The 72089-nt window shown below is 34.8% G+C and overlaps 5 protein-coding genes across 6 annotated transcripts in view; 2 read left to right on the top strand and 3 right to left on the bottom strand.

Moving 5' to 3' along the window:
* Positions 1–16560: 16560 nt before the first annotated feature.
* LOC145075576 (uncharacterized) lies at positions 16561–17422 on the bottom strand. Its single transcript, XM_079021774.1, has 4 exons — positions 17158–17422; positions 17107–17113; positions 16993–17065; positions 16561–16725 (listed from the first exon to the last, which is right to left on the bottom strand). Exons 1-4 carry the CDS (start codon positions 17420–17422, stop codon positions 16561–16563), a joined length of 510 nt encoding a protein of 169 aa, XP_078877900.1.
* Positions 17423–23243: 5821 nt separating this feature from the next.
* On the top strand, positions 23244–25572 carry LOC145074227 (heat shock 70 kDa protein 16-like). Its single transcript, XM_079020640.1, has 3 exons — positions 23244–23774; positions 24387–24934; positions 25394–25572. The coding sequence occupies exons 2-3, from the start codon at positions 24706–24708 to the stop codon at positions 25462–25464; spliced, it is 300 nt and encodes a 99-aa protein (XP_078876766.1). The 5' UTR covers positions 23244–23774; positions 24387–24705; the 3' UTR covers positions 25465–25572.
* Positions 25573–34891: 9319 nt separating this feature from the next.
* On the bottom strand, positions 34892–36540 carry LOC145073631 (uncharacterized). The gene has a single exon (XM_079020162.1). It carries the CDS (start codon positions 36335–36337, stop codon positions 35000–35002), a length of 1338 nt encoding a protein of 445 aa, XP_078876288.1. The 5' UTR covers positions 36338–36540; the 3' UTR covers positions 34892–34999.
* Positions 36541–48785: 12245 nt separating this feature from the next.
* Positions 48786–53346, bottom strand: CPL2 (carboxyl-terminal domain (ctd) phosphatase-like 2). 2 transcript variants are annotated; one of them, XM_079018838.1, is made up of 15 exons: positions 52871–53346; positions 52303–52773; positions 51696–51906; positions 51433–51590; positions 51267–51337; positions 51073–51178; positions 50740–50986; positions 50525–50652; positions 50382–50439; positions 50146–50279; positions 50020–50073; positions 49793–49889; positions 49551–49699; positions 49402–49469; positions 48786–49306 (listed from the first exon to the last, which is right to left on the bottom strand). In XM_079018838.1, exons 1-15 carry the CDS (start codon positions 53141–53143, stop codon positions 49195–49197), a joined length of 2337 nt encoding a protein of 778 aa, XP_078874964.1. In that variant the 5' UTR covers positions 53144–53346; the 3' UTR covers positions 48786–49194. The 2 variants fall into 2 exon arrangements, with proteins under 2 accessions (XP_078874964.1, XP_078874965.1); XM_079018839.1 differs by having other exon boundaries at positions 50146–50273.
* A 17171-nt stretch (positions 53347–70517) lies between these two features.
* Positions 70518–72089, top strand: part of LOC145077155 (clathrin light chain 2-like) — a 2909-nt gene continuing 1337 nt past the window's right edge. Inside the window, exon 1 of the mRNA XM_079022928.1 lies at positions 70518–70706. Within this exon, the coding sequence (XP_078879054.1) occupies positions 70570–70706 (137 nt within the window). The 5' untranslated portion in view covers positions 70518–70569. The remainder of the gene's footprint in view (positions 70707–72089) is intronic.

The raw sequence follows: 72089 nt of genomic DNA, 5'->3' as shown, positions 1-72089 counted from the left end.
TCATTTAGCTTTTGGGGTTGTTGTTTTAATAAATGTTTAAACTTCTCGCTTACGAAACTTCGCTCCGCTCCGGTATCAAATAAGATGCATGCATAAGTGTGGTTTAGGAGGAACGTACCGGTCACAACTGCGGGGTCCTGAACTGCATCACTCTGACCCATAGTCAGCATTCTTCCTGCTCCTCTGTATCCTGAGTTGTTGTTGTTGTTAGGGCAGTCTCGACGGAAATGTCCCGTCCTTCCACACCCGAAACAGGTGTGGCTAGGCCCTGCGTTGTTGCCGCCGGCATTGGTGTTGTTGGTATTGCGGTGGTTGTTGTTGTTGTTCTGGTTGTTTCCCTGACTCTGGTTCTGAGAAGGATAAGTCCTGCAGAACCTTGCAGTGTGTCCCCTTCGGTTGCAACTGGTGCAATGGAACTCCCTACATTCTCCTTGGTGATGGAAACCGCACTTGTTGCATTTGGGAAGATTACCGGAATAGGGTCTTGAAGTATTTGAAGCAGCTGAGGCTGGAGCATGTGATGTGACTGGTACCGGCGCAGTGACAGCGTGAACTGCCACCGTTTGCTGCTTTTTAGAGGTCTCGGGACCCTGACGCCCCTTCCTCTTGTTGTTCCATCCTTTCTTACCATCACTCTCCTTCTTCTTCTCAGTCTCTACCGGTTTCTCGCCCTTTTTGTGGTTATGATCATATAGCCTCTTTGCCAATCTCTTCGCACTGTCAAAAGTTTCAGGGTTCGCAGCTATCACATTCCCTTGAATGGGGGATGTCAGTCCCCAAATGAATCGTTCAATCTTCTTTCCCTCTGATGTGATCATACCCGGGCACAACAGAGATAGTTCGCTGAATCTCGATATGTAAGCATCGATGTTCCCATTCTGCACCGTGAGATTCCATAGTTCCTGCTCCATCTTCTGTATTTCGCCTCGGGGGCAGTACTCAGCCGTCAACATCTCTTTCATCTCTGCCCAGGGAATAGAGTTGGCGACAGGGAGTGTCATAGCTTCCACATGACCATTCCACCAAGTGAGTGCTTGGTCCACAAAAGTGCAGGCCGCGAACTTCACTTTCATCTGCTCGGGGCACTCGCATATCTCGAATACCGACTCTACCTTCTCGATCCATCGCTTTAGGGCGATCACTCCTCCGGTACCGTTGAAAGTTCGGGGTTTAGCGTTCGCAAAATCCTTGTAGGTGCACGTTTTAGTGAGTCCTTGGTTCGTCCCGTTGTTCGAACTTCCGGATCCTTGCCCGTTACCTCCTCCGTTGTTCCCTCGGTGAAGTTGTGCCATAGCCGCTGTGACTGCAGCAGACACGGCTGCCTGGAAAGCAGTGGAGTCAACTTCCGGCGGGGTTGGTTCGGGATTTCCGCGAGTAGCTGGGCGAGGCATCTTTTTGTCATGAAACGGAAAGATGTTGAGTGTACGTGGTTTCTGTGAGGTGGCGACTCTACTAACTAGGTGTATGGTGCGAACCTAAACATTACTATCATCAAGCATGCAATCATAATGTCTCAACACATAGCAACTGAGGATAATTTAGCAAAACACACAAAAGTTTATTAATTTTATCCGCATTTAGTACAAGAAAATTTGCTCGTAGGAGCATACATAAGTAACACTATTCCGACAGCATAACGGCTCCATGAGTAGTGTAGTCACTTAAACATAGAGCCGGAGTACATAACATAGTTCCTAATAACCTACTATGATAAGTCTATTCCTAACCGCGTTGAGCTGCGTCAGGAGGTGGTGCCGAAGATGTGGATGCTCCCTGAAGACGAGCCACTAGGCGTTCTGCATCCTGAAGTCGAGATTCCCACCTTACCTGCCTCATGTGAAACTCCCGGAGGACGTCACGCGTCTCCTGCTCCGCACGCTCGACTCTAGTCCACAACTGGCGTACTTGATCAGCAGTGCCCTGAGCAAGGTCGCCGGTGTCCCGTAGTCGTCTCACCATGACTGGTAGAGCTCGGTCGGCCGGTCCTCCGTCCCTCAAGTCGAAGAACTCACGTGACATGCCAAACGGGGGTCGCTGTCCCTGATGTCTGCTCCATCTCCAAAGATCAATGCCCCAAGGAGGGGTAGGTCCAGTGGGTCCCACACGATATGCAGGCACCCTGATCGGGTAAGGGGGTCGATGACCTCGGACTCTGCATCCGAATCACCCCCTTCGCTGTCATCGAGCTCCTCTTCGAAAGGTTCTTCGTCTTCTTCGGGTTCGACAGGCTCGCCTTCGACTTCCGCCTCCGGTTCCCCGTCAGATTCCTCTTCGGGGTCCTCCTCAGGTTCTTCTTCAGGCTCTTCCTCAGGCTCCTCCTCCTCCTCTAGCCACCCGTTGTTTCCCTGATTAGGGAAGTAGGGGTCTCCCGGGTGATGAAAGCCAGCCATGCTGTCTGCGCGAGTACGTAAATATGCTACATTATCCTAGGATGCTATGTCTATCATACATACTAAGCAAACATTCTCCTCTTGGGTGATAAAAGGTATAGTGTTAGGTTCCCTGGCTATCCCGATCTCATCAAGACGTGTGTTAATTTTACCTTGGAGAGAATGTAGTTGATCAGGCTACATTCACTCCTTGGTATCACTAAGAACAGTCCCGAATTAATCGAGATACCAGTGTTATTGTGTTTGATTCAGCGTTGGATCCTTATTCCTAATGCAAGCAAGTGTGTTTTATTTACTTGTTCTGTTCAGAGTTATGCTAGTCCCTCTTTTTGGTTTATAGTTGCATATCAATGTATGGCTTGACATGCTAGTTCACTATAAACAAAGCTCTGATACCAACCTGTCACACCCCCGAACCAGACGGCGGAAACGTCCGGGGGCTGTCGTGACTCAATTGAATACCATAACATTGAATATATATGAAACATAACAACATTCGTCACCATTCATCAACATAGTACAACCAGTAGTGTTTACATATCATACATTGTTTAAACATTACATTCCCCAAAAATTAATTTGTTCAATTCATACAAAAATAAACTGCAACCGTCACTGAATATGATTTCCCTTGATTCACTGGTTCCCTGAGAATACAAGTATTTTGAAAAACGTCAACATATGAAATGTTGGTGAGTTCATAAGTAGTGTTTGAAATCGAATGTTTGTATTGTTTGAAAAACCACCAGAAAATCCGATATTTTCTGAAAAGATAAGCTTTTGAAAACATTTGTGAAGATCCATAGGTATGCTTGTTTGTTTCTATACTTGTAAAAAAAATGTTCATTGGAAATGTATGCATTTCAAATCTGTACGTATTGAAAACCCTAGGAAAACCCGATGTTCTCCTAGTTCCTTGAATTACGTGATGTTACATTGAAACCATTGCATAGCGTATAGTGTCAGTCCCAGGCGACGTTGGAAGGTTCTCGAGCAGGATTATTTACTACAAACCCGCGTTACACAAACGCCCAGTTTATAGTTATACTAACGACTCCGAAGGCGTCGTCAGTACTAATCGCGTTATCCAATCGCCCTGACTAGGTGTAGTCCCACATCCGAAGAGAAAGAGGTCACGAAGACCCCGGTAACTCCATTAGCCGGTTGGGGATAAAATGTACGAGGGGTCCCCGACCCGCCTCGCATGAAATGTAGACTTTACTAGCAATACCAAAGGACCCTTGGGGACCGGTGGTATACAAGCCATTGAAAGTCTATTTACGTTGTGTCGGATCGGTAAAACCCAACACACCGTAAAAAAAAATGTCTTCGGGCCTTAAGATCAGGTCATTGGGCTAGCTAGGCTCAACGAACAAGATTTTACACTTGTGGGGCCCAAAGATGGTGCGTAGACGTCTGTGCACACTCACATGTATAATGTATTACCAAACGTTACTTGTATGAATCGTAGTGTCGTAGTGTTAGTAGTTGTAGATTTCTATTGGCTCGAGACCGAGCCAATTCGTTTAACAACGACTTTTGGTATTGTAATGTATTGTATTTCGTCGATAGTCGCGGTGCCATTATTTGATCAAATTGTGTATATTGAACTAGCCTTGAAATATTCCTGTTTTCAGCCCCTCATTATTTGTAAAATTTACATTTTCAACCCTTTTTATTAAATACTTCCCGGTTTGGTCCTTAAACTATTTTTCTTGACATTTTATCACCAAAAATTATTGAAATTAATATTTTTCAGCATATTTTTCATAGAAAACAGTTTAAGTCCCTGAAAATGCAATTTTCTCGGTTTTAGCCCCTTCTTTTCGCAACTTTGACAATTTTGGCCCAAATTGTGAAACTTTTGCAACTTTGGTCCTTTTTAAATTTGGAAAGCATTTTAAGCCTTTGAAAAGGATTTGGAACACTTATAGTCCACTGTTTTACAGAAAGTTACAGTTTTGGCCCTCCAAAACAGAAAAATCCGCATAATGGGCCTTATTGGGCCGAAATTTTCATTTTTAGCCCATTAAGCTTGGAATTTATGTTTTTAATCCCCTAAATGAGTATATTTCCAGAAATTTATTTATGGAAACTGTTTTGGCACACTTCATCCATCAGAATCTGTGAAATGTCAATTTGGGCCCTTATTTTTGCATTTTTCACATTTTAGGCCCAAAATTTGTGTTTTTAACCCAAAGAAAATTATTACTAAACCACTTAGCCATTTTTCTTGAAACACTTTGTGTTTAGAAATATATTTGAAGCTAAAATCATTTAACACAAGATATATCTCGGTTTTGATGGGTTTGAAGGCTAGATCCAACATAAAAACACATAAAAGCATACATATAAGCATGGAAATCATACAAGGCATACAAAACACATATAGAGCTACACTTTCACTTGTATTCCCCCCCCCCCCACAAAACTCATAAAAACAGAAAATAGGGGGTATGAAGCTCACCTTGGGGTGTTGATTCGGTTTTGCAAGGAAAAATGGAAGGAAAATGAAGTGTTTTTGGCCTTAGCTCCCTTTGATGAAGATCTCGAGTTTTGAGATGGTTCTAGGGTGCAAGATCACGATTTTTGCATAGATTAGGAAAGGATTTTGATAGCAAAAGAATTTAAACCATAGATCCATGTATAATCTTACCTTAGATGAAGAATTTTGTGGAGATTTCCTCTTGAATGCTTCCTAGAACTCGAGATTTTTGAGTGGAGAGGGAGAGTTGTTCTTGAGTGATCTAGAGAATGTTTGAGATATTTTTGGTGGGTGTATGTGTGTATGGCCGAGAGTGAGAGAGGAGAGAAGAAGTGAAGTGATCTTTGAAGTGAAGTGCATGGAGAAATGAGAATAATGCATGGATATCCTATGGGTAAAGATGAGGTGTCACTTGAAAGTCAACTCTTTCTTGTGTTTGGGCCTTGGGCCGAGATTTTAGAGAGGGAAAAGAAAAATTTGGGCTTTTTCCCTTAAGCCCAAAATTAGAGTTAGTTTTGGGTGCTTATTAGCCTTATAAAATAAAATTGTGATTTTTATGCTTTAATAAGCTAGGTTAGGTTAAATTATGGATCAAAGCTTGTGATTTATTTCATTCTAGGCCCAATATGACCCAAGATATTGAAATAAATAAGTGTGGGTCCAATTAGAGCCCAATTAGGGTTCTAAGCCCATGATAGTCTAATTGGAAGCTTATTGGTCCATTGGGATCCAATAAGGAAGTTCTAGTCTAAAATAGACTTAACAAGAACTTCTAGGGTCTCCAATTGTTTGATGACTATTTGTGGTACTTGCATGATGTATTTGATTGAAGTTTTTGATTCACATTAACTTGAATATATAGATTACATGGCTCAAAATTTACAGTTGTGACAGATGGAATTATTATATTATTAGGAAGATTTTTTCAATGTACAATGTTGTAATATGAAGAAACAAAAGTACAATGCTACAATATATGTTAAAAAATCAAAAAAAAAATCTTTGTATTTCGATGAAATTAATATTGTAGGGTAGATTTTTAAAGTACAATGTCGTAATAGGAAGAAATGAGAGTAGAGTGTGTACTTGTCCATGTGTGAACCTCCTGGTAAAGTATCAAGTGTACCATTTGCAAATGCACTCTGTAGCAAAGGGGTCAAATAAATTAAATAATTATTTTTATACAAAAAATGAGAAAAAGAAAGAAGCACCTTGTAAAGATCATTTGTTTTAACATTTGTTCAAGCTCTGACTTCCCAATGGTTAAAGAAATGCTAGCAAAATTACTGTCTTGATGAGTGCTAACTTTTGATACTCCACTTGAGTTCTGCAGTCAAGAAATCATTGAGACAAGTACACATTATTATTGATCTAGTCAAGAAAATAAATACTATAACCAACAAACAATTTGAACAAGTCCCTCCATCTACTTTATAACAGTTATGAGACAAGGTTTTTTAAATAAGTTGTTGCCATCAACATTATAGGTTATTAGCCACATATTAAATTAGATGAATTTAAAAGATAAATGTGAAGAGAGTGGATGTGTGAACTCCACCATTACTCATCATTTTTTGTTGGTTCTTGTTAGCTTAATAATATCTTTATTGTTTGGAAAAAAAATATTAGTTAATTTGGACTTAAAAATAAAAAGCAAAATTGAAATAGTAATAATTTTCTATTACGTCTACAACAACCAAAAGTCCGATATGAAATTGGAGTTAATTTTTTCCTTAACAGTTAACAGCAACAAGCACTAATAACGATGATTATTTATAAACAGTAGCGATTAAGACAATTACTTCTTATTCCATTCGTATTACCATAGCTACATAATGAATTGACCCAATCATATGCCCTCGAAAGTAAACATTTCTACATAAAAAATCAAGTCAACCATATGGTCTCTAGAAGACGACGGGCATGGTTGTTCCAGCAGTAGCCATAATTATCTTTCCTGTCTTCAACAAGAGCTTCAACATGTTAATAAACACAAAAATATTAATTTGCATCCACATATCAAAACACACAAGACACAGAGAGATGAGTAAAAACACTTTGTAGATGTGTGTGTGTGTGTTAAAGAGATATTGATTATTCCTTTTCGTCTATGTGGTTTTGTCGTTTCAAATTTCCCTTCTGTAAAAGGAACAATGACATTTACAGTTACAACTTCTAACGAGTGAAGCAAAGTTGCATGAACACACAACATCTAGGGTAACGAAAAGAGTGCAGACGGTGAGTCGTAAGGACTGATGCAAGAACTAGATAGTCTGGTAGCCTAAATTTCACCTTGCAATGTGCTCGTCGATGATGAGACGACCTAAACGGAAAAGTCGTCGAATTTTATGGCTTAGAATTCAGATTCAAAGGATCTTAGATTTCAACGAGTTGTGTAGAGTCTTCACCTTACTCGATTCAATGAATAGAGACAGTTGACGGAGGAAACCATAGATTTCAGATGTTGGTTCTTGGGCAACGATCGATGATGAAGCTATAAAAGAAAGAGGATGAAGAGACGAAGACGATCGATGGATTTGAGAGAAATAGGGAATCGATTGATTTGGGGGAATGATTTTTCAGTACCACAAATGCCTTTAGATTAATTTCAGAACCATACCCCATGTTTAATTTTCCAATTTATTTATAAAAGTGTCGTAAAAGATCTTAACCCTTAACTTTTTTAATCCGACGGTTCACTTTTAGTTGTCGGATTCTCGGTAAACTATAAGTTCTCAAATGAATATATATATATGGCTAGGTTAAAGTGTTTTAGACAATTACTTCTTATTCCATTCGTATCTAGGTTTTTATGTCAGCAATAACATTATTTTAGGACTCACTCACTTAAATGCAATAAAGTTGTATGAAATATGAAGAATGAGGGTGTATTCTAGTAGAATATACTCTTGTTCTCCTAGAATACACACTTATTATTATTATTATTATTATTATTATTATATATATATATATATATATATATATATATATATATATATATGAATTCATTCTGAAAGAATATTAATATTGACACTAATGACGAATTAAATTAGTTTCCATAAAAAAGAATTATAAATATGGATATCATTTAATATAAATTTAATGTTACTCAATTCTTATTGGTGCATTCTAGCACACAATAGATGTGAGAAACATTTGAACCTATCTCTCTCTCTCTCTCTCTCTCTCTCTCTATATATATATATATATATATATATATATATATATAATACATTATAAAGGAAATCTCACTATTTCTAAAAATAGCTTCAATAAAATAATATTATTTTTTTAAAACGTTCAAATCTTTAAGCTTAAAGTACAACAAACCATGAATATAATATTATTAAATTTTTAAACATTTTATATTGGGAATACAATTTACGTGTGAATTCTAAACTATAGGGATATTTGACCTGGCTTCCCTTATATATCGCCGTTTAATTTCTTCATTGAGTGAACTAATTCCTAATATATCTACAAAATTTTGTGGATTTTGACTGGTTTTTCCCTATATTGGGTCTTTCAGCGGCAGTAAAACTACAAACTACCTCTCCATCTAAACAAAAATCTGCCTGTAGCTTCCAGTCGCAACAACACACGGCCACCACCTCCACCATTTCCTCTGTCATACTACCATAGAGATCTTCTTTCCTGCTAAGTGGTTGTCTCCTCCTTCTCACAAACCACCGCCCTCCAGATGCAATAAATATACTGCGTTGTTACATCTCTAGCCACCTGCATACGATTCCCTTTCTCTCCTTTCACAAAAAACCCTTAATCGTTCAAAACCCACATCTCTAGCCACCTGCATCACCATCGTCGCCTCTACTATTATCAGGAGACATCACCATCGGTAGCATCAACCATCATCAAAGACCGCTGCACCAACACCATTATACCACCAACAATCTTCATATCTAAACCACCACACCATCATCACTACCAATGCATCTCTTCCCCTCTTTGTATCTCTTAAAACCCATGAACAGAACCACCATTATTCACCCTCCATCTTCTTTTTTCGTCCCTATATGGTTCCCCCTAAATGTCATCGCCTCCATCAACCACCAATCACACCACCGGCCTCTTTCTCTTTGTGATTTTCGTTCACAAACACAAACACATTTAATCTTTTCATGAATCTAGATCAGATAAAATTGTTATCTCCTTTACACAAGTCAGTCTGCCAAACTAACCCTTCCTTCTACACATCTGAGACTCACACCAAGTCATATATCCTCCTTTCGAAGACTATATGTTTTAACTACTTATAATTATTGATTTCAGGTGTAATGCTGATTTCTTCTAGAAATGGATGTGTTTTATGTTTTATACATAATTTATTTGTCTTTTTTTTCTACAGATCCACACTTCTTTATAGGGTAATTGATGGAATGTACTATTTTAATGACTATATAGATAACACTACCATTTTGATGCACTGCTCAATTAATCGTTTTTTGGTTGTCAATGATTGTATAGTTATATATATTAAGTCCCAAGATGGAGAAGTAGTAGTAATTAGGCCTATCTCTTTAATATCATTGTTGTTTCAGTGAGTCTCATCACATAATAGATCTGAATTGGAATCATTAATTACTTGTGTCACTCCAAGATATCAACTGTTTATAAAAGTAATTAATCATTCAATTGATTTTGTGGATGATGATGATTAGGTTGCTGCTATCCCAGTAGAAAAACAGAAAGATGATGAAGATAACAAGAGTCAGAAAATATCTCCCCTAAGTGAATTCCCAAAATGGCAAGTGTGTGCGTGTGTGTTTAATTACGTGTATGTGTGTATGTTTAGTAATTTTCTATAATACAATTTTGCTGATAGATGTTGGATATATTTTTTGATTCTGTACGAGTTCTATGCTTTAAACTTTGTGGTCCTTGTGGGTTTAATTTTGTCATTTGCTTTAAACATAAGGAGGGCAGACATGAAATATGGGCACAAACATTTACTTGTAGACAAAAGTAATTGACATACTTACAATAAGTTTCATCCATCGCCAACCTATGTTCCAGTCGCGACATTCCATTATACACAACTGATGATTGTTTGTTTGCATGTTTTTAATTCCAAAGACTAACTGGAACTATCCATATTATCATCAGATTGGAGTGGCTTCTATTGACTTGAGGCTAACTTCATTTCACCTTTCTTTAAAATTATACATTTAATGGAAGCAAGTAAACTAAGGGCATTTTAGTTATTGGTAGTTATGTTGTGTATTTTTCTTATTTTTACATTATGTGAGCTTTGAAATTTTTATCTTATAGTGTGAAGAAATTTTGGGATTAATCTTTAGAAGTGTTCCTGAAAAGATACATGGTTCAAGCAACAGATTCCTTGGGATATTCTTGTCGCTTGCTATTCAAGAAAGATTAAACACATAAGATATAATGAACCTATGGGGGGTTTATAAGAATCTTAGTTGTTTGCAATTTGCTTAGGATTCTCATTCTCATATGTTTTTTGAGTGTCCTTTCTCTGTTGAAGTGTGACAAGAGTTAAAGACAAAGTTGATCTCAAGAGTGTTTCTTATACTTGGAGAGATCTTAATGGGGAGCTTCAAATTCTTTAAAGGGGAAAGCTACTAAAAAATTAATAATGAAAATTGCTCTTGCTACTATGCTGTATCACATTCGGAGAGAAAGAAACTGCAGATTTTTAGGAGAGGAAATAATAATAAGATTAACGTAATTTTAAATATTTTTGAACATATAAGGCTTAAAAAGTTGGGTTTAAGTATGGTTATTTGGGATTTAATAATGACGTGAGAAGTAAATGGGGAATTGCCATTGAAAAAGAAAATATTTGATTTTTGATGGATTGTTGAAATTTATTCTTTTTGATTGTTATTTAGTTGCATTAAATTACCGGTTAATAAAGTTGGAGAGGAATAGGAATTTGAAGGATTATTTGGATTTTAATCCTTCATTTCTTTGGTTTTTGTGGATCGATAGAACTAATAAAGACGAATGTATGCTGATCAAGTGCATAACATTAAGAACATGACAGAATGAGCTTTTTTTGGTTAATATTAAAAATGAAAAGTATACTCAATGGTTTCTCGCTCTGGAGTGGTTTCATTGGAATAAGAAAAGCAAAAAGAGAAGAAATGAGTGGTCTATAAAAGATATTAAAGATGGATCGATGTTTTGGTGCAATAATATAAATAAAGGGCAATATAGTCTTTTTGTTGTTTATGTTAAAATAGACATGTTTAATCTTTTTCTTTTCAAGTTTATGGGTTGGCTTTGCTGAAAAACCAAAGACAAAAGGCATACAAGTGAGGGGGTAAGTAAAGGGTATTTTGGTCCTTATCAGGAATTAATCAGGAAACTGTCATTTTCATGATTACATTTGGATTAAAATTACTTGTTTTTTTCGTTTAACTCATAACCATCAAAAAGGCTTCTTGTTGTGTCTCATGCTATGTACTGTGATCAAAACGAATATGACTTTTGAAGCTTCTAAATGGAATTGTATTAGTTGCATCAACTATTTAATTGCTATCTTCTCGAGTATAAGAAAAATATATTGGATTTGGATGTTATAATATGAGGTCACATGCTACAGTGAGTGCCCATTTTGGAGTAGGTGTCTACTTTTTTGAAATTACGGTATGTATTTGATTTATTACCATATATTTCTCGAAATTGGTTATAAAAATAAAGAACTTTGACGTAACATTAGAATGAATTTTAATTTAAATCCAACTTATGAATGTATTTTTTTAAATCCTAACAGCCTTTCAAAATGAAACTATTAACCGAAAAGAAACTATATACCGTCTGTCGACAGAAAACTAATCGTAACTCTATAACTATTTGCTAAAACAGAAGTACTTGTCGCCACCATATTGCCCCTAATGGAAATAATTGCCGAAAGAAAATATTTGTCGCCGCCGCTTTGCGCGGACAAACGACTAGTATATATATATATATATATATATATATATATATATATATATATATATATATATATATATATATATATATATATATATATATATATATATATATAATACGTTTTTTTATTTAGCTATAGATGATAATATTTGCAAAAAGCCAAAAAGAAAGCCATTACGTGTCGTTGAGATGTCATAATCATTGTGCGGTTTTTAATATTGTCACATTAATTTTACAAATTAAATAAGAATTTTTGGCATTTAAAATGTTAATGAATAATGATACCTCTTTAACTCCTGCCACTCTTGTTGGCTTTCTAATTAAAACATATACTCAATGAGTGAATAAATAAATATATTCTAATTATTTGTATAAGAAAGGCGTTGTTTGATACTTGATAACTGAGTTAGATATGATTGAGCGAAATGTCTAATCGGGGTCTGAAGCTCTTATTGAATCTGCCTCTGAAGTGGCAAAGACGTCGGTCGAAGAAAGAAGGAGCGTTGCAACCACTTAGATATCAGAAATGGGCAAGAGAAGGCACACAACCATGGATGAGGATCAGTAGGGGAAATATAGTTATAGTCTCCTATCAGTGTTTTTTATGTGGACCGACATTAAAGACCGAATAAAAGACAAAATATGAAGTATGAAACACACCGACTTAGACTCGGTCAGAACTTGCCTCTTAATAGACTCAGTAAACTCAAAACAAACAATCCCTAAAGCTATACCTATTGCAAGATTTTAATGAGCCTCTCACAAGATTTAAAAAAATTTGTTTTGGTGACCTAGGTCATGGGAGCAACCTAGCTCACCAAAAATGAATGCCCATTTTCCTTATTTATATTTGGTGCATGTCAAATTTTTAGTAGTTTAATATTTTTGGGTAAAATTTATTATCTTTAAATAATCCAATATTATCTCAGTAATTTTTTTTAATTTATGATTTTTTTCTCTAAAAATATAAAATAATATTGATATGCTTAATATTAAAGAAAAGTAGATTTGGGTTGAGTTGCTAGCGAGATTAATAATTAAATCGGATTGAATTGTATTTATAGAAGAAAAAAATAGTTTTTATAAAAAAAAAATTGGAATCAATTTGATTGCCAATGGGATAGCCTAAGTTCATTTTCAATTGTAAGATCTAAATACTTCGTTTCACATTTAATATTTCTATATAGTTAAATCAAAATTAATGTTGTTAGATATTTTCAAATGATAACAAGTAAACAAATAAATAAGTTAAGGGAAAATTAAAAATTTAGCCAAATTTTTTTTAATAATTCCCAAAAAGTAACGTTTTTTTTGAAACATCCGCTTAAGTCACAAGTGATCAATCGACAGGTGTGGTTTCATAGCTTGTACTTGCAATTTCCTCCTAGACTACAATTTGGGCCCATTTTCGCTAATGGGCCGAAAGTATATAAACCCTAAGTTATATAAATAACTCGTATTTCTACGGTTTCAGATTATAGAAATTCTCTCAACTCTGGCTGTCTATCAATACTTTCATAAAACTTTGTAAGTTATCTACTATTTAGTGTTTTAGTCGTGTTTTGAGGATTCTCATAAGGAATCAGTGAATGCATCAATATTTTATTTTCAGCAACAATATGAAACGGATGTAAATTAGGAGTGATAAAAGTACATGTTCGTTGTTTTGTTTCTTTTCTGTTGGATATATTTGCAACAATATGAAACGGATGTAAATTAGGAGTGATAAAAGTACATGTTGGTTGTTTTGTTATGAAACGGATGTAAATTAGGAGTGATAAAAGTACATGTTGGTTGTTTTGTTTCTTTTTTGTTGGATATATTTGCAACAATATGAAACGGATGTAAATTAGGAGTGATAAAAGTACATGTTGGTTGTTTTGTTATGAAACGGATGTAAATTAGGAGTGATAAAAGTACATGTTGGTTGTTTTGTTTCTTTTCTGTTGGATATATTTGCAACAAATGCTTTTCCTCTATAGTCACCTTCCTTAGCAGCGTGATCTTTATCAATCACCACATACACATTCACAAGTTTTCCTCCAACCTCTTTAATTACATTGATCAAGTTTCTAACATCACCATCATGAACTATGGTTATATAATAAAGCCTTTCATGATGGTAACCGAGACTAATATTATATTTATCAAACAAACAATATTCATTTTCTCCAAACATAAAAATTCACTAAAATTAGTCTAGTATGAAAATATCAAACCAAAATTGTATATTCTAGAAATTCTCATATGCTAATTGAGACTCAATTATATGCAACCTTCTGCAAGTTACAACCACGAAGAAATGTTCACCAGAACTCATTTTAGTACAAAAAATATATAACATGAAAATTTATAAAAGAAAACAAAAATGTTGATAATCTAACAATTTTTACAGAAAATTTTATATATAAACTAGTGTAATTGTATAAAATTTACAGACTTTATTAGGAACATAAAAAAGCCAAAATCGACAAGAGGAAATCATAGGTACACCAAAGGAAATCCCAGGTGACCCTTAGGTATCTGCAGTTTCAAGGGAAAAAAATAATTTTTAAACCTACACATTAATTTGGGCACTGTGTCGAAAATGGGTCGAGATCGCAGAACATGTAGACGAAATCACACGTGGGCACAACCACCTTTGATTTTAATGGTTATTTTCGAAAAAAAAAAAAAAACTCGATTTTTAGCTATTTAAAAAAAGTAATTAAGATATTTGGATGAATTTGTAATTTTCTCATAATTAAAACAATCAAATTAGGTTAATATAATTGTAGTAGTTAACTTTTTATTTTGATGTACATGCTTCATTATGTTTTTAGTATAAGGGCATAAACTATATACTTATCTATTCCAAAGGGATGATGATTTGTAATAGTGCTAGCCCATTTCCATTAATGATATAGCCTTTTCTAGTAAAAAAAAACAAAAAGAAATAAAGTAAATCCAACTCACACACACAGACACCAAGCGGCCAAGCCATCATCTCCTTTTCCAAATTTTTTTAATCTCAATCAAGTGTTTTTGGGTTCTTTATACATCATTTCAACATCTTTCCCACATGTAGTCTTCTTTACGTGTTTCTTTCTTCCATCGTTCCAACATCAAGGTCAACAATTCCATTTAGGTGGAAACATCAATCTAAGAGAAAATATGATCGATTTAGAAAGAAAGAGACATAGAGGGATCGAGAAAGGGATAGAAAAGTATGAATATAAGGTGGAGAGCAACCACACCGTTGCTATCTTGTGTCTATCACATTTCGCTATGACAACGACGACATGGGATAGTCGGTGGTTACGAGGCAGGTCACAACACCTTTATCTCCTCTACATTGAAACCAACATCAACAAGCTTGATTCTGATGTATCCATCTTCCCGATTCATTTGTTGTTCTTCTTGAAGTTTGAATTTTGTTCTTAATGCTTGAAGGCTTGTTCTTGAATCTTGAATTTGGGTATGAATTCATCGTGGAAATTTGTCGGTTTTTCATTTGAACATTTGTTCTTGAAACTTAAATTTTGTTTTTAATGTTTGAGACTGCTAGGTATGTGTAACATGTTATCGCATTTTATAACATCAAAAATATGTCAGCTCAAATGTCACATCACATATGGTGTTATAACATCAATTAAGGAAATAACCACCATGATATAACACCAAATAATTTTCATCTCATCATTTTTTTGCGAGTACTTTTTTAATTATAAAAATAAACATAATTTTATTAAACATAATATTCAAATAAAACATAATAGTAATTAAATTAAACATAAGATTTAAATTTAAAAGAAATATATTACAAGACCAAAAAAAAATACTATTTTTCTTTGAATTTACTATTCTTCATCTTCGTTACCATCATACATATAATTCGACAAGTCTTCTTGAAGTTGTATGTGTTTTCGTGCATCTTGAATATCAACGACTCTATGTAAATATTTTATGTTATCCCTGGTTGAAATTGCATGCGTTTGGGTTCCGTAGACATATACTCTGCCATATTTCGTCATTTATCTTCAATCACCATGTTATGCATTATGATGCATGCATTCATAATATCTTGTAGAGTTATTATAGCAAATGGTCGTGCTATATGTTTAACTATGTGTCGTTTCGACTTTAGAACTCCAAAAACACGTTCCACATCCTTACGTGCACCTTCCTGACTCCTCTTAAAAAATTGTCTCTTGGTTCTACTAGGTGTCGAAATGCTTTGATGAACGTGGAATATATATATATATATATATATATATATATATATATATATATATATATATATATATATATATATGAGAATGTTCAATTGAGAAAAAAAAGGCTGAGAAAGTGAAAAAGTTCACATTTATATATGAATTAGTGTGTGTGTGTGTGTGTTTGTGTGTGTATATGCCATTATTCAGCTATGAATAACTGAATCCTCAGAGGTTTTAACTAAAATTAGAATTCACTACAAAAATGCAGATATATAAATTTATAATAGAACAATATCATCCTAACTAATATATGAATAATTAGACGTTAATATTCATATTAGAATAATAACATAAACTTAATATTTTTATGTTTTCACACTATTTACTTTATTTATTTGAACTTACTTCTCTCTTTCTCTTTCTTTCTCTCTCTCTCTCTCTCTCTCTCTCTATATATATATATATATATATATATATATATATATATATATATATATATATATATTCTATCCGTAAGGTAATACCCAAACATATATTCACTTCCATTGAATGTGAAAGGAGTATACTATGCCTTTCCTGACAAATGATCTTGTAATATTAGTGACTCATCAAGAACTTTGACATCGTTTTTGGAATCCACAACCTCGAAATAATCATGCCAAATCCATAAATCTTCGGAAGCAACAACCGCTAACACCAACGAAATCGCTCCGTGATGACCATTTGCATACTAAACTTTCCATGCCACAAGATAATTCTTCATTTTCAGTATGTAATCAATGTTTTCAAGCATACCTGGAAAAGCATGTCTTTCTTCATGTGTCGCGTACAGTGGTTGCATATCATTCAACGAAGGTTTCCACAAATAAACGTCACCTAATGTTTCAACAACACCTATTGCCAATCAATACAAACCTTCTTTTGTAGTTCTCTCAAACATTCTCATATAATCGTCAATAGAATCGGGAGACTCCCCCATAGCCATCAGTTTAATTACCGCATCACATTTCTGCAACCCTGTGGATCCTTGCTTACCACTAGCATCATATCTCATTTGGAAAAATCTATACCTAAACATATATATAATAAGTAAAAAATGTATTGAATTTACATAAAAGCTACATTTAAAATATACAAAAATTGAAAAAAAAATGATACATACTTTCTAAGGCACTAGCTATTCGTACAAACAATTTTTTTCGCAAACGAAACCTTCTTTTGAATTCGCTTGGCTGGACGACACAATTATCCGCAAAATAATCATAAACTAAATGTTCGTGTTGGCGATTTTTGTTTAACATCACAAATCTTGTTAGTAGATGAACTGGATCTGGTTGTAGTATCGCGTTCCTACAATGCTCGTACATCATACCGATGAAGATATCATCATCATAATCATCATTGTTGGACAAGGCGAACAAATCCATTATTTTTTTGGGAGGTATTGAAATTTTATAAAATATAGAGAAAGAGAAGAATGATGTGAATAAAAATGAGATAGATGGTATGTCTTTATAGGTTATATATATATATATATATATATATATATATATATATATATATGCATAGGTTATTCTATTAAAATTAATTATTGTGTTATTATATGCATAAATGTGGACCAATCATTTTACCTATTTTAAGAAAGTGATTAATACACATTATTGAATTAAATATAATTGAAAAATACATCCCAATTTAACTAGAAGGGTATTTTAGTCAATTAATATATAATTAATAAAGGAAATTTGCATATTTTAAGGGATCATAGATTCTATTAATTTTAAAAATCCGATTTGTACTAATTATAAGGTCTTTAATTTGGACATTCTGACAGAATATGATTGAGTATATTCAAAAATAAAAATATTCTATACCAATAAAATAATAAAAGTATTCTTAAACATATTTCTTGATCATGACTTTAAAAATTTCTTGTAGAATAACAAATTTTCAAACCAGCAATTGAAAAATTGAAACAAAAATTACATTAATTCTTATAGAATACATGTAACAATTGTTAAGAATTACATTTATTGTTAAAGAATAAAACTAAAAAACTTTCAAATCGGGAAAAAAAAACATCAAAATCTAACAAATACACTAATTCATTCTAAAAAAATAATGTTACTAAGAAACACTTTTAATTTGTTGTCCGTTCTTCAAGCATCAACTTCTGTAAAAACAAATCCAAATGTAGTTTAGAATCCAATAACGCATTAGCAAATGATAAATAAAAAACTATATTCCTTTGGAAAACTATGCGGACTTGTTAGCTGCACCAAAACCAAAAACCAAAAATTGTAGAACATGTATAATCAATGAGAAAAAATCCATATTCCATTCCAACATAATTATAATTCGTGTTTCCATTCCGATAGAATTTGAATTCGTGATTCTATTCCGATAGAATTGGAATGATATAAAATAAACAAACCGATTTAATGCTTCTAGAACATCAGAAGGGGCGAGATTAAGATCATTAAGAACTCACGTCACCTTTGATGTGTATATAATTTTCCCAGTCTCCCCCATCAGTTTACATCAAGAAAATATGATTCGACTTATAAAAAAGGAAAACGAATTGGATTCAATGGGTTTTGGCTGTGTATTAAGAGTACAAAAGTAAGAATAAAGCACCATACCCACAACAACAATCAGGATTCCCAAAATGTTTTTCCAACTAAAAGGATCGTGTAATAGAAAATATCCAAATGCCAAACCTAGACATGTTTTCAGGTGACCTAACACATGATAAGTCACCGGAGATGTTTTTCCGATCGAAGTTGACAGACACCGATATTAAGCAAGACAGAATAATGAATGCCTGAAATTTATACATAAAAATAGAATTAATGATTCCAGTTTGTGTGAGATATGGAACACTGAAACTGGATTATAACATTATACAGAAAGACTATTTTAACCTTACCAGAACTTGATTTGTGTATTTGAAAGCGAAAACATTTTGATTGTTCAACAGGGCATCTAGAAATGGAACGATGATGAACATGATAAGAGCTTGGAGACATTTTTTTTACCTGTTGTTGATCGGGACTGCCAAAACAAGGGGGAAACACCGGGATTGTTGAGCAAACACCACCGAGACCCCCATTTGATTCCTTGTTCTAACCGAGAACTTTTCTAACTTCTTCATCTAACCCTCCCTGCTTCGCACTTCAAAGCCACAGAGGACGAAACTAGCCCCGCTACTTCGCCCCACGTCCTTCTTCAATCTAGACGACCATCGGAGCACGTCATTCGGGTGCAATGGGTCTGCAATCGTCGGACATCCCTCGCACCTCGATCTCGCTATTTATCAATCACTATCTCTATTTCTCAGTTCTGGAATAAAAAAACGGAAGGACGAGGATGGTTATGGTCGTTGACAATAAAGATGATGGTGGTGGTTAGTAGCCGATTGGATGGTCGGCGTGAAGGAGTCTTCAACCGGTGATGAATAATTGATCCTACACCGGTGATTGAATTTATCAGATCAGTCTATAAAATGGGGGAATTAGGTTAAAATCAACGTAACTAGCAAAATTATAGGGAGTATTTGTGGAAGTTATTTATCAAATTACCTAGTTACCCTTGTTGATTTATTTAATTATTGTTTTTTCTATTAAATTTTGATTGTCCCACATTTATGCATACAATAACACAATAAATACTTTAAACACCTGAACCTATCTCTCTCTCTCTATATATATATATATATATATATATAGAGAGAGAGAGAGAGAGAGAGAGTTAGGTTCAAATGTATCTACTATTTATTGTGTGCATTTAAGATTGATTCTGGACCAATCATGTTAATTATTTTAAGAAAGTAATTAAACATATTAAAAGCTGAATATTTAATTAATATTCATTATATCTTAAACATGTAATATGCATTAATTACTTTCTTAAAATAACTAAAATAATTGGTCCAGAATCAATTCTACATGCACACAATAGATAGTTAGAACACAATAACTTAACCCTATATATATATATATATAGAGAGAGAGAGAGAAAGGAAGGTAGTTCAATTGAAGTACTTTCACTTTTGTTTTTTTTCAATAATATAACAGCTCGATCAAGTGTAGTTCAATTCCTGATCATAAATTTCAAATTCTATTTCTGATATGGCCTTTTGTGCAATTCTTTGACCTTTTAATCTTAGGTTTCATCTCATTCTATGTGTGTGCAACTTAACTTCAGTTTTCATCTTCATGAAATCTAATCTCTGTGGACGGACTAATACACTTTAATCAAGAAGAAGATGTTCCAGATAGTTCCTCTTTCACTGCATTTCTCTAATATGTTTGTGCCATAATCAGTTTAAATAACCTCATCTTGAAGATCATATCTAACAGTAGTAAGATCATATTTAAATATGAAGAATGCTGAAAATGTCCAACTCTTTTCCAGAAGCAGGAGAATTCCAGAGACAGATTGATTCCAGGGCCTTCAGAAGAAATTTGAAAGACCAAACTCTTAAAGTTTTAATGAAATGTCACTTTCTTATTTCTTAGGGCTTAACCAACATGGATGACACATCCTATAAATTGTGAGCTCTAATTTACATATATCGTGTACATATTCTCATTACAAGCACTCGTTGTAAATCTATCTAGTAAACTCTCTGTGATAATTAAACATTAGGGCCCTGTTCAACACTAACTAATTCATTGTTCTTGATAATTCTTAGCCTGATTCCGAAAGTGGTTATTAATCAATTTTGGGAGAAAAACTAGAAGTAGAATGAAAGTTCTTCTTTTTAACATGACTTCGTTTCTTTTTGTGTTGTTAGGTTACAAGACAATTGGTGTAATCACAAAGGTATACTATAACATACATGATTTCAGTTTCATTTTTTTTCTTACCTCTCTTCCATTATTTAGTATTATTCTTCATTTATGACACAATGTTGTCCTTTTTGATGTTTTAGTTGGATATTATGGATAGAGGAACCGATGCACGTAATTTTTTGCTTGGAAAAGTGAACCCCCTTCGACTTGCCTTTATTGGTGTTGTAAATCGTAGTCAGGAGGTAATATTCTTTGTTCTATTATATATGTAACATATGTTATAAAGTTTGGGGGTGTAGGGATTGATGGTGCATAAATGCTTTTAAGATCAAGAGTTGGCAGACTCCTCCTTATTGACTTTAATCAGGTATCTTATCTTTTCCAAGCTTGAATGTATTATTTATTATATCTTCATATATCATCATTTACTCAAAAATGGAGTCACCCCTAATCAATTTACTCATTTGCCCATTTATAATAGTATTATCAATATGTAATTCATACATATTGATAATGGTTCATATGAGATTTTTTTTTAAATTTTGGTATTTATATGAATCATGATGTGACGGTTATAAGTAAATCACATATAATTCATATATGAATTACGTGTGATTCACATGTAAATCATAAGTGAATCACATGTAATTCATATTAGATTCACATATGAATTGCATGTAATTCACATGTAAATCACAAGTGAAGCACATATGAATTACATGTAATTCACATGTAAATAACATGTAATTCACATATGAATTACATGTGATTCACATGTAAATCACATGTAATTCATATATAATTCATTGTGATTTATATGTAAATAACTAGTAAATCACATATGAATTACATGTGATTTATATGTAAATAACATTTAATTCACATATGAATTACATGTTATTCACATGTAAATCACATGTAATTCACTTGTGATTCACATGTAAATCACAAGTGAATTACATATGAATTATATGTGATTCACATGTAATTCACATATTAATCATATGTAATTCACATGTAAATCACAAGTGAATCACATATGAATTACATGTGATTCACATATGAATTACATCTATATGCACGCATGCATTTTGTGTGAGTGTTCTTCGTTAATTATTTTTTAAAATTTTCTTGTGAATTTCACATTTAAATCTTAAAAGATACAATCACATGTGAATATTATATTATATAATCACATGTGAATCTTACATGATATATATATATATATATATATATATATATATATATATATATATATATATATATATATATATATATGCATATGCATGTGCATTTTTGTGAGTGTTCTTGCATTAATCAATTTTTTTTTTATTTTCTTGTAGATTTAGAAGAATTTGTGGAAAATATTGAAGAGGTAAAAAGTGATCAATTAAAGAAAATATGAAAATCTTGATATGAAGAAGTGATAACACTGAATCTTCGTAGCATTTTTCATTTTTTATATTTTATTCTGTATCGAACATTGTACTATTATGTTTATAGATTGATTAATAAAAATGAGATTTTTTATGATTTACTTACAAATATTATAGTATAATAAATATGTATATATGCATTTGAAAAATTATGCATACATACACATAAAACGTTGATTATTTTTGTTAAAAAAGTTAGAGTTTTTTTTTTTAAATAATCTAGTTTTTTTAAATTACTGATTTTTAAAAATTTACATTTTTAAAATTTTTAAAAAAGTTTAGTTTTTTTTTGAAAAAATTGCAGTTTTTTTTAAATGCAGATTTTTTAATATATTATAGTATTTTTGAAAAAATATTCAGTTTTTTTAAAAAGATGCAGTTTTCTTTTAAATTGCATTTCTTTTTGTAAAAATTACAGCTTTTTAAAAAAAATCAATTTTTTCTTTCTAAAAATTCATGTTTTCTGAAAAAAAAAATTAAAAAATCTATATTTTTTTTAAAAACCGACAATTATATTTAAAAAAAGTCTAGAATTTGATTTATTATGTTAATTTTTAGAACTTTTTATTAATATTTCCAATAACAAGAAAAAAAAATTAAACATTAAATGAGATCGGTAAGATGACGATCATGCCCTTAATGAGTTAATTTTGATCTAACAGTCCACCTTTAGTTCTCAGGTTCTCAAGAAACTATGAGTTCTCAACGGATCTCACCCATATATATATATATATATATATATATATATATATATATATATATATATATATATATATATATATATATATATATATATAGAGAGAGAGAGAGAGAGAGAGAGAGAGCAAGGATCATTTGAGAACTCATATTTTCCCGAGAACCCGAGAACCAAATGAGGGCTGTTAGATTAAAATAATGGAAGGCTGAGATGTTTTGTGGCATTGTTGTAAATATTTGAAAAGAATTAAACACGGGGGTATGATACTTAAATTAATCTAAGGGCATTTATGGTACTGAAAATCATTCCCCCTAATCAATCGATGCCTTCTTTCTCTCATAAATCCCCCGATCGTCTCTTTGTCCCTATTTCTCTCATAGCTTCATCGGCGTTTGTTTCCCGATCTAGAACCAATGTCTGATTTATCAATGGTCTCCTCCGTCTACTATCTCTCTTATTCATTGAATCGAGGAAGGTGAAAGTCGAAGCTCTCTCTCTCTCTCTCTCTCAGTCCATCGTCTACCTCCTTCCGTTGAATCTCTCCCTACACAATCGCTTTGTCGTCGATTTCAGCCAAATCTACCGCTACAGTGAGCATCAAAGTCGACGCACACATTAATGGTTGACGATCGACCTTAATCACCACTGATTTAGTTGCACTTATGGTGGAATTGGATGGTAAAGAAGAGGAGGTGCTTCGATCTAGGCAAAAAGTCCTGAAGTTGGACATTTGAGGAATATAGGTGCTTCGATCGGCGATAGTAGCTGAGAAACCCATGGACACTCTCTCTTACCTTCTTCCCTCACCACCACCGAAACATATTATCTTGCTGGCAACAACGGTGATCAGGTATCCAGTTTTCTTACTCCTTGTAGTTCAGTCCTTTATTCCTTTATCTGGATCGCATCTGCCGACAATTAAAATGTTTTTGGTCATCGATCGTTCGTGTGATTATTCAACTTTGTTGGAGTAGTTAGTGCTAAGGTTTTCCTAGAAAAGAGTTGTAAAATTGAAAATGTGCATTATGTTACCTTTTGAATTGGGATTAATTTGAGAACCTTTCTTGAATTCATTTACCTAGGTCGATTTCTACTAAATATCAAAAGGATCTGATGATAATTTTGTTGTCAGTTCCATATTTCCATATAGAGATCAACTTGGGAGATTGATGAATTTGACCAGAGAACAAGTTACTTTTCTAGTACTAGGGTTTATGATAAGTTCTAGACTATAAATGGATTGTGTTCATGGATCTGATGTGCTGCTTGCTTCTCACAATTCTTATCACCAAAATTGGGACTTTAGGTACTGATAGCTCCTTGACATCTTCGTTATACTTAGATTAGATGTCCCTATGAAGTAGTTACATAAAACTTAAATATGGATGTTTTATTGCTAAATGTTGGAATTTTCAGGTTAGAATTGCTTATAAAATTAAAACCTAATTGTTGTTTTTGTTAGGGATTGGTTGCTGGAGCAAGCTATGGGACACCCCCTTTTATTCCAAATGGTAAATTATGTGAACCCCATACACATGACCATGTTGCCTCAGTAGAGTTTCCATCTGTTCATTCTCAGCAAAAAAGTTATCAATGTTCATGATCAACACCATCTCCCCCATAGGTTGCAATGGCAAAATATCCTCAGGCCATGTCTTGGTGACATCCAGTGGGTCAAAGTCAAACCTATCTTCATGATCCAGGGTCAATGGTCTAAATAAAAAGCTTCCATTCAAGATAGTCTCCAAATGCAATGAAGTCATAATGATCTTGTGTTGCTAATGAGAGAAATGAGTGAAGATTCTGATGGTGGTGTTTTGGTTCACTTACAGTACTTGAATGAGAAACACACTTATAGACCTGTGCAGATTTTGGGAATGTTGTTTGCAAATTTCAAGCAAATGGCAGAGAAAAACCTTGAAACCCTAGTTTCAATCTATGTGATTGGGATTCCATCATATTTCACAGACTTACAAAGGCGAGCTTATCTTGATGCTGCACATATTGCAGGTTTAAAACCTTTGAGATTAATGCATGATTGCACTGCAATTGTTATTCACACATGAATCACTTGTGATTCACACATGTCACTTGTGATTCACATGTGTCACTTGTGATTCACACGTGAATAATCTTAATTATTTATTTTGTGTAGCCATAAGATTTATATTAATTTGTTTCCTTTTAGCGATTCACATATAATTCACATATGATTCACATGTGAATCATATGTGATTCACATGTAAATCATATGTGATTCACATGTGAATCAGATATGATTCACATGTGATTCATATGTGAATGGCATGTGATTTACATATGATGTCATATGTAAATGTGATTCATATGTGAATCGGATGTAATTCATATGTGAACCACATGTGATTCATATGTTAATCACATGAAAATCACATATGTAGTTTTGTGAGTGTTTTTGCATAAATCAATTTCTTTTTAATTTTCTTGTAGATTTGGAAGAAATTGTGGTGGATATTGAAGAGATGAAAAATGATAAATTGAAGAAAATATGGAAATATTGACACGAAGACATGAAAAGCTTTGAAATTTGTAGCATTTTTTATTTTCTATATTTTATTTTGTATCGAATAAAATACTTGTACTATTATGTTTATAGATTAATTAATAAAAATGAGATTTTTTGTGATTTACTTACGAATATTATAGTATAAGAAATATGTATACATTCATTTGAAAAAATATGCTTATATGCTCCTAAATGGTTGATTATTTTTGGTTAAAAAAGTTATAGTTTTTTTTTTAAATATTCCAGTTTTTTTAATACATTCACTTGAAAAAATATGCTTATATGCTCCTAAAAGGTTGATTTTTTTGGTTAAAAAAGTTATAGTTTTTTTTTTAAATATTCCAGTTTTTTTTTTAATTTACTAAGTTTATAAAATTTATTGTTTTTTAAAAAAATACAGTTTTTGGAAAAAAAAAATTCAACTTTTTTAAAAATTTATGTTTTATAAAAAAATTTAAAAAATCTGCAATTAAAAAAACGAAAATTGTTATTTTTATAAAAAAATTTGATTTATAATGTTAATTTAAGAGTTTTTATTAATGCTTCTAATAATACAAAAAGTTAGACAATCATGCCCTTAAGGAGTTAATTTTGATTCGACGCTTCACCTTTAGTTCTCGGGTTCTCGGGAAATTTTGAGTTCTCAACCGATCTCAACCCTATATATATATATATATATATATATATATATATATATATATATATATATATATATATATATATATATATATAAAGAGTTATATGGAAAATGAATGATTAGGGCAACAAATACTTGAAACAACGAAAACATGACAACACATCACTTCCACAATACATTACTTGTGAAGAAAGAAATGGACACGTGTCATTTGATTATTCGTTCCGGTAGATGTTGTCCTAATTATTTGTTTTCCATAGAACTCATTCCTATATATATATATATATATATATATATATATATATATATATATATATATATATATATATATATATATTCAAAAATTGACCGTTAGTTTGTCAAAGAAATCGAAGCACCCATTTTTGATGGGATGAAACACCCGTTGCAACCCATTCTTGTGGTAACAAAGGATAACATAACGCTGGTCGGAGGCGGTGTTCTTCCCATTATCAGGACATTAATCCGTGTCTACATCGGCAATAACCGCCCCATACCCGATAGTCTAAAGGTTTGTTCTCGAATCTTCAATTTGATTATGGTTTCATCATGAAAATTAGGATTTTTTTCAAAGGCTTGTTCTTGAAGCTTGAATTTGGATTTGGATGTTTGTATTGGTATGGTAGATTTACATCTTTAAGATGAATCCGATTTAACTATTTTGTTGGTCTTCATTTGATTAGTTTATTGGAACAAAAAAACGAAGTTTCGGCTGTGGCGACGACTTGTCGTTGCAAAAAGTTAGGCAGGCCTCTGAAAAACACATAGGGCGATTACATGTCGTGGCTACACAAAATCGAAATTAAAAAATCCTTTATTTTTTATGCAGTTTAATCATTAATGAATAAAAGCAACGACATGATTTTGATTAGGTGAATCTATATCGACTGACATTTCGTGCTTCATAGTTTATTAATTCCTTTAATTTATTATAAAGATATAACGACTAAACTATGACGACGATATTTACACCAATAGCGACAATTGTCGGCGCCACCACTTCTTGTTCTTGTAGGGTATCAATTCATTAAAGTTGCCGTGAAGTAAAGGGATGAGCTATGTCAAATGGTATTGATGTTAGAATAAAAAATACAAATACCAGAGTATGTTATGATATTAAGTGACAATGTCATCAAATATTAATTAAATTTAGTAACTGTTTGTCTTAGGCCATTTAGAATTTCTTAAAAATTTAAACACTTAAATCTGATGATATTCGTTGGAATAATTCTTTTCATTAACTGAAAACACTTGGTTTACAAACCATATTGTCAAATTCAAACATCATAAATATTTAATGAAATCGTTTCAATCATCTTCCTCCCATCTCCTTTTATCTTTTGTCTACCATATCGACTCGGTGTTGTTGAACCATTCACACGCGACTTGTTTCGATTGGATCTTAGGGTGAGATTGGTGGGAGGGTCGTTGAATTCATTTTTTTGTAGTACAAAGTATAGTTTTTGTGTGAAATGAGTATTAGCTATTATGACATCTATAGCGGTTTATTAAAAAAATCAAAATATAGTTGTTACCACGTAGCAGTTGGAGCGAAGAAGGATAAGAGGTACGGGGATGGACACCGCACACTGATTGGTGTGGTGTTCACCTCATAACCGCAATGATATGTCACCTTGGAGTGTGCGGATGTGGTGCTCCAACCAGCCTAATCTACTTCCACTTCAGCATGACCGATCCTAAGGATTTAAATATCCTTAAATGCTTAGGACGGGCAGAAAAAACAGGTTTTTATCGTTATTATAGGTTTTTTATTTTTAAATAAAAATAAAATATAATAAAAAAAATTGGATCTGTACAGCTATCCATTTTGCCCCTCATTACCCATGCACTTCACTTTACATAATTTGAGTGTAATCTTTGATTATCAAATAAAAAATTTCATTATCGATGAAATAACTTTGATACTTGAGTGTTTAAATCTCTTTAAAGGTTTAAATATCTATCATAAAACAAATGTAAAATGTTATCACTATTTAATAATATCGAAAGTTGGTTCCTGACATAGCCAGTTTGAAGTAAAAGCGAAAATTTGAAACAATTACATAACATTCAAAATTGAGTTTTTAAACCATTTGAAAGAGTTTATTAACGTCAATGAAACAAGGGAAAATGACTCTTGAGGGTAATTAACTTTTGCGTTTGTATTCATTTGGTCCTTTTTTTTTTTTGTATTCAATATACCATCGAACTTGTTGTTGATGTTTACCATAGCCCTTTTGACCGGATTTTGACCTGTGATAGCCGGTCAAAGGGTTATGGTGAACACAAACAACAAGTTCGATGATATATTGAGTACAAAAAAAGGAAAGGGACCAAATGAGAACAAACGCAACAGTTGGTTACCCTCCTGATTCATTTTCCCTTTACTTATTTACAACAAATCTCACATCATCTCCTATTGATATTAATGACTTTATGAGATTCATTCTTGCTTCTCTTCAAAACATAACTCACGAAAGGACATTATTCATGCATGTACAACTTTGTAATGCACTTGAATATTTATTAGGGGAATCTTGACTAAGCAGACGCATTTCATGACTACATTTACATTTCCAATCAAATGATTTATCGTATCATGGATTCAGGACAAGTCTACAAATGAGTGGAATCACAAGTGCTGTGATTTTTGAGTTTACTTAGCTTTAAGATCGAACTCATGGGATAAGATACAACATCCATATGTACAATATCATGCTGCTTTTGTAGACACACCACCATAATATTGTACATATTGATGTTGTATCTTATCCCATGAGTTCGATCTTAAAGCTAAGTAAACTCAAAAATCATAGCACTTGTGATTCCACTCGTTTGTAGACTTTTCTAGAATCCATGATACGATAAATCATTTGATTGGAAATGTAAATGTAGTCATGAAATGCACCTGCTTAGTCAAGATTCCCCTAATAAATATTCAAGTGCATTACAAAGTTGTACATATATGAATAATGTCCTTTCGTAGGTTATGTTTTGAAGAGAAGCAAGAATGAATCTCATAAAGTCATTAATATCAGTAGGAGATGATGTGGGATTTGTTGTAAATGAGTAAAGGGAAAATGAATCAGGAGGGTAACCAACTATTGCGTTTGTTCTCATTTGGTCCCTTTCCTTTTTTTTGTACTCAATATACCATCGAACTTGTTGTTTGTGTTCACCATAACCCTTTGACCGGCTATCACCGGTCAAAAGGGCTATGGTAAACACCAACAACAAGTTCGATGGTATATTGAATATAAAAAAAGAAAAGGGACCAAATGAGTACAAACGCAAAAGTTAATTACCCTCAAGAGTCATTTTCCCATGAAACAACTACAAATTTTGATTTGTCGGGTGGAAAGATAGTTATAAAAGGTTTACACTTTAAAGGTATTAGATATTGTTTTTCTAGTTTGAAGGTTCGAGTATCAACCAAAATATAAATAAAGTTATCAATTACTTATAAGTAGATTATATTTCGGTTAAGAAGAAAAAAGTGGAATGAGAGGTAAATATGTTTGATATCATTCAAACTAGAGGGGTCATTCATGATTTCATTGTAATAAACTACTAAATGTTGTTTCTTTTTTGAAAAAACATCATAAATGGTTTCTGTGGTTTTCTAAAATCTGAAGTTTAGTCCCCGTGGTTTAAAAACATTATAGATGGTCTCTGTGCTTTCAAAACTTTTGACGATCAGTCCTTATTGCTAACACCGTTGAGTTTTGTCCGTTAACTAAAGGGTATTTTTGTCATTTCACTACCACAAGGACCATTTATGATGTTTTCTCTATTTTTTTAAAAAAAACTGAAATAAAATGCAAAGGGGTCTCTCTCTCTCTCTCTCTCTCTCTCAACCGGGATGAAGATCTTGGGATGAAGCCTATGAAGATATGGGTTCAGATTCATCATACTAACATATCTCTTTGTGACACCCCAATAACACAAAATAAAAAACCGATAAAGCCAAGAATCCAGATTTCTGGGCTTGTTCTTCAACATACACACACTCAAGAACACAAAATTTGAATCACATATTTGATTTTGTGGGTTTTCGCTTCACACACACGATTCTGAATCTTAAAACCGATTTCATCGAGTCTGAAAAAAAAATCGATTTTCTGGGTATGTTCCTGAAGAGTTTTCAAGAATAATCATTTTCTAGGTTTGTTTCTGGAAATAAAAATCAAATTTTGAAAATGAAAAAAACTTATAGACTTTTAAGAGCACTCGATTTCTAAAAATCACCAGATGGAGGAGACGAGCACAAACAGACGTGCAGACTTCTGTTGCTCTGGTTTGTGAGATGGACAACAGCCACAACGGCAAAGGGATTGGATGCTATTTGGGTTATTTTTTATCAAATGACCATGAGTATGCATTTTCTAGCTATTCGTGAGAGCTCATCTGCCAAGAGTTTGGCAGATATCTATGTTCAAGAGGTAGTTGCTAGGCATGGTGTACCTACTTCGATAGTGTCCGATCGAGATGTACGCTTCACTTCCATATTTTGGAGTAAATTTCATGTGGATTTAGGTACGAGACTTCATTTTATCACGACATATCACCCTGATACGGATAGGCAAAGTGAGGGTACCATCCAGACACTTGAGGATTTGTTGAAGGCATGCATCACTGATTTTGGTGGGAGTTGGAACTCCTACCTACCGTTGGCTAAGTTTTCTTATAACAACAGCCATCATGTCAGTAAAAGTATGCCTCCCTTCGAACTTCTCTATGGGAGGAAGTGTACGACCCAAATTTGTTGGGGGGGGAGGTTGGTCAGTTGTTCATGTGGAGCATGGATATAGTGCTCAAGACGACAAAGCTAGAAAGAGATTGCAGACAGCTCTGAACAGACAAAATAGTTACACAGATAGGCGTCAGCCTGAGTTAAAATTTTAGGTCAGGGATATATTGCTGAAGGTATCACCTGGAAGAGTGTTATACGCTTTAGAAAGCGGGGCAAGTTGGGCCCACAATTTATTGGGCCCTTCTGAGTAGTAGCTAGAGTAAGTAACGTTGCCTACCAGTTGGATCTTCCATATAAGCTTAGCTAGATTCATATCACTTTCCAATCCAAAACGCAATGGTCAAAGTCAAAGTCAACAGCCCACAATAACAACAGTCATCATGTCAGTAAAAGTATGCCTCCCTTCGAACTTCTCTATGGGAGGAAGTGTACGACCCAAATTTGTTGTGGGGGGGGGGGGGGAGGTTGGTCAGTTGTTCATGTGGAGCATGGATATAGTGCTCAAGACGACAAAGCTAGAAAGAGATTGCAGACAGCTCTGAACAGACAAAATAGTTACACAAATAGGCGTCAGCCTGAATTAAAATTTTAGGTCAAGGATATATTGTTGAAGGTATCACCTGGAAGAGTGTTATACGCTTTAGAAAGCGGGGCAAGTTGGGCCCACAATTTATTGGGCCCTTCTGAGTAGTAGCTAGAGTAAGTAACGTTGCCTACCAGTTGGATCTTCCTGATAAGCTTAGCTAGATTCATATCACTTTCCAATCCAAAACGCAATGGTCAAAGTCAAAGTCAACAGCCCACAATACCAACTTTCCATCCTCACGTCGTGACCAGACCTTGGTCACGGCGTGAAAGTCCACTCGTTCCGATTCCAACTCGCCTCGACCCAACCTATCCAACTTAGTCAAGGAAAAATCATTAGAGCTTACCTCACAACGTGAACAACCTTCTTTCATGTCATGACCCCAAGAAGCTCAGCAGAAACGGGGTCATTCAATCCTCGCGTCATGAGACCATATGTCTCACATCGTGAGCACAATCTGAAGCTAAAAATCCAACAACTTAAGTCCTTAATACATTAATTGTTTTACTCTAACTTTCTAGGGTCTTATAACTCCATAATACACTTAAAAGTCGAAACTTTATGGACATGTATGTCCAATGCATGTCAAGATCTCATTTGCGATAAAAAAATGTAGAAAAATGTCATCAAACTTTCATGCAGAGATTCAAAACCCAACCATTCACTAGATCTTAACTATATGACATTCTAAGGCCCCTTTCAACCCATAAAGTTTCCAACTTTATGGTTTCCATTCATTCAAACTTACTCAACAAGGAGAAAAGTGCAAGAAAACTTAGATCTAACCATATGCAACAATAAAAGTGGAAGATTTGACACTTATAAGGGTCTAGAGACAATATGAAGTTATGATAATGTTGATTCCTTGCAAGCTCCACCAAAAGATCACATTCCTCTTATTCTTGTCTTCTTCTTCAAGCCAAGAAAGCTCCAAAAACCTCAAGAGTCTAACAAGGAATGAAGACTAGGGTTTTTCAAGGTGAAAGGGGGTTTGGAGGTTGATAATGAACCCTAAAATGGTTTTAGAGTGGCTTAAATACAAAGGGAAGCCTAAAATATCATGCGTTTGGGTTGCATCAGTTCTCACATCGTTAGCCTCTATGCCTCACGTCGTGAGATCAGTTGGAGACAAATTTTACATCTTAACCCTCCTCATGTCGTGACCACTAAAAGGTTACGTCGTGAGACCCTAATTCTTCCAAAATTTGACATATTGACTCATTAGCACCCTAAATCGATCCATCCTGGAAGACGGGTGTTACAACTCTCTCCCGCTTAAATTAGATTTCATCCTCGAAATCACTCCTTACTACTTACCAGACGCGCAAGACAACCTGGGAAATTCTTTCACAACCCCGATACGGACTAGGAAGTCGACGCATACAGACGAATGTCTTCCAATACTACAATCAAAAACCAAATCTTATCAAATGTCACAGAACCTGGCGAATAATGAGTTTTTGATCCACTTACCGTAACCGATGAGGGGTAACCATCAGTACTCTGCCTGTAATCCGAAAACCCAATACCTTATCTGACTTCCAACCAGGTAGAAACATTCTTTCACAACCATAATAACTTTATTTGCAACCCAAGCCAGACGAACCTCTCTAACCATTAATTATTCCACTGATACCAGAGGATAAACTTGAGAATTTGTCAGTGCCTAAAACCTTGCACCCGAAGCAAAGGCAGCTCCCAGCACAAGTCTCAATCATTGGTTCCCAACCAATGCACTATCACATCCTACTAACTAAACATTCTCATTTTCGATCTACCCAAGATCTCTTGAGCTTTGAGTTGGTGTACCAATTATCTGAAGCATCGAATTATCGATCGGTCGCAGAAACTGACATCCTCTCAAATGACCGTACCACGAGACTCTATCCAAAAGTCTATTTGGAAAAAGCTACTCTAGCCTGCTTGAATATAAAGCTCCAACAACCCTCCTGTTCTGACCAGGTGCGAGATAACCAACCTTCACATGGATGAAATGACATTTTTTGCTCTAAGTGAATACTACTAGTCTAATTGTAGTCTTACATCAAAATCGGCCCCAGATTGGCTTCCAACCTTCCTCAACCCCATGAATGTTGTGGCCTTCCCACACTTTCACAACCCATCAAGCCAAGGTCTAACGAAGGTGACAGACGTCAGTGGCGAAAGAGGGCCAACGAAAAACCTTTGTTTCTTCGGTTTTATAGGAGATAAAGGTTGGGGTGTTTTTTCTTTTCCTTTTTTAATTAGAATAATTAGAAAAGAAATTAAAAAAATATATATTTAAAGATATTTGTCATTTCAAGTGGAATATGAACCAAAACAACATATAAATGTCAACCTTAGGGATCAAAACTACTCAAAATATCTAAAATTGAACCTTTCCTGAAGAATCAAACTTTTTTTTGGACCAAAACATATAATTTTAACAATCACAACCACGGAGACTATTTTTACAACATTAATTTATAAAGATTTATACATCTGAATATAGGAGCACGTTTTTACAAACCAAGTTCTTTAATTTCCATGATTAACCCATTATAAGAAAACTAATGTACTACTTATTGATAAATAAGTTAAAATAGTCATTATATCTTTTTCTTGAGACGAAAAGAATAGAATGTTTAAAAAGTTGATATGCCAAACAAGTAAATGACAAAACAAAGGTCGATTGTATTAGATAACTTTTCATTTTGCCGGCCATGGCGTTTGATTTTACGTCCAATATGAAATCCTTTCATTATTCCCCTAAAACTAAAACTTTGTTTCATCGACATTCTTGAAGCTCCATCCATGGCGTCTGAGATAACAGAAGAAGACGATAATGAAGACTCATACTTCCTCCATAACAGAGACGCTCAAAAGGAAAAGATCAGACAACTTATAAAACATCAGAAGAATCATTACCAGTCTACATCATCATCATCGTCTTCCTCAACCTCAACAGGCGCTGCTTCACGTTCTTCCTGTTCATCGTTCGACCAAAACCAAAGTAGAAAGCTCTTGAATTTGATGAAAAAAGGAAGCACATCTTTGAGAAGATTATTCGATATGGAGCATACAAGTTTAGCTAATCATTTCGACTTTTACTGTTGCTCGCCTGAAACAAAGACAATTCCGTTATGGGGTAGTGACTCCGACGACGCCATTCACGACGATCCATGGATGGGTATAACGAAGATCAGTAGCAGATTCATTCAACAACACCAAGAACTCGAAAAACATCAAGAACACAACAACGAACATAAAGAATATCAACTTGGAAACCAGAAGTTGACCAGAAAGAAGTCGTTTAGCAAATTTTCAAGCTTCTACAAGTTTAGATTTCGGTTTCCATTTAGGTTTAGATTGAAGCCGAGACTTCGTTTTTGTTCTCGGATTTGGAGAGGAAAAAGGAAAGCATAAAAAATTACAATGTTCGTAGCAAATAGTGCATACTGCATACTTTTATTCTTGTTGTGTTAATGAAAAAAAACAAATATGGTTGTATTGGACCATTTTTTGTTATTTACGTGAGGAAATTTTTCAAAAAATAATCATGAAATGGAAAAAGAATTGTGTGAAAGTCTTTGACTTTTCTTGAAGAACTTGCAGATGACACAGTGTTCGGAGATCAACCTCGCCATGATGCTTTCTTCTTCGATTCTAAATCTTCTACTTTGTTTATTCCACAAGTGAATCCCGTAACTCGATTCTTTAATCTGAGCCGCCTTCGTCTCCGCCCATTTCCGGTGAGCCTGGTTCACCGGCCGGAGAAACAACCCGCCAATTCGTGTCCAGTCCACCGGATAAAACGCCAGCGGCGGAAGAACAGTGAAGTTTGACTCTAGTTCTGTCGCTTCTCTTTCAACTACTCTTGATACAAGGTAAGGTCCGTTGAAACCCCATCGGTTTCCATTAAAAGTCAACGCGAATTCTTCGATGAATTTGTATAGCAAAGGATGGTTTTTGTCGAAGATCAAAACTGCGTTGTTTAATCTTGTCCAGTTGCCCAACGAGTTCACGCTTTGAGCTCCGATCGAGTTTCGTAATCCGCTGAAATCTTTCAAAGGAATGAAATCAGTGTCGAGATAAACACCACCGAATTTATAAAGAACCACGAGTCTAATCAAATTCGATAGGTTTTGCGCTAATGGGATTTCTCCGGGATCCCGATTCCCGTTCTTGATATGATCAAACCACGACTTCGCCGGAGTGTTCTTGAACAAGAAGTTCAAGTCCGGCGTGAGTGCTTGAACCCGAAACCCACGATCAATTATCGGTTTCAAGGTTTGAAACCCGAAATCCGAATCCATAACGTTTGATAGTATCATCAAACAACTCTCTGGATTTGATTTAAACAAAGCATCAACAGCGAGAAACTCTCTTTTTCCGAAAACCCTTAAAGGAGACGAAATCCATGTCATGAAGAATCGAACATTACAGTCTTGAAAGAATTCTTTCGCCCGAATTTCAAATTCTTGATTGGAGTTCAACATATCAAACTCCGGAAGCTTGTTTTTAAACCAACTCATTCTTTGTTTCTTGGTGAGATTAATGGGTGGAACCAGTGGGTTCTGATCATCTTCGGAAACCGATTTTTGAACAATAACTTCTTTAACGATCAAGACTGGATTGTGTAACGTTGAAGTCGATTTCAACTGATTCACGATGAATGTTTGGTTGTCCAAAAGATTGACAGAGAGAAAAGGGATTGTGGTGTTTGGAGTGAAATTGAATGAGATGTTTGAAACGAAGGTGTTTGTGTTGAACATGTAGGTGAAGATGATTGCTATCAAACAGACGGTGGTGAATACATGGAATTTGGTATGACGGCTGCGGTTGCTACGCCGTTGCTCCGCCATCGTTTTGGAAGAAGAAACTTTTGTTGTCATTGATTGGATAATGATGAATTTCAGTTACTCCATTATTGATTCTGATCATGTTCTTGAATCTCTTTTTATTCGAGTTGAAGATAGGGGTGACTTGGGAGTGGGAAACGAGTAAAATTTGACTTTTAGTAAGTCTACGGAACGGAAAGAAGGGGATAATGAGTTTTGGAGTCTGGAATTAGGTGTGTCGCGGTTTACAGTAAGAACTCCTAGACAGCGAAAATTGTGGAACGGAGTTTCCATTTGAGCCAATGAGGTTTGAGGAACAGTTTTGTTAGCGTATGGGCAAATGCAGGATATCAGGAACTCCAGTCGCCAAAACAGTCGTGCAAATAGAGAAGTATATTCCTGGGTCACTTTCTAAAATAATTCCATCCCTTTCTAAAATATATATCATGTGTTTTTTTAATATTTATTTATTTATGTTATAACGATTTAAATATTTACTTATTAATGTTATATTTTTTTAATATGTGTTCTCAAGACAAATATAATAAGTATTAATTGAAGTATTACTTATAAGGAATATTATTATAATTAAATATGATATATATTAATTATAAATAATATTTTTTATAATTAATATATTTTACATTTAATTATGGTCAGGGCCGGTCCTGACTTATTTTAGACTCTGTGCAAACATGAAAAAAAGCCTCATAAAAATAAGTTAAAAAATAAAATAAAAATATTATATAAATGGAATGCAAAATTTTATAATCCAAAGGCTTAAGTAGGAATCGAACAAAGGTTTGCCGACGTACTAGAAGCCAGGGGCGGACCTAGTAGGTGTCTCGGTGTGGCACCGGCAATACTTACTTTTTCTGTCTGCAGTGGAAAATTTTTCGATTTTTCGATTTTTTTACCTTAATTTTCTACATCGGTAACACCTATTTCAACCTCGGCAACACCTATTGTGTATTCCTGCGTCCGCCCCTGCTAGAAGCTTATGAATACTTACCATTTCAACTAGAGTAATAGATGTATAGCACAGGTGTTCCTACTTATATATATCACTACAAAAAGCAATCAGATTATAAAAACCGTTGAGGGGAATCGAACCCGTAGTTATGGTGTATAAGGGGCGTGCCTCCACCATTTGAACTAAATAAACTTTGGTAGATTATTGCTATAACATCTACCCTGATAAATAAGAATGATTTTGTCACATATCCTTCTCTCATTCAATTTGTCACATGTCATTTTGTCATAATTTAGAGATATATTTATTTTCCACTTGTCATTTATTTCATTTTTCATTTCTAATATATTATTAACTAGTTTCCATAAATTAAACCTACCATAATGATATTAATTTCAAATTTTAAATTTTAAATTTTAAATTTCAATTTCAATTTCAAATAAATTTACAGTTTAAACCTTTGTGTTTAACATTTTGTTATAATTAACCTGTTTAGTATACGGGTTTAATAACTAAACAATAATTTTAATTTATTTATTTTTTGCATGTTTTTTTTCTCATAATTTTTATTTATTTCAAATTTCAAATTCAAATAAACTTCTCATTTAATCGCTTTTATTTAACATTTTGTTTTAATCAACCCGTATAATATACGGGTTTCACAACTAGTTATACATAGTATAACGTTACTAGGTTAATAGGATGATTTTCAGACCCTATTTCTTTCGGGACCCTATACGATCGAACACTTTGAACTCCCCTACGGACGGTCATGACTATGGTAATATTAGATATAATTAATGTTTATCATATTTAATTATAGTAATATTTCTTAAAATTAATACTTCAATTAATGCTTGTTATATGTGTCTTTAGGACACATGTTAAAAAATCCTATATTTTATATTTTATGATTGTATTTTCTTATAATTTTAGTCCTTTATACTAACATTATCATGATTAAGGAGTTAAAATTGTCCTTGCTAGCAAATTGAAGATTGCTTTAAAAGACATTTCCTTTATGTTAAAGTTGTCTTTGGTTTTGCGCATGGTTGTAAAAATAGTTCAGCGGTTGCTCGGTGGTGGACTGGGGTCAAACGATTAATCGGTTTGGCGGGGATTAATCGGGGACCCTAAATTACTAATAAAACTATTTTAAAAATTAATATATTTTTTAGAACTGGCAAATAGATAGAGGGTAACCCGACCCGATGGATCAGGAATGTCTGGCGGGCCACCAAGAGGGGCACCACTCACCACCAGAGGGAACGAAGAATCGAACCCGCGCCAATCCAGGGAAAATCCCCCAAATGTGCTCAGCCAAGAGTCGGACTCTTGACCTCACCCACTGAGGCCTATGACCCAGGATGCATCACAACCAGCTAGGTTGGTGATCATTTGCAAAAATTAATATATCCTAAGAAAATTAGTATTTGAAAGTTTAAAATTTTAAAATTTTGAGCATTTTAAATATTTTGTATAATATTTGAAATTTTGAATATTTAAAATTTTAAAATTTTAAAATTTTGAAATTTTGTTAATTTTGGTGTAATATTTGAAAATTTTAAAATTTTAAAATTTTCCCGCCAAGGACCGCCGAAGACCGCCTAGACCGAGTATGACCAATTTCCGCCAAACACCCCTAATCGTCATCAGTTGCAGACCGCCAAGCGCCTAGGCGGCCTATAAAAGCATTTTAGGCAACATTCCTAAAATAAACTAGTGCTCGTGTCTAAAATTTATCAGACACACATCTCACAATCTCCACTTAGCATACTAAGTTTAAGTCAAGTCTAGAAAATCCTACAAATTCCTAGTTCGCTTAAACTAATGCTCTGATACCAACTGTGACATCCCCAATTTCACGGCCAGAAAAGACCAATTTGTTTATGCTTTGTTTTTAAAATCAGAGTAATCGTTTAAAGAAAATTGTTACGGAATTTGTCCCCAAAACAAAATATGATAAGAATTTATCAAAGCATTTCTTAAAGAAAAGTATTTTTATTATATAACAAAATCTCGGGATGTCATGTTCCGATACAAACACATAAGCATAAACAGAACTTACATTTATTTACACTAATGATTTACATCTCCTTTAATCCATCAGTGAAATATGTCTTCGTATTGATACCTGTGATACAAAGAAAACTGAGTGGGTCAGGCTTGGGAGCCTGGTGAGCATATAGGGTTTTCAACCCACAATAATATAATTATTATATTTAATCATCAAACAATCAATCCAATTACTCATCCCCATATCTTCTTTTAGTCTTCCCTAAAGATATTATCTCAATGGTCATCTCTTATATCATATTTACTTCTCATCTCCTTACATCGTATTTCCTTATATGTTTGTTCCTATGAACTTTTCCTAAGGATCATCGCCTACATTGCATAGACAATACTAATTTGGGGATTACTCCCTCAATATGTGTCTAGCAAGGGTTAGGGTATCATCGCATGATTACGCAGTCATAACATCGCCTAGACTTGTAAATCATAATAAGGGTTAGTCTATCATCGCATGAATACGTAGCCACAACATCGCCTAGACTTGTAAATCATAATAAGGGTTAGTCTATCATCGCATGAATACGTAGCCACAACATCGCCTGGACTCGTAATTCATAATTTGGGTTAGTCTATCATCGCATGAATACGTAGCCACAACATCGCCTGGACTCGTACTTCATAATAAGGGTTAGACTATCATCGCATGAATACGTAGCCACAACATCGTCTGGACTCGTAATTCATCACCTATTTATCATCACCATTATATCCTCACCTATCTCTCATCATTTTTTTATCACACACCAACTATTTCATCTACCCATGTTCTACCCAACATATTTGTAGATATAAATTACATATACAGCTTATTTAAAAACTCGTATAAAACATTCATTCAGCATCCATCTCAAGTAAACAAACAATGTATAAACACATAGCATGTATTTCATAGTAAATACTTCATATCTATGCGTAAGACGAAAGTGACTATACACTCACTTGATCAGAAGATGATCGGGCAGCACTACGGCTTGCAGAAGTAGTGTTTCTCTGTAGATCTGGAAGATCTTCACAAAAACTGGGCTCCTCGCGGGCAGGGCTTCGGCTCGGAAACCTCACTTCTCGGGATCCTCGGGACTTCGGAACTTGCTTCGGGGCTCGGGAATAATACCGGGGCTTCGGGATATGATTGGCACGCAAATCGAGGCAAAAACTAGAGAGAAAGTAAGAAAAATCGCAAGGAAAATGGCTGATCTCGAGTTCTATTTATAGGCTGCTGGGTCTGGGATTACGCTGGGAGTACTTTGACGTCACTGCATGCGTCGACTGGTGGCACTCGAGTATTGGTCAGACAAGTTGCATCCGACTGAGTACGCTGGGCGTACTCAAATTACGCTCGGCGTAATTTGACTTGTCAACTTCTAAATTGCGTGACTTTCGCATACGAGCTCCGTTTTCGACGTTCTTTATATCCACGCGTAGGTCAGACTATACTCTACAACTTTCATTTAGACTCCGTTGGCTAATTTTGACTTTATTATATTATTTTTAGTAGGCCGGGACAGGAAAACTCTGTTATAAATTCATAACTTCTTCATCCGACGTCCGTTTTCACCTATCTTTTTATCGTTTCACTACAGTTGATGAGATCTTCGATTCTCGTTTAGATTGTTTCGGCTAAAAACCGCTCGATCTCAAATTAAGTATTCGGGCTGCATACTGCTAAGCTGAAACTTAGAAAAATCATAACTTCCTCATACGAAGTCAGATTTGGACGTTCTTTTTATGCACGCTCACGGTTTAACGAACTCTATGACTTTCGTTTAGATCGCTAAGGCTAAATATCGCTCTAACGTTAATTCACTATTTACGTCGCGTTGTGTCATGCCGGTTCTGTCGCAAAACTTCGACAGGTCATAACTTCTTCGTTATAACTCGGATTTCGGCGTTCTTTATATGCACGGAAACCTTGTAACATATACTATAACTTAGTTAAGATTATTCATTCTAAATAATATTTCATCAAAAATCCATTTTTGATACCTATCGTCTCTAAATTGACTAGCCCGGATCTACGGGCGTTACTATATATATATATATATATATATATATATATATATATATATATATATATATATATATATATATATATGTTCACGACGTGAACTTGTCTTGGATAGCCTATAAATAGCAAGTCCGACCTCTTCTCTTCTTACACCATTTTTCTTCTCTCTCTCTCTCTCTCTCTCTCTCTCGTTTGTTGAAGCTGTTTCGCTTCACGAGCTCGATGATCGCAAACCGCTGACTGTTTTCATATTAGATTATGTCAAAGCACGATATTAAAGTGAGTTTCACGGCTCCACTTTTTAATGTTTTCGGGGAAAACGTGTGCTAAATATTGTATATACGTTAATATTATGTCTATATGATATTATATTCGTATCAACATAGATAGTTATATTAATCAGGATATAGTTGTTTTAAATATAATATTATGAAAATATACAACTATTATCAATTTGTTAGTATGTTATTATACTAATGTAGATCTTGAGTTATACTTAGAATTATATATATATATATATATATATATGTGTGTGTGTGTGTGTGTGTGTGTTGTGTGCGATATAGTTCCGAAGTTATATTCGGAAGCTCTATATAAAGTATGTTGCTATTATTGGTTTTATGTCAAGATAAAACTTGACTTTACTTCAAGTTATAACTGTTATACTGCCTTAATGTTATGAAATTAGGAGTAATGTTTAAAAGCATAGTCTAGTAACTTAGGGTTTTAGACATGAAAATGTTTTTGTTGTTAGAACTATAGAATGCCGACAAAGTCTACATGAGCTACCTCATTCATCAAATAAGATTGGAAATTTTAGTGGAAATCCTCTGAACTGTAACCGTTAATCCCGTGTGAGCGAGGAAGTTGTGTATAGATCTATGTGGGTTAACGCCCCGTCTGTGGTTGTTGGCTACAACCCAAACGTTTTTACGGTGGACTATAGATCTATTCGGGTTGACGACCCCACCCGTGGTTGCTAGCTACAACCCAACGGTCTGCGGGTGACGAACTGTCCTATTGATTGTTATGGACCCGGCATCGATGAAGTGTACGGGGGAAGTATTTACCTTGGTGGAATCCTTTATGGCACCAATGGCGGCTTTACTGTGGCACCAATGGAGGAACCATTGGTGGGATATCTTTTAATCTGAGGTTTGTATGTCTAGCAGCGGTTACTGACTCATGGTAGCACAACTTTAGAAACATTATACTTTGTCGATATACAAGTATGAATGTTAAGTATATGTTTCCCAAAGACTTATACTCTAAGTACAAGAAACTTGTAGGTATACTACTTTCTCAAAAAGTAGACAATTATACCTAGCACACTTACTCGTATAGAATTGAAATAGATTTATACATAGCGGTTTTACTCGTATAGAATTGAAATAAGATTTATATGTAGCAACCTTAGTTTGTATGGGATTTCAATCATTTATTCATAATATGTGAAACTCATAGGTATATCACTTATTTAATAAGCAAACCATTATACCTAATATATATAGTAAATGTTGGAGATTCAAAATGATACTTTCAAAACTATACTTTTAAAATTTGAGAAAAAGTATTATTTTCATATAGAGTCAAAACCTGTGAACTCACCAACTTTATGTTGACGTATTTTAAAATGCATGTGCTTTCAGGAATTTGATAACTATGATACAAGAAATGACGTTACACTGCCCGGTGTTTCCACCGACGGTCGGGGTGTGACATAAGATGAAAGTAACTATGCATTCACTTTGTTAGTTTTTCATCTAACACTTTAGTATTCCCTTTTGAACGACCTACATACAATTATTACTAAATCTTAGTCTATAAACTATAATTACAATATCTCGAATTCCTCAGTAATTCCTAAAAATACCAAGTTCTATCAAATAAGGAATGTCTAGGTAAGATCATATTGTGTAATATCCAGTTTCGGGATGTTTCTTATTTAGGGATTGTGGACTGCAATTTGATCGAGTAAAAGTCTCAGGCTTCAAGGGAATAAAATTTAGACCTTATTTGATGTTGATAATGTTGGCTAAGTGATTTAAGCCCTTGATTTGTGTTTTGAAGGCAAAGGAGTAAAGCGGGAATAGTGACATTCTGTAATTTTGTATGCATTAATCAATTAAGTTATGTATGATTTAAGCCAAAATTAAGTGGATAGAATTGTGGGCTTTGTCAATAGCTTCGCGTGCATATAAAGATCTCTGAAAATAGAGTTAGAATGAAGAAGTTATAGTTGTTTGAAGTTGAAGCTGAAAACCAAAAAATCAGGAATTTATCGAAAAGTGCGGAGAGCCCTTTAAAAGCGTAGGGCGCCCCCAACCCAAAAGGTTGCATGATTTTTGGGGTTTTGGGAGTATTTAAAGGTCATTAACCCTAAGTACTTTGTTATTTTCATCCTTCACCTCCTCTAGAACACCTCTAATGAAACCCTAGCCTCCATTGAAGTGTTTGGAACTCATCCTCTCTCCTAAATCCATTTTAGTACTCTCTTAATGTCCATTTGGTGCTTTTTTTGGTGGTATTTTTGCTCTAGAAGGAAGAAGAACAAGAAAGATTGGTCTTTGAAGTTATGCATTTGAAGTATTTAACCTCCATTCACCTCCTAGACCTTTGTAAGTCATAAAGTTCTATGCTATATTGTGTTTTATCTTCATATCTATGAATATATGGATTTTTAGTCCACTTTAATGACTTTTGGTCCCTTAGTGGCTTGTTCCAAAGATTTTGTAAAGCTCTTGAACTTTTGACTGATATTGCGATAATATATGGTCATTTGGTAGAGTAGAGAGTTCATGCAAGAGCTCTCTTTACTCCATACATAAAGAAAAATAGGTTTTTGTCTATTTCTCAACTTAGGGTTTTAGATCTAGGAAGTGTGTGGCCTTATAATGAATAAAGTTGGAAACTTTATCCATTTAGACATCATGTTGATTCATATCTGAAGGTTGGAAACTTAGACTTAACGAATTAAGTTTAGAAAGATGCATTGTTGGTCCCTTTGAGACTTAAAGTCTAGATCTTGGTTATGTGAACTATCCTATGGATAAAATTGGAAACTTTATCCATTATGAAGCTGCCAGGAACCAGATCTGATGTTATGAGCCTTGGTCTTTATGATTTAAGGTCTTAATAAAGAAAAGTCTTTCAAACTGAAACCACGACGTGGACAAGGAAGCCCCACGACGTAGGGCTGGCAATTCTCGACACGACACGCGACACGAAACGAAATAAATGGGTTTGGGTTGAGTTTTTCAACCCGCCAACCCGTTTATTAAACGGGTCATATATGGGTTTCTCAAAAAATAAACGGGTTGACCCGCCAACCCGTTTATATTCTTAATAAAAAAATTATTATATTCTTAAATGTATTTATGTATCAAGTATTAATATTTAATAAGTATTATATAATATATACAATTTATTCATAGACCATTTGATTGTTTTGACATTATTACTCATGGTGGATGGTCTAAGGTCATAAGTCGTAACCTATAAGACTAAGTCTGTAACATGTTTCTATGAATGTTTTTAATTTTCATTTGGATGTTTAAGACTTAAATATCTAAAATTTAGACCCACAAACCCAAATTTGACCCACGAACCCGCCAACTTGTGAACCCGTATAAATAAATGGGTTGGTGGGTCATATATGGGTTTAAGTTCCAAACCCGCCAACATGTGACCCGCCAACCCGTGACCTGTATATTTAAATGGGTCGTGTTTGGGTTGACATATTTTGACCCGCCAACCCGCCAACCCGCGACACGCCAACCCGAACACGACACGATTGTCAGGCCTACCACGACGTGGTGACGAGACTCATCACGGCGGGTTTGTCGTCTGGCAGCCATGACATGGCTAGCAGTTGGCAACAGCCGGGAGATCTGTTGAGTTGACTTTGATCGTTAACTTTTTGACCAGTTTGATTTTTGGTCAAACTTTGGTAGAATCGAGTATTTAGTTAAGGAATGATCTTGATTTGGAATTATGTATCTTGGGTTAGATGTTCTGTTGCTGAGATAGCTATTGAGCTTCTTTTGAGTAGCTCATGTGAGTCTTCTCACTATAATATATAGGATGCTAGATTGTCTTTGTGACTCTTGCATGAAAGACCATGGGAGGACCATGGCATTTGTATGGCAACCGTATGGAAGACTATGGGAGGACCATAGAAACTAAGACTACATGAGGACTGTAATGACGGGTGATTGTAAGACTGTGGGAGGACCATAGCATTTACATGTTATTTCCTAATAAGTATAGTATCTAGTATCTTGGAGAACTCACTAAGCTTTGTGATTATGGTTTTATGTTTAAATGTTGCAGGTTTTCTTGTATGAAAGGAAGGGTGTGGCTCGATTCCATCGCATCCATTGCATGAAAGACCATGGAAAGGCCATGGCATTTGTATGAAAGACCATGGCACTTGTATGAAAAGACCATAGGAGGACCATGGCAACCGTACAAAAGACTATGGGAGGACCATAGCAACTAAGACTGCAGTAGTACTACAGTGAAGGGTGATTGTAAGACTGTGAGAGGACCATAGCATTCACACATTCTTTACTGATAAGTATGGTATGTGGTATCTTGGGGTACTCACTAAGCTTTGTGTTTATGGTTTTATGATTAACTGTTGCAGGTTTTCTTATATTAAAGGAAGGGGACGGCTCGATTCCATCACATCCATTGCATGAAAGACCATGGGAGGGCCATGACATTTGTATGAAAGACTATGGGAGGACCATGGTACTTGTATGAAATGACCATGGCAACCGTACGGAAGACTATGGGAGGACCATAGCAACTAACATTGCAGGAGGACTACAATGAAGGGTGATTGTAAGAGTGTAGGAGGACCATAGCATTCACACGTTCTCTACTGATAAGTATGGTATGTGGTATGTTGAGAAACTCACTTAGTTTTGTGCTTATTGTTTTATGTTTTGAATCAAATGGTTTTATTTAGATCTTTGAAGTTGTAATTGGAACAAATGATTTTATTTTTAAAGGAAATTTTGGTTTGAAATTTGTAACGTTACATATTGGAGGTAGGATATGTTTGGTATATGAACATACTGTTTGGAAAACCCACTTAAAACACCTCACTAAGATATTGCCTAGACACCACTCCCTTAAGGAGATCAATCGGTATTATAATTGGAATAACAGATAAATATCATTTATATGTTTATAATAATGACAATGAAAATAAATATAAGTTACACTTAAAGGCATAGTAATTGCAACTCACCTTACAGTGTTTCCTAGCAAAAGTTCAGAAAGTCGCAGGCAGAACTTCGACACTGAATATTTTTTTTGTCGGACCTTCCATCGCTGCAACGCTTCTCTAAGATGCTTGAAAACTCAGGAAGTTGGGTCTAAGGGTGCAGGAAAAAGTTGAGAGGAAATGGGGTGAAAAAATGTAACAAACGAGTCTATTTATAGTTTTTCTCGATAGGCACGTCACGTCGTGGCGATGTGTCTCATTCCTGATGGTGCCACGTGTCGTTGATTCTGATAAGGAAAGGGGTTTTCGGCTCCGCCATGTGGCGCCTTCTGGGTGGAGCCACGTCGCTCCTTCACAGGTATTTTCTTGCAATCTTTGAAAATCGTAACTTTCACATATGACATCCGTTTTCAACGTTCTTTATATTCATGGATTCATATTTCCGAGTACTACAACTTTCATGTAGATTTCAACAATTAATTCGTATTCTATTTTCACTTTAACAGTTTGTAAAGATTACATTGTAAAAGACTTTGCAAAATTCATAATTTCTTGATACAAACTCCGTTTTTGACGTTCTTCATATCTACGTATTCATATTTATGAGGAAATCAATTCTTATTTACATTACTTTGGCTAAAAAGTAATCTATCTTCGTTTCATATTTTATGGCACATACTGATATACTATGTCGAAGGCGAAACTTTGAAAAATCATAATTTCTTCGTACAACATCGGCTTTTGACGTTCTTTATACTCATGGGTTTGTAATCACGACTACTACAACTATCATCTAGTGAAAAACGCGGGTGTTCCACTATACTTCTTAAAATTTGATCCAAGTACATCTTGTAAGCGTCTTTATGCTAATTTATGAGATCACGTGCTCGTCTATTGTGAGTTGAAAATTGGTAAGTGTCCATCCTTCCATTTCATGTTACACAGTTCTAGAAATATCTTAGTGAAACTTTATTAAATTGTAACAACCTAGTGGACACGATTCCTTTGCAAGATTATGTTCAACTTCCATTACGCTTTGCTAAAATCATCGACTTTATTCCGTTTTTATATCAAGAACAATGTACATGAAGCATGATAAAGAACCTTTAACAGAACTAGATTGAATGGAAGAATTACCGATTGAATTGACTTTTTAATCCAATACATTGTTGATCAAACAAATTCCAAAGCACAACGTCAAGGTAGTTTAGTGGTGATCACTTGAGATTAAACTCTCCAAAATGGAGTATGCCTCCGGTTCGAATCCTACCAGCTTCAACTTCAGGTGATCTGTCGTCCAAAAAAAATCCAAAGCTTTAATACTGCTTGTTGGGATTTTTACAAAATGTTGATGGTCCCGATAACAAAACAAGATAACCAACACAACAACCGAATACCTGAAACTAAACTTGAATTGTATGTGTTAACTTAAAACAATTAATCATGTCGATGTTCGAAGAGGATCAAGAACAATATAAACCAATTACACAAATACACATATATAACATGGCTCCACTACCAAGATAGCATTTACCCTATTCTACTTTAGGGGTGTCTACTTATGTTTTTTTAGTAAAAATATTTATTAGTTTATTCGATATATATCAAAACATGGTTTTCTAAAAAAATGTTTTTATTGTCTATCCGCTGTCATATCAAAACATAAGTAGATAATTTATTTTATTAGCATCTGGTAGTTTGTGCTTATACATGTAATTAGAAAACAACTTATCATAAACTGATTAAATAAGCCAATAAATAAAAATAAAGATGAACTTATGAAACTTTTTATTTAAATCAATAAAAGCTTGTGAAATCTTACTGTCTAAACACTTCAAAGCTCATTATCAATACCAAACCATAATAAGTCTAAACATTTCATATAAACAATTTCTTAGTTGGAGCTTTTAAAATTTCAACCATACGTTTTACTTCGTTGGTGTTTTGGACTAGAGTCGTCTTCTACTTCCATCTTAAACTTTATTCTCAAACATGTAGAGCACTTCTAATATTTATGTATGATTGGTTTGTTAATTATCATTAATCTAAGTTCTAGTGTACAATTGTGGGATTATCTTATTAATCTTCTACAAGAAAGGATTAACAAATCTTTTATATCATACCCATGGTCAACCAATAGAGTTACAAATTTATTTGGGGAATGTCAATGGAATGTCTCAAAATGCCACTTGTTTTAGTTAATAGAAAAAAGAAAAAGATAATGCCACTTGTTTTAGTTATATAATGTGAATATCCAAGATTCTTGTCTACCCTAAAATACTAAATACACAAACAAGAAGTAATTTACAAATCCAAAAGCCCAAATGTTACCTTTTTTCTTTTCCCCTAGTAACAAAGGGATGAATCAAAACTGACCATGCCATAATACTTACAAGTTTTGCTATCGAGATCATGGGACAAAACAAACCCTAACCCTCATCATCATCATAATTCATAATCGCCTTTACAATTTGTTGACACGGCTTTCCGGGTCCCACATACCAACATCATGGTCTTGGTTTGTTTTCTACATTGTGGGACCCTCAAAATCATGGGGTCAAAAAAGTCATTTCTGGTTTTCCTTCCATAATTCCATATTCGTATATTTTTTGTTTCACAATTCACACAACTCTATTCCATTTCTTTTGCTGCTGTTGGTTTCGTGAGGATGATGAATCTAGAGAATTTTGAGGTAATTCTTCTTTTGAATTTTTACTTGTGGATTCTGTTAACCTATTATATAACATTTGCACATGAAATGATGAAATCAGTGTGATTTTTGGAGGGAAAAATTAAAGTCAAATATGTTCAATTTTTTAACCACTTACCTTGATGAGTTGGCTGGCTTCTGGAGTTGCTGGCCTGTGAAATTGGAGGACCGCCTCATTTCAGAAACCTGTGAAATGACCATTTTATCCTTCCTTACATTTCTGATTAAGATTAAGTCAAAAATAAAAACAAACATATAGATTCCCACCTCATCGATAGGCAATCCATCTTTGACAAGTGATTCATCTGATTCCAGAAAGTCTGTTGTTTCAAACAGGAATCCATTTTCCATTCCAGAGTCATCAGAATCTTTGTTTCCTGTTTCCGATTGTGACATGAGGTACGCTACATATTTATCTGTAATAACATCAACACAGCTTTCATAACTTTTCATCTCAAAAAAAAAATAAAAACATTTTTTTTAAGATTAGAAAAATAATAAATTCTCACCAGCCAAACTGCGAAGGGCATTTTCGGCAGCTTGTTGTTGTGCATCTTTTCTGGTCTTACCCATTCCAACACCCACTTTCTCACCTGTCAACAACACCTACATAATTCACACATATTTAGTACAATACCATATAATATTATAATATATTTTCAAACTTTAAATTTTATAATCCTTGAATTTAGTGTTACTGTGTCGGAAGGTACAAGGTTGCAATGGTGTAACTCACCTCATATGAAAACTGCCAATCCTTGCTAGAGCTTAAAATGGATCTGTATTCAACCTATAAATCAACATAAGCAATTCATCAATTAACAACCACATAAAAAAAATAAAAAATAAAAGATTAGCATACCTTAAAACCACATCTCTGTCCAATTTCCTGCAGCACTCCAATGGATAAAGAAGGTGGTAAGAAGTTTGAATTTCCACCATCAGGGAGATTTTTTTTGCTATTATAGGATGCTTGATTCTCTAGTAAGCCTGTATCTTTCACAAATGAAAAACACATGTGCAAAAAAAAAAATTAGTATAACAATATTTTATACATATAATAATTAACAATATCACAATAGAAACAACTTCAAATACCTGAAAGTAAACCCACTTGTGGCAAATTCCTCTTTTGCAATCCATAACCATGGAATACCTGAAAATAGCAAGAAAAAAAAAAAGTAGAGATTTAATTGACATAAATTTTTTAAATGAAAATATTTAGTGAATATGAAGAGTACCTCTTCATTCTTTGGTTCATATACAAGTGGTGGAACTTGAAACCCTGGAGAAAAGGAACTTGATGTGCCATGAAAGATAGGAATATGACCAGGTCTAGGTCCTTGGATGGGGCCCAGTAAGCTAGGTTCTGAAAATATAATTATTAAATTATATACATGTTTATAAATAATTTTATAAAAGAATAGAAGCTAGAGATTTTCTTATGACTGCATACTTTCTGAAGGTATCATTGATTTGAAAGATGGTGGGCCGTAGATGGTTGTAACTGGAACAGACTGTTGTGGCTTTTCAGATTTTAACTCCACACCAATACCAACATTTGATGCTGACATGGCAACATTTGATGCTGACGTGGCAACGTTTCTTGCATCCTGTTGATTAAGTTTATGAGCAACTTCAGGGCCATTGATTCCTTCTGTCATTAGGGGATTTATATTGCCATTTGGTACAAAACTAGCATCCTGAAACCAATTTTTTTTTAAAAAAAAAGAATTATTCAAGATAATAAAACCGATAAAGAATTAGGGATCTTAGTTTAGTTACTTACCTCTGACATTAGATAGTTACAAACATCTGGGACAGGTGGCAGATTTAAAACTTCATCTTCATAGAAGTGATCTGAAAGCCTCCTTAGTAGATTCTCATCAAATTCTCTGACAAACACAAGTTATTAATAATTAATAATAAAACTGTATAAAAAACAGATGTTTTGGGATTAAAAATTTTGAATAGCAATCTTACTTAAAGAAACCACCTCTAACATTGCATGCAACATTTCTTGCAACACAAAGAACAGGAACAGCATTTGCTGTCTATCAAAAATAAAAAAAAGATTATTAATAATAATATCCGAAATCAAATAGTAATGATGAAATCAAGATTTTGCAGTTTTGGAAATTACAAACACCTCTGCCTGTGGAGCATAATAAGGAGTGAAAGCAGGTACCACATGAACCCTAGGTTGATCTTTATCATCCCAAACTTTCAACCTATCATCGATCACCATAGCCATTCTTGGATGACAGGTGCGATCTTGGAAGACATTAAGTAAAGACTTACGTGCACCTATACAATGATAAGAATGTGATGTGAATGTTTGATTATTAGTGATTATGAAGGAGAAAGATTGTTGATTTATGTTTGTTATGGTGAAAAAAGAAAGATGCTTGCCTGATTTGACACATACAACACGGGTTAATAGTTGTTTTGGGCCAATTAAGTGGGCTTCTGGATCTAGCAACCTCCACATTTCCAATGCATAATCTCTTTCAGCCATTGTGCATACATAAACTTCAAATCTTTTGCGCCCTTTTGCAATCAAATAGCTTCTTAAATCCTCCCATGCAGGTCTTAACCTCACAAGCACACTCGTGTCACGTATCTGTTCATGCAAACAAATTACAATTTTGTTTCACAAAAGGTTATGAATAATTGTGCATACTACATACATATATATACATACATATATAAGGCACCAGTAGAGTTGAAGCCCACAAGAAGACGAAAAAATGAAATATACAATTAGTCACATGCCTAGTCTAATGCATCAGTTACCCACCCAAGAGAGCTAACAATAAATAAGACCAGAAGTAAAGGACGAAATAATAACATTGCTAATGATATATGTCCACAGGAATAAACAGGCAAACAAATCATTTATATGTATTAACTGAATCATTCGTTCCAGTTTCTCCAACTTACATGTTGCAGAAATAAAATTAAGTCTTCTAAACAGGAAATAAGATGGAGAATATATAGAAGCAATTAATCTTCTAACCTCTGGATTAATCCGGGTTAAGACTATATTCTTTTCGGGTAATCTTATAACTGGTCGAACAACACGCTCATTTCCAGCAGCATTCATATGAACTTCCTCCAGTTTCACATTATATGTCTGGCCATTATCAGTAACAGAATTATTTTCAATGTATTGCTTCAATAATGCTCGATCTTCCACAAATCTTTTAAGCTCAGATGTCATCCCAGAAACCCGAATCGAATCAGACTCCTGCCCAATCCAACCAGTCAAAACCTCAATCCTATCCTCAAAAGACTTCATCGTATTTGCAACAATAAGTGTCTCGTCAAGATCAAACACAATGGCAAGACACCGCATGTTCAACATCCCTAAGCAAGCATTATACAATTGAGCTGGAACCAAACAACACCAGAAACAAGGAAATTTCTTTAGCTTGCTTGGCATTGCCACCAAATGAATCTCTTCATCTCCAATCACCACCACAGCTGTCTGTAATAAACCAAAAACAGACAAAAATTTACTAAATCAGGAACTAAACAACACAGGAACATCAAACGTACATAAATGATTGAGAATTGATTACAACCTTTAGCTCGTAGAAGCAAGTAGCGTGAAGATCGATGAGCAGGGGTTGTCGAACAGGGGATGATGATTCAAGCTTGCAACGAACTGAGAACGAAGAGATTGTTAACAAAACTGAAAGAGGTGGACATCGTTCGCTGACCTGAGACAAATGATGAATCCTAATCTCGTTGTTTGGGAATTGGAAATTCTTATCACCGGTATGAATCACATCCAATTCACCCAAACAAGCTTCCCCATGGTAAACCACCGATTTATTAAACCCTAAACGACTCATTTAAATAAAGTACATCAAATTACAATAATTGTATTTGAAAACTTCAAAATCAATCAAGACGAATACGAAATGCACAAATTTTTCACGAAGATTCGAGGAATTTACGTGAAGAATTTAACTAAACCCTCTCTTCAGTCGCTCTCTTACACGCCCCTTCTCTTTTTCCCTCTTTCTCTCTTTCTCTCTCCTGGGGTAGCGGTTTGAAAGTAAGTGTGGGGGGGTTTATATAGAGGGGAAAAAGCAAAGGCATCCGTGGCTTGTTATGTAATAGGGCGTGGGTTTAGTCTTACTTACGAAAATGCCATGATTTTGTCCGTACAGATGATTGTCAAAATGGCGTGATGCATTAGACGGGTCATGAATGCTTTTCGCGACGGAGTTTCATCTTGCTGTCGTGGAGTAATCACAGCTGTTGGATTATATGACTTATTTTTCATGAAAAAAGTAATTTATTCCATAAAAAAATTTAGAAAAATAAAATAAAATAAAACTTACAAAAAAAAAAGGTGAAATTTTTTATTAAACCCTACGATGGCGACGTGTCACCGTGGTCCTGTGGTGAACACAACATGTTTGGGGTGGATAGACGTGATAAGGTTGTCACATGTCATAGCTCGACTGAACGAGAATTTTATCATTCCCTTTTTTTATAGTTTTTTAACGGTCATATTTCAAAAAAAAAGGTTTTTTTTACCTATTATAAATAAACACACACACACTACATTTTAAACCATAAAAACACCACTCTTCTATATACTTTTGATTAATTCCAAAATATCTTCATCCTCGTCCACTTCATCGGATATGTTGGTGTTGCGGTAAGTAGGGTTTATCGGGGGCGTCATATGAACAACACTTGCTTATTAACAAGAAAATAAAGGCAAATGTCCGCGCCCAAAATTTAGAAATCCTCCTTAACAGAGAAATCATGAAATCGGACACACCCAACTTGTGAATAACTACTTTCCAGTTGATGCAGTGTACGCAGAAATATTCAAACGTCGATTTCGGATGAGGAATGCACTTGGGGTATTCAATGTGCCCTAATGTGTGGCGCGGTCAATTTATGTGAGGAAGGATATCTGTAACACCCTTTGTCCAGGATATTTCCATTTTTAACCCTATTTAAGCATCATTAACTCCTCAATACCTCTTCCCTCATCAGTCTCCATCTCTCATTTCATCCCTAGCAAGCCCAAATCCTTGTGTGAGCCTTTTTGAGCTTGAAAGTGTGCTTTTGGTGATATTGAAGGATGAAGAAAGAAGTGGAATCAACTTGGAAGCTCAATGCATCTTGGATCCAAAAGTATCTTGCCTTCAAGCTTCATTTTGAGGTATAAAGCTTGGATCTTGATGAGATATTTGCTTAGATCTTGTTGTTTAGAAGTTGTATGCATTTTTGGTCCCATAGTTTAGTATAACGGAGTGTGGGCTACTCCAGGTCCTTGAAATGTAGTTTTCTGTAGATTTTAGCTTCTAGATTCATAAAAATGAGAGCCTAGACATTCTCATTGAGCCATGCAAGAGTTTGGGAGTTTTGGGTGACTTTTGGACCAAAGGTTTGCGTTTTTACCCTCTTGTATGCATGCAAATGGATAAATTCAGAGACTTTATCCATTAAGATGTCCCTTGATATCTGGATCTGAAGTTTGGTGCCTTGGCTTAATGAAATAAGAGCTTAATGGAGAAGTTTGGATTCAGCTCTGGTACGTTGCACATACCAGGGATCGATCTCGCGTTTTCGAAGGGCAACCTCTACAATGGGCGTAGAGTGAGTATGTAGGGCGTACACAACCCAAAAAGGAATCTTTCACTTTTTGACCTTTGACCTTGATCAGGATTTTGACAAATTTGGCCTAAGGATATTTTGGGTATTTTGAACAGTAGTTTGAGACTTGGTCATTATTTGTTGTATAGGTGATTTGTAGAGTTGGCATTTTGGAGCAACGTTCTTTTCTGCTATCATTTCAGACTATGAGGTGATTTTTCCTCACTGTACTTGTGTGTCAAAGACACCAAGGTTGGCCCACTGGATTTTGTATCCTGGTATATTAGATTGATGTTATGTTGAGTATGTGTTAGATTGGAAGATCTGTATGATTACATGTGTTGTTGGTTATTTATTGTTACTGTATATGTCGACATGTTATGGTTTGTTGGGTTGAGGCGGTCCTGCTTTGTGCTGAAGGCCAAGATACCTGGGGCAGTCCGGATAAACTGAAGACCCAAGATGCGGTCCAGTCAAGCTGAAGGCCCGGAGAGCGGTCCAGATAGGTTGTAGGCCCTACGAGGCGATCCAGTTAGGTTGAGTGCTCATACACGCATCTTGTTATCTATTTGGTTGTGTGTGGTACTTTGGGGGAACTCACTAAGCTTTGACTTACCGTTTAAGTTTTATGTTTCAGGTACTTCAAATGATCGGGGCAAGGCGAAGGCTTGCTCGGACACATCCTTCAGTTTTATGAGATTTGATTTTGGGACACTCTGATTTGTGACTTTGAGACTTTGTAAACTATGTTTGTAAACATTTATGGTTTTTGGTTGTTTTTGAAAAATATAAATTTTGCCTTGATTTTTGGGATGTTACAAGTTGGTATCAGAGCCCTAGTTTGAGCGAATTGGATGAGCATTCGTGTGAATCCAGACTCAAACTATAGATCTGCAAAAGAAAAAAAATCAAAATAATTTCCAAAATTGTTATTAAGATTGTTTTCCAAATTGTTTTCAAGGATGATTGAGAAGGATGAGATGTGTACGATCAGTCGTAGCAAGAAAGTATACCCCAAGATACCATACTATTATTTGTTTATGATGATGATTTCGATAGAATTGCATGCTAGTTTATAGGCTATGCATCATAGTTGTACATAACTAAGATTTTATAGCATGAGAATGTTTGATTTAGATTTATTTCATGTTCCTAGCCTGGTTGTGGGCTTAGGGTAGAATCAAGTATTCGACTGTCTATAGAATTTAGGGTTATGTATGATTAGCATGCACGAGTGACTGCAGGGTTGGTGGAAGTTCCATGAGTTAGCACAGTTTATAGCAGCCTAGCGTGAGGAATGATTAGCCACTCTTGAGAGAGTAGATACATGATGTATATGTATCCTTGATGCTTAGGCCTAGTGGTCCAAAATTTGCGTGTAAAGATCTGCCTAATTTTCTTGGTGTCTTAGTGCCAGACGGTTTCACTGCTCGAATGTTTCTTGCTTTGTGATTTATGGGACTCATATTGATGTGAGTTAACTACTAGATGAATATATTAAGTTACATGTTACAAGGGTGAAATAATTTTAGAATTATTCGTTTGGCCCTATTGTGCGACTCTCGTTTGAGTCTAACCTTTGTAAGGTTGGGTCTTTTACTCTAAAGATTATTTAAGTTTTGTTGCATATAATTGTATTCATCAAGTGGTTAGCTGACATTAATAGGGGTTTTTCAGCAGATGATAGTAGGGTGAAGTGGGGATCCTAGGAGAGCCTAGGAAGTGCTTTAGTGCGGTTGCGAAACTGTTTAGCGGTTTGTGGGAGTGCCATTATGAGGAGGTGACTTTGAAGATTCAGTACGATTCTTGAGGAAAGTATGGATAGGTGTGGAAGGTAGTATTGGGCCCGTACTACTAGAAGCACAGGATCCATCTGCATTCCAAAATGTAATTGTAACACCCAAAGTTTTGAAGGCCAAGAAAGGAAAGAAAACCCTAAGTTTAGGGGTCGACTCGGCGAGTCCAAGGAGGGACTCGGCGAGTTCGAGCGGGATCCGAGTCGAGGAGTAAGTGACCGACTCAGCGAGTCGGCCAAGGTGACTCGGCGAGTCTGGTCTGTGCGAGGAAAACCCTAAATCCGGGGCATGGAGCCTATTTAATCGCCTCATTCTTCTTCCTAGGGCTCCTTTACTGTCTCTCACACCCAGAACGCCGCACCCTAAGCCTCCATTGTGCTCATTCAAGCTTTTAGCCATTTTTGAGTGATTTAGAAGAAGAAGAAGAAGTGGGAATCTTTGAAGCATCAAGGAGTGGCCTTGGATCCGAAGTTAGGGGAACATTTCAGAGCATTTGAAGGTATTAATTTGTTTCCCTCCTTTAGATCTTCTTTGGTTATGAGTTTTGGGGCTTTTAAGCCATGTCTAAGATCATTTTCGAGCTTGAGGTCTAGATCTGAGGTTGCTACCTCAGATCCATGCTTGTTTTGGTTTAGAATCCCGTAAAGTATCAGCCATTGGGTGGATTTTGGAGCCTCTTGGTCTTAAACCCTAGTTCATGGTGTATTTTGCTTAGATCTCCATCTTTACACGTAAAGTTTGCAACTTTACGTGGGGAATAGGCTTGGGAAGGGTGGATCTACAGTTTGGAGTCCATGCATGACTCGAAAGTCCTCTGCATGTAAGTAGATCTTAATGAACTCGGCGAGTCCTTCGAGTGGACTCGGCGAGTAGCTTGAAGATGAGGAGGAACTCGACGAGTGGGATGAACAGCTCGTCGAGTCGGATGGAGATGGGCATGAACTCGGCGAGTTGGATGAACAACTCGGCGAGTTGGATGAAGATTCCGTGTGCTCGGCGAGTCTGTTCTTAGACTCGGTGAGTCAGGTCGCGTAGTCCCCAAAGCCTTCGAGTTAAGACTTGAGTCAGCGAGTCGAGCAAGGACTCAGTGAGTTGGACAGGACAGGATTCGGGAATCAGTAGACTCGGCGAGTTAGGGGCCGACTCGGCGAGTCAAGTCATGATTGGAAGGACCTTTGAGCATAGGGACTCGGCGAGTCAGTAAGTGGACTCGGCGAGTAGGGTTGACCTGGAAGGTTAACTTTGACCAGGACTTTGACTTTGGCAAGAGTTGACTTGGTTGACCTTTGAAGGTCAGTTAGACTAAGTGTTATGTTGATATTGGTAGCTCGGGGAGCTAGTGGAGCAGCAGTTCGGAGTCAGTGGTCAGGTAGCGGTCAAAGGGATTAGCAGCAACAGTTCAGCAGTATCAGGTGAGTTTCCCTTTGTGTGAATGGGTCTACGGCCACAATGCCGGCCCATGTAGACATGAGTAGAAGACCTGGGGGTTAGCCCTAGGCACAGTATGCTAGTATGATATTCGGGACGAGGTCCAATGTTAGCGGGCGGGTGCCCAAGGAATGGTCATGTGATAGTTTATACTTGTTGTCTGTGTGATACTTGTATGTGCCTGGTAGGGAGGTGAGTGTGGGCGAGGTCCCGTATCTCACCAATAGCAGAGTGTGGATTGTGTTCCACATCTCAGTAGCAGCAGAGCAGGGGCGAGGCCCAAGTCAGGAAGGGAGTGAGTGTGGGCTGGGCCCGTATCTCACTACCAGTAGGAGCATGGACGGGGTTCCATGACTCATCAGTAGCAGGACAGGGGTGGGGCCCAAAGATAGGCGAGGCCTTAGGACAAGATCCGTTAGTATGTGATTAGCTTATGTAATGTGATGTGATATGTTTATGTGATATTATATGTTAGTGGGCGAGGCCCTGTGACAGGCGAGGCCTAAGTGAAACAGATATGTATCCGAGCGGGGCTCGAAGTCAGGCGGGGCCTGGAGCGGCGGGGCCGTTGTAGCGGGCGAGGCCCGAGGTAAGGGGGCGAGGCCCAGGATAGCGGGCGTGGCCCAGTATGTGCAGTATGTGGTTATGCATGGTATGTGGTAGGGTGGGGAACTCACTAAGCTTCGTGCTTACGGTTTTCAGTTTTGGTTTCAGGTACCTCCGGTAGCGGATGATGGAGCTCGGGATGATCGCATGGCACACACCATAGCTTAGACAGCCTGGGAATGTTTACTCTGATAACGAATATGTATTTTGGAAACTAACACTTTGTTTATGTTTGAAAACGATGAATTTGCTTAACGTAATGTTTTATCAAATGAAATTTTTAGTCTTGAATTTTGGGACGTTACAGTAATATACACATGACACATGATAAGTTTATTTACATGATTCATATAGCAACCAAGAATAGTCGCCTTAACCTATCTGGTTGTCTATAATGTGACAACCCGAAATTTTTTTGCTTTATAAGTCCAACCAATCAACCTTAAGTCAAACTCGCTCCTGCTATCTTTTAGCACTATTTAGAGTCTGTTTGAGTGTTCTAAGCCTAGTACATTCAAGGAATGAGTGTTAGGAAGTACCTGCTAGATTCACTGTACAACATTCAAGCCTTAAACACCACCAAAAGGAGTTCACGACCACAACACATGAGTTTACGGCCATAATCTCATGGTTGGCCGTAAACTCCCCCTTAAAGTCTCATTTCCTTCACTTTTCTTTCATTCTTACACTTTCAACTTAATAAACTTTCATTCTCTCTCAAGTATCATCGAGCCTTTCACTTTGATCTTCAAATATGTAAGTGATTTCTTCCTTTGTTTAGTTGTTTCACTCTTTGATCTAGTATCACTCCATGATTTCACCCATGAAATCATCTCTTTTTGGTTAGATCATCAAGAACACCATGAACATACACTAGTTCTTTGGGCCTTATTCACCTCTTTTAGCTTCCAAATCGTAAGTATCCTTTCCATATACTTGATCTCTATTTGAAGCTATTTATTTCATCATTGAAACAACCACTTTACCATAAACATCATGAGTTTACGGCCATAGAATCTCCCTTGGCCGTAAACCCATGTTTTGATCACATTTTGGCTACAAACCCTTCTCATATCCAAGCATTAGACCTTGAACCCCTAATGGATGATAGATAGGAACTTAAAACACTCTCTTTTGCACAATGGTCATGAGTTTACGGCCATAAACTACTTGCTTGGGCGTAAACACCAAGTGTGTGGTCGTGAACCCTCTTTCATACAATCACATGTGATTCAACACTTCATTGCAAGTGTTTCCTATTCCCTAAGGTTGTTTCCTTGCATATTAGTTGTTTAAAACACTAATTGTATACATATATGCCATTATATGTCATTTAGTGTCTTGTTTGTGTCTCGGGACTTCATTCGTGGAACTTCTCATCCTTACTTGAATCATCATTTGGATCACCAACATAAAGGGGGGAATGCAAGTTGGACACAATGTTAATTGTGTAAATGTTTTTGCTTAGGTATTTATAAGTGAGCAAAACATATCAAAAACTCTTTTAAAGTTATGTTACTTTATAGTTTGCAAAACTCTGTTTTCAAAGTGCAATCATAACTAAGTAGATAAATGAGTCTTTTATTCAAGACAGTAACAGTTCAAAACAAACATACTAGTAAACTATAATAGGTATAGTTTAGGGGTTTAAAACATACTATAATGAGAAATAGGGAGGAACATACTACATACTAGAACAAAAGGAACATACTAAAACAAGAACAAGATAACATTTATGTGAGACTACTTCACGACTTAGCAAATTACATTGCTAGGTTGCGTTTTGTAACCAGAGTCTCCTGGAAGGAGAGCATGAGTTTCTGTGTAGATCTATACGAGATTGACACCCCGCACCTTGTTGTTAGCTACAGTAGGACTTCACGTCCAAGGGTGACAAATATCACATTTCGCGTTGACGACTTAGGTTGTCAGGTTCATCACGTGTCGTATCAGTATGGTTATAACCACATCACATCTTAACCTTAATTAACAAATTGGATGTACGGTAGTCAGTACTTCAGTAGTCACTTTAAAATACTACTGTATACTTTCATTATTACAAAATACAAACAGTTCAGTCGAGTCTTAGTACATTCACTTAGAAAGGGGCCTATAATGCTAACTTTATGATCCCTTAGTAGATACATCAGTGATATATATTAATCAGGATCCGACAGACAGCAGAATGTGTGCTTTCCGCTTCATTTCCTGTTCCTTGTTTGGTTGTGGGCTTAGAGCAGATGCACCCAATCTACTATCTATTCGTTCTCAGTTATAAATATTTATCCCGTATACACCAAGTAAGCATAAGGAGTACCAGGTATGGGCCAGGTCATAGTATACAAATTCAATACATCGTTTTTTAGTATAAAAACATACTTTTCAATTAGAACATTTGGTAGACAAAACTAGAAACTTACCAGTAAACGGTTTAATCCATTTTATTAAACCAGTATAACTTAAAGGACCTTAGGTGGTTAATTCTATAATACCTTAGTTTATACATTAGGGTTATATATAATTAATACCCGATAGGTAGTTGGATGTGTGTTTTCCGCCTTACTTCCTGTTCCTTTTTTGGTTGTGGGCTTAGGGCAGATTTACACAACTAACTATCTATTCGATATTAGATTATATATAGCTAGTATAAATCAAGTGATTATAGAAGGAACCATTGTGGTCACCATTTTTACTAAAAGAAATAAGGGTTTCCTTAAAGAATGTTTTCATCAAATATAAAGGAACTATTGCAGTCAACTCCATGAGTACCAAGTGAATACGCCAGGGTTATATACAACGATGATCTAACAAACAATTAAGAGGTGTGCCTTCCGCCTCATTCCTTGTTCCTTGTTTGGTTGTGGGCTTAGGGCAGATGCACACAATCGATTGTTTGTTTACTCCAATGTTATATAACTTGTATCCATTTAGTACTCATAGAAAGGATTGTAGAGATATTTTTACTTATCTTTCATCATATCAAAAGATATAGGATCTTCTGGAGGAACATGCGAACTTTTCTAAAAAGAACTTTCAACTTACTTTACATCACAAAAATCTTATGAACTCATCGACTTAAATGTTGATATACTCTTTCAAAATAACTTGTATTCTCAGGAAACTAGTAGACAGGTACGCGCTCTGGGATTCAGAAGATGGAGCATAATAACTTCATGTCTTGTTTTGTTATTTACATATGTAGTCTATGTTTTATGAACCATATACTTTGTAAACACTTTCTTTCTAATGAAATGGTTGTTTATTACTTTGATTACTATGATGCATGTGTTGTGATACTAAACATGACGTCCTCCGCCCTCGAACGTTTCCACCGTTCCGGTTTGGGGGTGTGACATATAATATCAATACCCTAACTAATTTCATTCCAAACCATTTGTTTCTTCTGAAAATCTGGTACTTTGAACTAATCATGTAGTGTAATTCAAAGATTAAAAGATAATCTGCAATATGAATTTGTTAACTTCCATATTTTTAGGTTTAGTTTCTAACATGCGTAACAAATTTCATAATTCTTACTTAAAAGTCAAAGATTTTTTTTATCAAGGTAATTTTTGGTTTATATAGCAGAAAATAAGAAGTTTTAGGGCTAATAATTGCAAAATCACAGCACCATGGCCACTCCAACCCACCAGTAGTGTCGTTTCTTTCTGTTGTGAACAGCACCAACATCAACACAAAGATGCCTGCAACAATATCTATCTGTTAATTGATAATCATTGAACCTTCTCCCGTTCTTAATTGTTGTCGGATATGCCTATACACAAGGAAGGAGAGAAAAGTTGACAATTTCAGTAGTAATAAACGCTAACTAAATTCAATAGTGGAGGAAAAGTAGATAACAGAGGAGAAACTAGGATGTATACCTGAATTGGGTGGTGTTAACAACGTGATAGAAGGCGAAGGCGGAGGTGTCGTCGATAGCATCGTCTGGAGACCGTACGTGGAGGCGATCAACGTGAAGATGTGCAGGGGTAGAGTAGGTGCAGTCTGGCGGTAGAGAAGATGGGAAACCTCTCCCGATGAAGAGAGGTTTTGTGGAGATTATTGGGAACGAAGACGAAGCGGTAGGAAGCTAAACGGAAGTCGGTGAGTGGATCCATTGAAGTAGATGATGAGCAGAGGAGGTGCAAGAAAGTATTGGGTATGTCGGTGGAAAAGAGAAGAAATATTTGTGAAGGATTATTGGTGTGTGGAAAAAACGTATTAAGCTTTTGAGGCGGTGGATGAAACGTGGAAGGATACATGCACCATCAATTTATGGCAGAAATTCGGAGTTCTTTGAAGAAGACGGTGGAGGACTGATTCTTTTTGGAAATCGATGCAAGAAATGGTGGTGGTCTAATGAAGAGTCTAGAGATGGTGGAAAAGATTGGATTTGAAGCGGTGTAACATCTAGATTTAACCTGGGTTGACGAAAAGCGGGTACACGTCATAAAATGGTGAAGCAAATTCAAAACAACACGTATACACAAAGAATATACAAAATGACATAAAATGACCCCCTAAAAGAAAGAGGAGACAAATTTGCAACCCCACCCATAATCAAGGGACACATTCTGCCAAAAATTTAGAAACTTTATTGTTCTTAAGATGGCCCTACGAAGGGAATTAATGTATTTTTCATCATGAGTCTCGTTAGCATCATGGTAGTAAACGTCATAATTATATAGATTCAAACTCTTGTTAGCTTCTCTTTGGGTTCCATCTTCAACCTTTTTTTCCTCCACATTCTGTTAGTAGGGATGAACATTTGGATCGGGGAACCGTCCGGAACCGGAATCGAATAGAACCGATCGGGTCGGGACCGGGACGATATTTTTTTAGATTTTTGGAACCAGGAACCGGATTCGGTGGAACTGACAAAAACCGGAACTGTATGTTACTATTTCTCGAGGACCGGTTCCAACTTTGAAGACACGACAAGAACCAGTATGAACCGGGAACTGCTAGAACCGGCGGTCCGGTTCAGTTCTTAATATCGACCGACTTCGGATCCCGGGCCGGGCCCGATTTGGGTCGGTTCCTTTGCTCATCCTATCTGTTAGCATCTTGTACACTTCTAACCCTATGATGAGCCAAAAACCCTTAAATCCCCCACAATGAGCTTATGATCCCGTTATTAAAAGCAATAGGTTTAAAATGGATAAAAATACACAATATATTAGTTAATTTCTGGAATGGTCTTATAAAAACAACGATTTTGTGATGTTTTAAAGAGCAATTATGTTACCCTGTTTGCATCACAGGTTTTGTTTCATGTTCAGGCGATTAGCACTTTTATTGGCAAAAATATTTTTACACAAAAAACATCTTATAAACCCCATATTGCATGAATAGACCAAAATGGTATCTGAGTTAGGTAGGCTGGGTTGTTTTGTTGTTTTGACTAGCTCTATATCCAAAAAAATCAAGAATTAGATAAAATGTCAATAAAAACATTAAGATCACCCTAATTTAGGCTACAAACAACTAAGCCTACATCAAGATCACCCTAATTTACACCACACAAGAGAAATTTACAATCAACATAGAAGCTACAAATTCAACAAAACACATCCTAATAAGATAAACATCAAAATTTTCATAAATTAGTAATATGGTAATCAACAATTTTCTTAAAACATTCATCTAAGCTTGCTTTTTTTTGTTGTTTGTTCAAGATTCCTCTTACGATCTCAACAAACCCACCATCAACACCTTGAGAAACACTCAAAGCATAACCATAACAAACAAATCATGTTAAATTAATGAAAAATAGAAACAAAGTAAGATTAAGCATCAAAAATAAAGAAAAGAAAATATATTACGGATATAATAAACAAACAACACGCTTTTAAGATGTTAATACCATAAATATTTATGGCCCTCCGTATTGTATCAGCACTATCATATCTTGGTGGATTAAAGACAGACATGGCACCTATAAACTGACCTGGTCGTTCAGGGCTATCTTTCCTTCCCTATGAACATCTTGATTTTATATATAACCCAAATCCGATAAACAAATCTCATGAGAATAAAAATCAAAATGTCAATTTGATTAATAAATCACCTGTTATGAGAAAATCGCTTCAAAAAGTTCATCAAGTCAGGTTGATGAGAGTGAGTGGTGGTTTATTATTGATGGTGGTGAGGACGATGACTCGGGCGGATGAGATGCGATGTCGGAGCTTCCAATTAGGGTTTTTGCTATTTGTTTGAGGGAAAAAGTGAGTGTAGAGGGACGGCGGAGAAGAATAGAAAATATTGTTTAATTTGTTGATTTAACTTGTGAAACGTTAATTTTTAATGTACTTAAAATTCTGAAATGGAAATGTAATATGGGTATTAATTGGTAAGCATAACTTGGTTGTATATGATGCAGTAGGTGTAATACCTTTTAAATTTCAAGAAATGTCTAAAATGCATTATATAATAGTCCTCTGTAATAAATAAAAAACTTTTTGCCACATGTTACACTTTCGTTAATTTGGCCACATGTCATTTTGTGGTTATTTTCAATTAATTTTTTTCTACATGACATTTTGTGGTTTTTTCATTTTATTAATTTCCACATAATATTGAAATATAATAATTGCAATAAATTTAATAATAATAATAATTGCAATAAATTTAATAATAAATACATATCAATTTCATTAATTGACTTCTTTTTAATTTCAAATCTTCTAAATTAAAGTTTCATTAGTTTCATTTGTTTATTTATCTACATTATTTGTTTAATTAAAAAACAAACAATTAATTTTAACAATTCAAAAATTTTCAATTTTTTTCTTATAAATTTAAACTTCTCAAATGTTTAGAATTTTGTATTTTTTTTTTTCTTTAAAATTGACCAATATAATACATGGCTCTTACACCTAGTATATATATATATATATATATATATATATATATATATATATATATATATATATATATATATATATATTGGTTAACAAGATATCTCAAATGTTTAGAATTTAATTTTAACAATTCAAAAAATTTCAATTTTTTTTTATAAATTTAAATTTCTCAAATGTTTAGAATTTTGTATTTTTTTTCTTTAAAATTGACCCATATAATACATGGCTCTTACACCTAGTGTATATATATATATATATATATATATATATATATATATATATATATATATATAATTTTCATAGTTTGTTATTAAATTATTAATATCATATGTTGATCATAGTTGAAAACTTGAGATATCTTGTTAACCTGAGAGAGAGAGGTTAACAAGATATCTCAAGTTTTCAACTATGATCAACATATGATATTAATAATTTAATAACAAACTATGAAAATTAGTCAATTTTATATTTGAGTTCTCTTTTCAAAACGTCCAGTATTGGCAACATCTTCGTTATCGGCGGGCCTATTAGAAAATGAGGGGTGGTGATCACAAGACTATTAGCAACCTTTTATAAATATTTGCAAAAACTAGAAAAAAAAGTGTCTTAAAGATTGAGAAGGACACTACACCAACTATTATTAAAAATTCTTAAAAATCCTCAAGGATGTTTTTTTTTTTTTTTTTTTAAAATTATTTATTATTTATTATTTTCTCTTTTGAACGGTTTCAAAATATTAACAGTTTCTTGATGTTTGGTTTGAAGCTGGTAAAAAAAATATAAATATGCTAGTTACCATCGTGTTATATGACCCATCATGCACCCAATCCCTCTTTGTGTGTCCACAAAACAACTTTCTTCCTTTTTCCATTTCTCACGTGTCATGTGTTTTCTTTGATTCATTGATTGATAGCAATGACATATGAAAGTCAATCTGATTAACAAGAGTACTAATACATGTTATGTGCTTTCAACTTTCAATAGATTAACAAACCCATAATAATTAGAGTGACAAAATTGCAAGAATGATCCCTGCAGTATGTCAAAACTAGCAACTTTGGTCCAAAATGGGTTTGGCTCGCAAGGATGGTTCAATAGTTTCATTTACTTGCAAGTTTGGTTCAATTTGGTTTGAATTTTTTTGTAAAGACGATTTTGTCCTTATTGTTTAATTTTTCGTTTTTGTTTTATTACATGTAATTAAAAAACAATTAAAAATATAACAAAAATAAAATACCACTCTCTCTATCTCTCTATCTCTCTCCCTCTCTTCCTTTCTCTCTCTTTCTCTCCAAGAATCGACCTATTCATCTTCTTCCCACACTTCCGTTTTCTCTCAGATGTGCTCAATCTTTATTCACCGAAAAATTGCACGTCCACCGGAGACATGTCTCTTACCCTCAAATCTACCATCTCCGTCTTCTCAGTTGACCACCAAGCACTCATTACCCTCAAATTTGTCATCTCTATCGAAGCTTTCCTAAACGATCAAGGTGAAATCCAGATTTGTTCATCCGACGAAGACGACGGCGCTGTCTACCACTAGAGACGTCCCTCCGCCTTCTCTGACGAAGGGTTTTCTGATTGTGCGATATTTGTTCGATCTATGTTTATGAAGGGTTGTAGGTCTGATATCTGATCTAAGTTTGTGTCTCTTTTCGTCTTCTCTTGTGTCTCTTCAAATCCCTCTACCGACTTCAGGTGGTGGTGGTTATGCTTCAGGCGACGGTTTCTAGAGCCATAACTCTCCTTATGGATTTCATTGACTGTTCATCTCTCTCCTAAGCTTTCTCGTTCTAAGAGGATCGGAAATCCCCAACTTTGTTCGTCCAGTGGCTATCTTGAGTGAATGTGTCACAGAAAACAACTGAAATCGTGATCTAGGGTTGAGATTTGTTATTGCTATGTTTGTTATGTTTCTTTCCCTCTTCTTCTTCTATCTAGATTGTAGTTGTTGGGTTTGTTTGAAATATTTCTTGATGTCGATTCAGGTGGTGGTGAAGGGCAGTTCATCAGATCAGGAAAAATGATTTATGGGTTTGTGAATGTGATGTTCTTGTTCTTGAACTCAGGAAAAATGAGTGTTCTTGAGATCATATTCATATTTGTGTGTGTATGTTTTTAGTTCTAATCGACTTCACAATTAATGAGATTGAGCTTTGTTTCCCCTGTTTAAATCAAATTAATCTTGATGTATATGTAACTGTGTATGTGTGTGTTTTGAGTTTGGAACATTTGTAAACTTAATCTAATAAATTGAACAAAATCGATAAAAGTGAAGGTTCTTCGTTTTGCAAATCCACTTCCAGACATGTGTTAAATTTCTTTGTGTTTCATTTCAGATCTAAAATCAAGAACGACACCCATTGTGGATTTAGATTTGGGATGTTGGATGGTGGTGGGTCATGATAAGGGAGGCAGAGGAGCTGCCACAGTCGACTGTGGTGACTCTCTTCGCCGGAGAAGTGAGAAACGAGGGAGATAGACGAGTTAGAGATGAAAGGGAGAGAGAGAGAGAGATTTCTTTTTTTTTTTTTTTTTTTTTTTTTTTTTTGATTTCTGTAATAAAAAAAATTGAAAAAGGGAAAATACCAAGGACAAATCCGTCATTATAAAAAGTTTTAAAATTTTTGGACTAAACTCGCAACAAAATGAAACTATTGGACCATCCTTGCGAGCCAAACCCATTTTGGACCAAAGTTACTAGTTTTGACATACCACGTGGACCATTCTTGCAATTTTGTCATTAGAGTTAGAACTATGTTCCTTGATGGAAGAGCATTTTGTACTTTATGTCAACTATAATGTATTGTATATTATAAAAGTCATAATAGGATAGTTAGTTTGTTAGATAGACTTATTATAGACTTGGAAAAAACATATATAAAATAATCAAATTTATATTTTTAACTTGGTGACTTCTTTAAACAAGTTACATAGTTAATTCCTAAATTGAACGGAATTTAATTTTATTTAAATTTAAAATATAGTGCATTTAAATATGGGATACTATTCGACACTTTGACTAAAGGTTTGTCCACTGAAATTCTTTTTTATATTAGTAAGTGTTATAAAAAATTGTTAATTTAATAGGATATTCATGATGCAAGCCCTTCATTTATGTAGTAAGATGCAAAAGTTGAAAACCTATAGGCCATAGGTTTTCAAAAGTACAAATCTTAATTGATGACTTTATTAGGAAGTTTGATAATATAGAGCAGATCGGGCAAACAATGCTAGGGGAAGTGGTCCAATTTCAAACGAATATGTCCCACGACGTAATTAAACTAAGTTGAGTATGAGTTTGGATTTTGGTGTTAATAAAATCGACACACTTGGGTTTGAGTCCATGGCATCAGTATGAAACAACCCTCAAAATAGTACCTAAAACATGAATATGTAAGAAAGCATTTGTGCAATCACCATTCCAACTCATAACTTCAATTTAAAACTGATATGGGTCTATTTAAAACTAGTTATTTTGTGTCTTACTTGAGCAAACCAGTATTGTATGAAATGGATTCAAACCACTTTAAGGTTATAAATGTTTGATCATATGTAACTGATTTATGGATTGGATTGGAAAAACTAGTTTAAAAACCAACTATAAAAACCTATAGACTAGCCATTTTGTTGCATCTCTACGAACTTGGGTGTCAAAACTTAACAAAATTCTCATGGGTGATAAAAAAACATATCTAATAATCAAAACTTATTGTTTTTGTCATGTCTTATGGTGTTTTTCGGCCTATGTGGGATCATTTAAGGGTTAGTGGCATTTTATACTTATAACTTTAAAAAACAATGTTTCTCGACCATCAAGGTGTGTCAAAATCTTTTTTTGAAACCTTTGAATCCTTGTATCAACAACTATATAAAGAAATGTTACTAATAGTAATAATAACCAAAAGGCTTCTAGCCCAGCGGTATTAGGTGGTGTCCTCCATCTTTGAGGTCGAGGGTTCAAGTTTCGTTGTGGACATAGGTGAAATTAGGTGATATTAGTTTAGGAGTAGATTAGACTTGCCGGTTTAAAAAAAATAGTAATAATAATTTTAAAATGAGTAATTCAAATATAAATATAACATTTAATGGTTTTATTGAAGAAAAAAATAACACTTGCCATTTAATGATGACATGATATTGAGCTATAGTATGTTAAAACTGATTTTTATGAAAATATCTTTAAATGTTAATAGCATTTTTTAAAGAAAAAAATAAAATAATAACTTCAGTTGTTATAAATATAACTATTTTGTTGAAAATTTACTTATTTGTTTAGGAAGTTCGTACACAATAATTTTTTTTCCATATATCATAATTTGTGATTTAAAATGTTGTTTTATACAATTTTATAAAACATAAATTGTTGTACATAGAAATATACGAATCATTTTCTATTTTTTATTATAAAAAACTATGTAATTATCTTTTTTCAAATAATAGAAAGCTTTTTTAAGAAAACAACTACTATTAAAAATGTTCTTAAAAGATTAAAAAAAACAAAGCCTAAAGTCATAGTTATATGATTACAACTATCGATGATATAAAATACACACATGGATATAAATATAACATTACCTTTCTATTAGATTGAGATTTAAATCATTTATATTATTTATTATTTAATGATAAATAATTTATTCATTTAAATTTAATAAAGCCTCTTCCTTTAAAAAATGCTTTGCTTTGACCAAATTTGGAAAAAAGATTCTAAAGGAGCACGCATAGCATATGAACTTCTGGGTGCTGACAGGACTGCCCAAGCACACGTGTCTAACATCTACAGGCTCTGAAGCATTTACTCAACTCCAAGTCTAACAAATAGCCGACACGTGTAATCTTATAATGCAACTGATTGTAGCAGATTATTACTTTCTCTTATTCAAGTTTACAAGTAACGTAAAAACATTTACTCGTATTCGTCCCGTTTAACGGAGAAAGTTCCAGAAGACCGAACTCATGTCACTACTTGATACTGCCGGAGATGGTTTGACGGAGGAGCTGACTGGTGGCGCCGCCGCGTCTGACGGACCAATTCTACCTCCGCCGATGGAGATGCAGCTGGAGGAGGGATTCGCTCTGAGAGAATGGCGCCGGTGAGTTCGTGATATCTTAACTTTTTTCTAGTTTCTTACTTGTGGCTTCAATTGATAGCGAATTTAACAGTTTAAAAGATCATATCAACTTCGGATTTGCAATAGTTGTTGAAAACTAAGAAAACATGTTTGGGATTAATTAGCAATTATATGTAATATGTTGAACCAAAATTAAAATTTACGGAAGGAATCATATCCTTGAAGGAAGGGTTTGGATTTGTCATAATTTTCTCACACTTTAGGCTGTGAATATCATCGGTAAGTAACAGAAAATCATAAAAGTATACAAGTAGAATTCTTGAATCCAATACAAAAAAACAGAGTTAGCTGTTTTCATATTTGTTATCGTAATTTTTTTAGGAGAAAACTGTAAATTTAGTCCTTCTGGTTTGAAAAAAACTTTGGATAGGGTCCAAAAACTTTTCGACTTGCATGGAATGTCCAAAATCAAAGTTTTTCTGTGTTTTTAGTCCAAAAAAAACTTGAAATGACGGTTATACCCTTTCACTTTCTTTTTTATTATTTTTTTCAATTTTTAAATACTATTTTAATTTAAAAAAGAAAATAAAATAATTCTCTCTCTCTCTCTCTCTCTCTCTCTCTCTCTCTCTCTCTCTCTCTCTTCCACCTCCCAGCCAAAAGGTTAACTCCGAATTCTCCTTAAAGATTTAGTGTGTGGGTCTGAAAATCAAACAAAATCTAGCCACAAATTGGAAATACATTAACCAAATCGAATCACCATAGGAAATACATTAAACAAATTGTATCAAATGGAGACGAAATCAAACAAATATGAACACAGTTTTAGAGGACGATGGTGGTGAGTCCGATGAACTTTATCGTCCCCTCTAGATCCATAAATCCAGAATTTGAATATGGTTCTAGAAATTGTTCATCTTTTTTAGGGGGTCACGAGACAAAGATACATATACATGGATGGAACAAGATTAAAGCATATAGAATCCAATCTCGTTCAAAGCATTATCAAAACAAATCAGGAGCCAAGCATCACAAAAATCGAAGTAGTATAAAATCAGAATTTCTGTTATTACCACCCACTGCTAATGTCTTGGTGGTGGTGATTTTCGATTAGTGGTGGCCGGTGGCGGCAACCACCATCTCTGTGGCTCGATTTTTGGTGGTCTCTCTTTCTTCGTCAAATGTTGCTAGGGTTTGCAGCACCGTCTTTCTTCGTCAAATGTTGCTAGGGTTTGCAGCATCGTCTTCGATGATCCTTCTTCTCCGGTGTCACTGATATGACATCGAATCCTGCCACGGTCATCAACCTTTGTATATAGATCTTTGGTTGAAATTTTCTTAGCAACTTTAAACCTAAACGCCCTTTCCTCTCGTTGCAATCAACAGAAAAATAGATACTTGGAA

Source organism: Lactuca serriola, chromosome 9 (assembly GCF_051521515.1).
Source record: "Lactuca serriola cultivar US96UC23 chromosome 9, Lser_US96UC23_V15, whole genome shotgun sequence".
In the NCBI taxonomy this organism is placed as follows: Eukaryota; Viridiplantae; Streptophyta; class Magnoliopsida; order Asterales; family Asteraceae; genus Lactuca; species Lactuca serriola.
Note: the sequence above shows the minus strand (reverse complement) of the source record. Positions and strands in the feature narration are given on the sequence as shown.

Excerpts from the sequence above, each read along its gene's own strand:
- LOC145075576 (XM_079021774.1), bottom strand. The coding sequence starts at position 17,422 with ATGGATTTGTTCGCCTTGTCCAACAATGATGATTATGATGATGATATC. Across the intron at positions 16,726-16,992 it reads GGTTGCAGAAATGTGATGCG|TATGCAAATGGTCATCACGG; the intron begins GTAATTAAACTG and ends TGGAAAGTTTAG.
- LOC145073631 (XM_079020162.1), bottom strand. The coding sequence starts at position 36,337 with ATGACAACAAAAGTTTCTTCTTCCAAAACGATGGCGGAGCAACGGCGT.
- CPL2 (XM_079018838.1), bottom strand. The coding sequence starts at position 53,143 with ATGAGTCGTTTAGGGTTTAATAAATCGGTGGTTTACCATGGGGAAGCT. Across the intron at positions 50,280-50,381 it reads ACAAGTGGGTTTACTTTCAG|ATACAGGCTTACTAGAGAAT; the intron begins GTATTTGAAGTT and ends CATTTGTGAAAG. Across the intron at positions 49,700-49,792 it reads TGCCCTTCGCAGTTTGGCTG|ATAAATATGTAGCGTACCTC; the intron begins GTGAGAATTTAT and ends ATGTTATTACAG.
- LOC145074227 (XM_079020640.1), top strand. The coding sequence starts at position 24,706 with ATGAGAGAAATGAGTGAAGATTCTGATGGTGGTGTTTTGGTTCACTTA. Across the intron at positions 24,935-25,393 it reads TGATGCTGCACATATTGCAG|ATTTGGAAGAAATTGTGGTG; the intron begins GTTTAAAACCTT and ends ATTTTCTTGTAG.